The following is a 72,089-nucleotide window of genomic DNA, read 5'->3' on the forward strand; positions in this document are numbered from 1 at the left end:
CACTCTAGACATTCGCAGCGCGTAAGTATTGAGCCTATATGAGTTCATACGAGGCACATCTCTGACAGATATGAACTCGTATGAAACATGTGTTCATACGAGGAACGTTTCTCGACATATATACCTTATATGAGTTCATACGGGACACATTTCTGACACATAGGACCTCGTATGAGCCATATATGTGTTCATATGAGGCACATATATTGACACGTATAACTCATATGCTGCCCAAGGAGTTCATACGATACCCTACTGAATCACCTATGATCTCGTATGAATCCTAAAAGCGTTCATACGATGCACATATCTTGATACATAACTCTATGCTGCTCATATAAGGTCATACAAGACACATTTGGGACAGGTATAGCTCGTATGTAACAGATATGAATTCATACTGCACGGCAGCACTACCAGGATGCGGAGCAATAACCCGTTCCTCTATATTGTGCAGATCGTCTTCGGTGCACTGCTTCCAGTCAGCACCCCCAGCCACAAAGGACCCGTCAAGATTATAGCACAGTCAGCCGGAACCACCAGCTTCCACGTGCGCAATCTGCCATCGCTGACAGCACAAGATTACCCGTTCCAGTGGCCAACAGCTACAAGTGTGTTCATCGGAGCACATGACCTGCTGCAAGCGCCACCATACTGGCATATATATACGCGCTACGAAGAATCTGCTAGTATTGGGCACGGCAGCACTACCAGGATGCGGAGCAATAACCCGTTCCTCTATTTTGTGCAGGTGAGAAAACTATTTGGTAAATGTTTCCGCTCAAGTGACCCCTTTTTGTTCATGCTGCCGTGCCCGCAGCAATTGTCTTGTATCGCTGTGGTATTGCGCAAGTTGTTGCTCCTAGGTGGAGATATTGAAACTAATCCAGGCCCGGATCTAACCCAAATTGCCAAACAACTCAGAGATATCGCTAGCGACATAAAAGACATAAAGGAAGTACGCCTCGTTGATATAGACAAGAAGCTTGATGCCCTATCACAGCTTGAAAAGAAACTGGCCACCTGCCAAAACGAAATTTCACGCATGGATCGCGTAATTGAAACAATGGAAAAGAAAATCGATGAGCTTGAAAATCGAGGCAGACGGCCCAACTTAATTATATACGGACTGCCGGAGGAGGAAGAAGAAACTAATAAAAGTCTTGACCAAAGAGTGAACAAAATTATAGTACAAGATACCCTCGAACTAGAAGCTGTCGCCATTGAGCGAATTCACAGGCTAGGTAGGCAGGAAAAAAACAAGACTAGGCCAGTAATTATGAAGTTGCTAGATTCGAGACAAAAAAGGCTAATACTGAAAAACGGATTCAAACTAAAAGGCACAAACTACGCTATCGGTGAACATTTTCTGCCAGAGTTCGAGATGTTAGAAAGAAACTGTGGGCGAGCGCCAAACAAGAACGAGAAAGTAAGGAAAATGTTGCGCTGTCCTTTGACAAACTGATCATAAATAAGCGCGTTTATTTTTTGGGACGAAGAAACTAATAGCAGAGTTCCTATGCAAAAAAAGGACACAGAATTCAGCCCTCGAGTGACTCGTCAGAAAACTCAGTTAAAGAACTGTACATCATAAATATAAATGCAAGAAGCATAGTGAACAAAACGCAGTCACTTGAAAGTCTCTTACTTTGTCATGAACCAGACGTAATTGGAATCACCGAAACATGGCTTTCACCTGAAATTTCAAGTCACGAAATCGCTCCATCAAACTACTCCGTCATCAGAAAAGACCGTGGTTCACGAGGAGGGGGCGTGGCAATACTGATTAGAAGGCAGCTACCTTTTGTTATTCTCCCTGAAGTTCCCTGTGCAGAAGCTGTTTTCTGCAAGATTATTTGTAAAGGTACAGACATAATTACCAGCTGCATTTATAGAAGTCCTTCTACCGGACATGAACCCATAACTGCAATTCAGGAATTCCTTCAGTACCATTCCCGAAATTCAAGAATTATTATCATGGGTGATCTCAACCTCCCCGACATAAATTGGACAACAATGCGATATACACCAACAGCTTCAGAGGCCCTCATCGATTTAATGTTCAATTTTAATCTTCATCAATTTGTTTCAACATCCACACGTACACAAGGAACAACTGGTAATATCCTAGATTTGATACTAATCAGTGATCACTTTCCTGAAACCCGTGCTCAGGTTGACGTCATAGAAGGCATCTCGGACCACAGTATACCTACCTGCCGATTACCATTACAGAGCATTATAATATATCAGAAAAGCATGCAGATCGTAACTAATTTTGCTAAAGCAGACGACACTAGTATTGTAACACACCTAGCGCACGAATTCCAATCATTTTTCGACACTGCTTCGCGTGAGACCACTGAAGTGAACACCTTGTGGGAGCAGTTTAGAAATACGGTAACCTACTGTGTAGGTGCATTCGTTCCGCGAAAAATAAAACGGCCTAAGAAAAACAACCCGTGGATTACAAGGGACGTCATTGATGCTCAACGGCAAGTCAAGCGGCTCCGTAGATCAATTAAAGAAAAGGGGCAAAATGCTACCAAATCATTAAACTAACCAGTGCAGTCGCAAGGCTAAATGAAGTATCAAAGCATGCAAAGGAACAGTACTTTAACGTGACTTCCCTACACTTCTTAAGAATAATCCTCATAGATTCTGGAAATATTTTCGCAAAGATAAAACAGCCACATCCAACCTGTCCATGGAGGAAAAACAGACGAAAGCTAACATGCGCAACGATTTCTTTAAATCTGTTTTTACAAAAGATGACGGCATTCTCCCTAACAGTTCCTGCACATCTACGCCAGGTATTGGTCCTGTCCACATATCAGATGAAGGTGTTCTTAACTTGCTGCTAAACCTAGACATAAAGAAAGCAAGTGGTCCAGACGACATTCCAAATCAGTTCCTTAAACGATATGCAGAATGGTGCAGTAAATATCTCGGTATCATTTTTCGCAAGTCTTTCTCAACTTCGAAGCTACCCGACGATTGGAAAAAAGCAAAGGTTCTACCCATTCATAAATCCGGAGATACAAAATCACCCTCTAACTATCGACCCATTTCCCTCACCAGTACGTCGTGCAAAATCATGGAGCACATTATAGCAAAACACTTAAAGCACTTTCTGGAGACGGAAAACCTATTATCACCCCATCAACATGGCTTTCGTCGTGGCTTATCAACTGTCACCCAACTAACAGAGGTTGTGCATGACCTAGCCCTTAGTATTGACGACTGCAGTCAAACAGATATAATACTACTAGACTTCTCTAAAGCATTTGACAGTGTAAGCCACAACAAACTAATAACAAAACTACGCATCATAATTGGAGATGGCCAAGTGTTACACTGGATCACAGATTTTTTGACGAACCGCTCACAATTTGTAACTTTCGAACAAGTTCAATCAAGACCAGTTCCCGTTACATCAGGAGTCCCGCAGGGATCTGTCCTAGGACCAGTGTTGTTCTTAGTTTTCATCAACGATATTGCCAACAATATTGAGTGTAACATAAAACATTTCGCCGATGATTGCATTCTGTACAAAACGATAAAAAATCCTGAAGACCACTTTATGCTAAGCAGCTCTCTTAACATAATTGTTGAATGGTGTAAAACTTGGCAGATGACATTAAACAATAAAAAATCCGTTTGCATGACAGTCACCAGGAAAAAACAGCCATATAACTATGCCTACATTATCAAGGAATCAACACTTTCAATGGTTTCTGAACATAAATACCTAGGGTTAACTTTAACTTCTGACCTATGATGGGACGCACATATAGCCAATATTACCTCTGCTGCCTTGCGAAAGCTGTTCTTTCTTAGAAGATGCCTACGTCTGGCCTCTCAAAACACCAAACTGTTTGCCTACACTACCCTCGTAAGGCCAATTTTAGAATACGCAAGCACAGTTTGGTTACCACTATTAATCACTAACATCTCTCGGCTTGACAAGGTGCAACGAAAAGTTGTAAGGTTGATTCATAACAAATACAAACCCTCTGACTCACCTACCGATCTTGCCGCTTCATCTGGCCTTCCATCACTATCATCTAGGGCAAAAGAATCCAGCCTGAAGTTTTTATATCAATTACTACACAACAATTACAGTATAGATGTGTTTAAATACGTATGCTTCTCACAGTCACGACAATCCCGGCACAAACATGCGCACACGCTAACTGAATACTCATGTCGAACGAACACTCTCAAGCAATATTTCTTTTTCTTTTAGCCATCAGCGAATGGAATCGACTCGATCCATCGATTACCATGTCGGACTCACTATCTTCTTTCACTTCAAGATTAGTAGAATGTAACAAGAATCAGTAATGTGCCAATAGTCCTACATCTTACCAGATGACTGCCCAACAATTACATCTCTTGATACTATGTTACTTTTAAGGATGATTGCATTGTCTATTGCCACCGTTACCTTTTTTTCGCTTTCTTAAAGTTCCTATTGTTAAATATTTCGAATACTAGCATGCTTGCTGGCATGAATGACTGCTGCTGTACTTGTTTTCTTTTTTGTTACAGTTCTGATTAGGTAGTCTTTAGTAACCTGCCTACTAGTAGTTATGTAACACGTATTGTAAGAGTTCTTTTGTTGATATGCTTGTAATTTCTCTTTTGTGTTTTGACCATTATATTGTACTGGCTGCCCACCTGCTACGGTCTCTTACTGAGACTGGCAGTATTGTATATAAGTAAATAAATAAATAAATAAATAAATAAATAAATAAATAAATAAATAAATAAATACGAGACACATATGAAATCAAACGACATTTTTCGATAGTGTGGTGAACAGATGGGAGTGAGAGTGGAATTTAGTGGCGAGTGAGTGGAAGTTGTATTGAGCGGATAAGGGTGAGATTGCTCGTGAGTAAGTGGACGTGAGTGTGGGTGTAGCGAGCACCTCTCTGTGTGACGACGTATGGTTTTTATGGTTCATGGGGTTTAACCTTCTAAAGCGACTCAGGCTATGAGGAACGCCGTAGTGGAGGAATCCGGACAATTGCGGCCACCTGGGGTTCCTTAACGTACACTGACATCGCACAGTACGCGGGCCTCAATCATTCCGCCTCCATTGAAATACGACCGCCGCGGCCGGGATCGAACTCGCGTCTTTGGTGTCAGCAGCAGAGAGTTCCATAGTGACTCAGCCACCGCGGCGGCAGGACATTAGATTTATTCGCATAATTAGGCAATGTTGCTGGCCTAGTAGGACATGCAGGTGGAGAAAGAAATAGAATAACACAAATATATCTGAGTAACTCGAAGAATTAAATTGATGTCGGCATACGGACACGAAAACGCGAAGCGTGAGAAATTCAAGTATTTTCAAAAAAACAGCCTTTTACTATATGTGCCCATTAGTTACTCTGGTGATTTTTGATCATGTTTTGTTAACTATCGCGGAATAGAGATTAGCATATGAAAATAAAAGTTCCGGCGCCTTAAAGTTATGATGTATGTTCGTGGGAGTGCCTTGTTAGCTGCGTTTCTGGAGATTTTTTTTTGTCACAATTCTTCAGCAAATTTTTCTTACAAAACAACTGCAAGAAAAACAACAGAAAAGTGAACTCGAAGTCCTGAACTGTGCTCTTCGGAGGGCCAGCGGCCCAGCACTTTGACGATATAGACACTTGGGCCATGAATAATTTATTTTGTGGTAAAATTACACAGTTCATTTGAAATTTTATTTATTTACGCCCAGGGATTAGTACAAATAGATAGGCCTTCTCAATTTGCAGGCAGTGTAGCTGCTGGTAGCAGAGTGAAGCGCGCAGTCACTCCTTTATTTCCTTTTTTTTTCGTACTGTAGATTCTTTACGGACTGCCTAACGATGTGCGCATCCTAAATACTTTCGTTTTCACTAATTACAGACAAAATTACCCATTTTACCGCGGAGTACACTTCGTAAATCATGAAAGAAGCCGTAACTTAGGATGTTAAAAGATTTTGAGGGGCCTCAAATAGATGCTTCCCGTCGGCTGGCGAAAGCACGAGGTGACCGCTGAACTGATACGTGGCGTGCATGGACCATTCTGCACACTATCCACATGTGCAGACACGAGGTCGCGCCGTTGGATTTGCACGTGGTGCTCTGGAATAAATACTCCCTTCGTGCTCAGACACTGTTCACACTAGCCTGCGTTCATATGTAAGAGTTCAGTCATAGTGGAAAAGAATAGTAATAGTATTATCGCTATCAATGGCTGCAATCGAGATCTGTTGAAAGTATCAAATGCTTGCTTAAATGATTGATTTCAGAGGTGTGTTGCAGAGGGTGAATACAGTTTATTGAAAACGTAATGAGCAGAATATAGAGTGTGTTTCTTGAGCCCATGCTAAAAATAGATCCTAAAAACGCTTATAAGGAGTTCCGTTAGTACGCAAGGGAAAGTCCACTCTTAAAGTTTTCATGTTAGTACCATTTTCCTATTGCGAGGCGCCCATGGTAGTTAAATTGGAAGTACTCTGTTTTTGCGAACTGGCCTTTTCGGACATTTTTACTGTTATAGCCGTATGGCCAAACACTGCTCGGCACGCGCGTCGGCTGTCTGAACACGAACCACCACGACAGCGCGATGTTTCTATGGGCCACACCAGCCTACAGTGGCGCCGCGTGGTAGCGAAAAACAAGAAATGGCGGCAAGAAGAAGAGCTCATTGTGGGCAGTAGTGGTTCCGAATCTCAAATGGTATAGACACCGGCTATTCTGCCACGATCATGCCAGGTAAAATACAAACCCATCGCAAGGGCACGCATTTGATGAATAGGAGAAGAAATACGGCGTGGGAAAAACCTCAGCGGTTCAGAGTTACGCGCTAATGACAACGCAGCCGGATGAAATTGTTCCGCAGATCCTGCACATGCTACGAGTTTGAGCCATCATCTCCGTGATCAGGAATACCTGCATGGTTTGCTAAAGATGGCGGAACCGTTCCGTGTCACCTAATATTGGAGGCCACGTTGATGCTGATGATGATGGTGGTACGGCCATCCCCTTTATAGCCGGAGATCAGAGAGTTCTCAATCAGGCCAAGAAAACATATGTAAATAAAAAAGTAGGAAGTAGGAAAAACTCTAAACCACATGCTGTGGATAAAATAGTCCAGAAATAATGAGGATTGGGGGGGGGGGGGGGGGAGCTTCTGAACAGGCTTCTCGATTACGCCACTCCTCAATGTGGCGCTTTGTCGCCTCCCCTTCTATGGAGCCTACATGTGCACCTTTGTAGTGCTGTCAAAAGAGACTCCAGCCGCAGTTTTGGGCACTCGATTCCAACGCGCTGGATGATTTCATCGGCCGCGCCGCACCTGGACACCGGGAATTCACGCTGTGGGTGTATTTGGTCTGGGTTGTCTTTGTGCGTAGAGCACCTCACCGTGCCTCGCAGAGCAGGCCGCTCCCTCGTGTGTAGTCAGAGATGGTCTCTTTGGCTGTTTCATAGTATGCACTGGGGTACACAGCCAGGAATGGTTTCGACCGTGCTTCGCTGTGCCTTTTATTTGTTTCCGCTTCCGCGCCTGGTCGCGGACCTTCTCGACACGGGCTGGAGTGCCTCTGACAGGTCGGCTGGTTGAATTGCTTACTTCTCTGCCAGCCTCCGCGTTCGAAGCACCCATCTAGCGTTGGTGCACATCCGTACGATGCAATTGTACACCTCTCTGGACCATCTATACCGTCAGGGAAACCGCTCAGCCGAAGCTGAAAGGCAAGCTTGGCGATGGTCTCAAGTGCATGAGCTTTCTGAACTCCGCCACATGAATGGGCCGAATGGTGGCCTAGAAACCTCCTTGCTCTGCGGCGTCGGAGCGGTCCCTGGTTTACTAATAACCGTCGTTTTCTGTGCCAATTAATTAAAAGGCATTCGAAAAGTTCTGAAAAAATTTTCACGTGCACTCTGCAATTACTTCAGCGAATCGAATAGGATGATATTCGATTCGCTATCCGTAAATTTCGAATATTAATACGCGTCTAGTTTTTTTTTTGTTGTTGTTACTGCTGTTCTTTTTCTCCTCACTATCACTTCGGTTTGTAATGGCAGCAAATATCTTTCGCTATTCTTGCTTAATGTTTAAAAATAATACCATAAATGCGCAGTTTAAAGTCGAAAATACCTTCTGTCCCGTGAAGCGCTTCTTTTCAAGCGTCACGTCAAAGCTCAATTTTTGGTGTGTACATTTCGACTTATCAGGCTGATAAGTATATGGGCCGCTTGGTATCGGTGGCTATAACATTTTAAACTGAGGACTGTAGTGTTTTGATGCAAACTACAATGGAGAGACCTGCCAGAGCAATATGCCATGTAAAAATTATACCAGGGGCGTGATTACGGATCGCTCTCAAAAACTGTCTCAATTTTGAGATCGTGACGTCAAAATGACGACACCGAGTGATGCCGACGCCGAATCGGCCAATGCGGAGCAAGGTTGCGGTGGCTAGTAGCATGGCTCCGCCCCGAAACCGCTATTCGCACGACAAGGGACCGTAGACTAATGTTTTGCTGTAAAGACGCAGTGAATAAAAACGAGTAATGTTTTATTTTGCTAAGAAACTGTATTTCAAACCCAACAGCACCAAGCAAAAGAAGCAGTGTTTTCATTTTTGCAATTAAGTTTGCTGTTCAGTGACTTTTTTGCCGCGAAGGTGTGCTGTCAGCGGTAAAGCGTGAACTTGTTAGTCTGAAAATGAACAAAAACGCAATGAATAAAACAAGTAATGTTTTATTTTGGTAGTAAAGTGTGCTGTAAAGTGAATAACAGGAAGGAAAATTAGAAGCGTTCTCATTTTTTCAAATAATTTTGCTGTAGGTAAACTTCTTCCGCCATGAGGGCGCGCTGGCAGTGGTATCGCGTGAACATGGCGGCCTGCAAGAAAACAGCTGATTCCATGGCTAGTTCCTGCTCTTTCGCGTGTCGTCTAAAATCAAGGTACTTTGCGGATATCTTAAGTGCGCAGAAAAATCTGATTGAAGGCAGTGAATGCTACGGGCCTGTCGAGATCAACTTACAAGCAGCGCTCGGCTCGAAAATCGACGAAGACAACTTTAGTCTGTGTTCTCGGTCGGCGCCTATCGATCACCGAGTGACGTGTGGTTGTTTATTTTCTTTAGAAAGTACCAGAAAACCATGAATCATCCCATAGAAGCAACTGCCGACAGACGGGAGCAGACAGGTGCAGCTGCTGATAGCTTGCAATCTCGGTGCGGGAAATGAGAGCCGACACGGCCTGCCTCTGTGGCAGCAATCACTCTTCTGCCTCGTAACCAAGTGTTGCCGCCCACATCGGGCTAAGCACTTGGTGTTCCGTTTGTATTTTTGTAGCTCCGTTCGGTTTATGTTCAGTTGTTGCCGTAGTTTTTTTTTTCCTGTGCAAGATGCAGAAATTGTGATGTTCATGCTCCACTTTGTTTAGAGAGAAAGGAAGCACTTGATAACTTTGCTAATGTCACCAAGGAGAGAACGAGCTTGTTCCATTAACGTTATTTGCTGATCATGTAGTAGATCCAGGGTCAACCAGGAAAGAAGTAGTTTGCTTGTATAGAGGCTAACTGCAACTGGGCAGAAAGTTGAGCAAGTTTGTTCACGTTTGCTGGTACACAGCGCTTGAATTTGCATATGATCCAGGGCAGTGAGGTAGGTAGGACAGGGCAGTGATGTGTAATATGTTATTGTTTTTTGCTCAGCAGGCGGAGTGATGTTGGTATAACTGGGTTTGGTGAGGGCAGTGTTTGAAGGGCTTTAAATACTTTGCGTAGCTTCTAACATGCACTTCCTTTCAGGTCGGAAGACCACTTGGTTTTTTTTAAAATTATGGTCCATCATATCTGAGGCACCCTGTATACAGGCAACTCCAGTTTAAAAGGGAACAGCCAGTTGAAAATGACTAGGATATTAAATACCTAGGCGAAAGGTAGCTTGAAAGCAGTTGCACTTATCATACATATGTGATAGCATAAGGAGCTTGTCCGGCCATTCGGCATTGTCACCGTCTCGTGTCATCATGGACAAGACTTCATAGCCCTGTGTTATGCAAGTCAAGCTAGGTGTCAGTTATGGGGCAATAACCGAGTGCTCAAAATTTCCCATAATGGAGCTGCCTGTATATTCTTAGAGCTGTAGAGCATTTCCAGTAAAGGTGTTGCATGATTTGTGATTGTAAACTAACCTCTACTCACACACCATCTCCTTGATGATGTGTCTGTGATGTTTACACATCTTTGTCTATCAGTGAAGATGTTCTAGTAATTCAGCAGTCATTGTAGCCACCGCACCTTACAATATTTATTATGCATTGTTGTACAGCGGTTTCCTTGCAGTAGGTACAGCTTTTAGCACAGAGTGAAACCCCTAGCCACACACCATTAAGCTAAAAGCTTAGCTTTGGTATTTACAATACTTATATGTGCCAAAATGTTTTGTAGTCCGGAAAATGCATTATGTACACTGTACTATGCCATATTTATTGTACAGGTAGCCTCTGTATGAAAGCAAACATGCACTTTGAACTCAATTTTTCAAAAAGTTTTTTCTTAACTGCACTTGGAAATGCCATCTGGCAAATGTAAATCAAGGTAATGTATGCTTGTGTGTACACTGCCTTTTCTGCAATAGAAACACTCGTGTCAAATGCTGTGCCTAAAAAAAAATAAATTCACTTACTGAATGTATTATGCAATAAAAAAAGCTTTTTTTAATTCCAACAAGCATCACAAATATTTCGTGCCTTACTCAGCACTACACTTTTGGGTTATGCATGTTCATCACACGGGTAATGACCACAGGCACTTCACCAAGCTGGAGTGATAGCACAGAAGGGGCAGGTGGGCTGACAAGCATTGGCAAGAGAGAGTGCACAATGATGCTTTTCACATAATGGGCGAGCTGTTTCAACACTTTTTGCGCCTTCAGAAAGAGACTGTGCAACACGCTTCTGAGTGACTGGGAGGTATACTGGCAAACACAATGTCACTGAAGTGGCAGCCGATGGGGGCACTTGTCACTGCAGGCTTCTGGCTGCACACAGGTTGGCCAAGGGCACAACCACATCACACAGTTGCTCACACGCTTGCAGATGTGTGTTGTGCATTGACATGAGGCAATGACAGTGGCAACAGGAACAGTGGCTGATATGATTCTCCACACCAGCATGGTGAGCCGTTGCTAGACGCTAGAGTTTCCACCGCAACTGTCGCTGCACCACCCCTAGGTACGCCTGCCTCTGGAGACGGATCGTCCCACAGAGGCCGAAAGTACAGTAGCGCATTGCTCTTCCCTGGAGGTAGGTCAGGAGTGGTCCTGTCTCTACGACGTAGCCACCATTTAGAGGTGGCCCATTGTTATCTGGGTCAGTGGCAGTGTCGCCTGCACCTTCTGCTGTCATGGGCACATCCAAACAAAGGCTGTGAAGTGCAGCACAGGCAGTGATGATGCATACTGTCCACTCCCACTGGTAGTGGTGCATCCGGTGCCTTTGAAAGCACCGGAAGCAGCTCTTCAGCGCACGGATGCAGCACTCAGCCACAAATTGTGCGAAAACATGTGGCGTGTTGTACAGGCCTTCTGCTGAGTCTGGTCTGTGATGCCACGCAACTGGTGCAAGCAGCCACGGCTCCAGTGGGTACACAGTCTCCTGCATAACAAAAAATGACGCAGCTAAGCATGTCCTTTCTCAGTGATCTCAACAGCCTTACAGGACGATCTGCTGTACAATAGAAGACTCGTGCCAAGTAGCCCACATCCAGGCTTTGCTGAATATGACATTCAAGAGCACACAGACATGCAGGATTAAGATGAATAAGTGAGCACTGCTGTAAGGTCAGTCTTTTACTGCCATATTGATATAAATGATGCGCTATGATTGCCTACAAAACACAAGCACTGTCAGGTGCATTTTGCTTTGGTTTCTTCAACAGGAAAGGCTATGCATTTCAACAATGTAATATGCGTCCTGTGTTTCTGCTGCAATTATAAATAACAAAAGGGTGGCAATGCACTGTATCATACTGTAACGTTTCTGCATTGGTGTAACTAGCCAGACTCATTCCTGTAGCTTTAGCAGATCCGGGCAAATGCATAGCGCTGCAGCTCAATATATCTGACTGAGGTCGCCCGACGGTTGACACTGCTCTTTTACTGCTTACCCAGAAAAAAAACACCGTCGACCAGCAGGGCCGTCCTCCGCCTTGGAGTACCGCCAGATGAACGCGTCGTGGAAGGATCCGGGTCATCGCGTGCCCACGGCCAGATCGCGCATGTTCGCGCCACAGATCTGAGAAAAAACACGCACAGCACGAATTTACTCTAGCTGCTGAGGCCCGCACTCGTAGTTGAACTCATGCGGTCAAGAACTGTGGTCTTGGTATACTCACTATCACGTTCGCAGCGTAGAACCGCTTGCGGATCGCTCGCAGCACTGCCCCCAGAATCCTTGATAGTGATGAGTGCCCAATCGACACACCCGACGACGCCGGAGATGCTGCCGCGGCGAAAGTTAGGCAAAGGAAGCCCTCCTTCGCCGCCGCCTTCTCCTCGGGTCGCCTCGGAAAGCGAACACACCTCTTCTGTGACCCAACGTTGACATTGGTCTCCGCTACCCGCCGCAAAGACTTGTTCACAGTCGGTTGGGCTGCGCCGACGTTTTCTTCATATCCAAGGGCGCCTTGAATCCCACCGGAGGCGAAGAAGCGCAGCGCGCACAGCACCTGCCGCTCCACTGACAGCGCACTCACCTGCGCACCTCCCAGTTCAACGGCGAGTTCGTGGCACAGCCACTGCGCAGTCTCCTTCTCAAGTCGAAGCGTCGAAATAACTCGTCCCGCGCGTCAAAGTTGTCTTCATGCAGCCTCCGACACCGTTGCTCGCGCGGTCACCCGCGTATACGACGATGTAAACAGCCGCCATTTTCTGTCTCAAACGCGTTGAGACTACATTTCCCAGTCTCAAAAAATCGTCTTAATCTGCCCGCATAATTTGGTGGCCAACGTCAACACTTCTGGGCGATCTACGACGTCAGTCAGTGACGCAAAAAATCAAAATGGCCGCCGCCCACAGCCGACCAATAGGAGAGGGGCAAATGAGACACTTTTTGAGACAGTTTCGATTGAGAGCGATCCGTAATCGCGCCCCAGGTGTGTGTTTCAGGGAAGCCCTCCACTAATTTATAAAAATTTCCTTTATAAGATAAAATACGGTTTCTGTTTTAGAGTCATACAAGTGTTACTGGACGTCAGAAAAGCGTTGAATCATGCTAATAGTCAGATCGTTAAAAAAGTTCGAATAGTACACCTTTTAACTGTGATACACAGAAGCCTGGTAGCAAATAGATTTGTAGGTGGCCATTAGAAAAAGTCGTAGCAGTTTTCAGAACATTCAAACGCGATTATCCTAGGCGCTGTGGCTCAATATATTTTTGGCAATTTCACTCGCGATTCAAAGTCGCAAACCGGCGATGAACGCCCAGTGTCCCCCACCTGTTACGTCACTCCGTGGCGCTCATGAGACGTGACCTTCTCTCCCTCCTCGGCTGGAGCAGCGGCGGGCAGCACAGCGCGGGAAGAGGTGGTCACGTGGCAAGTGCGCCACGGAGTGACGTAACAGGTGGGGGAGACTGGGCGTTCATTTCCGGTTTGCGACTTTGAATCGCGCGTGAAATTGCCAAAAATGCTTTGAGCCACAGCGCCTGGGATAATCGCGATTGAAAGTTCTGAAAATGGATACGCCAGTTTCTAATGGCCAGCTACAAACCACTAATTGTAACCAGGCGCCTATCTATAGCAGTTAAAAAACCTACTATTCCAACTTTGTTCACAATGCCGCTTAGTAGTTAGCATGATTCATCTCTCTTCGGACGTCCGCCAGCACTGGCATTACTATATCGCTGAAGCCGTCTTGTTCACTCAAAAAGCCTAGTTTTAAGAATTAGTGGCCGGCTAGCCTGAAGCACCTGGTTGAAAAGATTCCGTATAAGATTTGAACACGTACTACTAAAGATGTGATGTGGAAGTAGCCAGAAGAAAGTGGGCTGAAATATAGTGAAGAATCCACGTTTTTGTCATGCGCCTGTTTCTACAACATTAACTCGTGCCGTTTCGCAAGGAAATGTATGATATAGCGGAAATTATTCTGTTTTACTCTTTAAAATAAAACTGCTGCGACTAGTTATAGTAGAATAGCATAATCTACTGAATGTATCTTAAGAGCAACAGGAGTCATATTGGAGGGGTACAGACAGAAAGTTTTGGGGTGTCCGTTTCTTTTTTTTTTTTGCCCTGAAAGAGGCTTTCGCCTCCAGTAATCATCAAAATGTGCTCAAAACACGTGTCCGCAGCATCTCATAATAAACCATTTTGTACAGGCAGTTTTAGTGTCGGTTTGTGCCAGCGCTGAAGTTTGCCATGCTTGACGTAATGGTCGACCGGTTACAGGACTAACACGATCCTGATGACGTCCCCGGCAACACTGGTTTTTCACAGCGCATTAATTGAGGCAAGTGCACTTGGACGTCACTGGCTGCGGATGGAAATGCCGTGCGGCTCCTCCGACAGCATTCTGAATCATTTTAAATTATGTCCCACTCAATGCCCGCGACTGAAACTTGTTGCAAGGAATCTTTTGCGCCCATGACCGCAGCACGCGCTCAGAGTTTTATATGGACTGATACATTTAGACCAGATGCTTTAGGGAAGCCCTCCAGTAATTTTTGAAAACAGGCTTTTTGAGCAGACAAGATGGCTTCTGCGATACAGTAATACCAGTGTTGACGGACGTCAGAAGAGAGGTGAATCATGTTAACGCCCGCGACTGAAACGCGAACGCGTCTCCTTACGCTCATGAAACAAATTATATCGTTTATTTGCGCTTGAAAATTTGTGTCCGTAGCCCTTTAAGTGTGTAGGGAGGCCCAGTCGACAGATTAGTTGCGGAAACGCAGTATGTTGTTCAGACGCTCTTCGACTGGCCGCCCCTACTTCATCCGTTTGTTTGGCGGAAGTTTGCTTACCGAGCGCGGGATGCAGTGTATGCGACACTGAGAACGAGGTCAGTTGAGAAAACAATCCATTGTATAGCAGCTTGGTACAATCGGGCCTGAAATAGCTTGCCGAACATGCTAAGCTGAGAGTCATAGGAACGCCCCTCACCGCATTATCTGGCAACGCTGATCTCCAACCGCGTGATATACCGGGTGTTTCAGAGAAGACTAAGTCGTTTTGAAAAATAGTATCTTTGAAGTAAATATATGACTTTTGCAGCACGGTATTGCCAGTATTGGCGGCTACCAGAAAACCGGTGACTCATCTTAACTGGAAAGCTGGTTGTCTAATTTCCAATGATTAAAATTTTAAATATTAGAGTTAGGCGCCTGGTTGCAATGTGAGATTTCTAGAATCAGTTTTAATATCAGTTTTTAGAATTTCGAAAACGCGATTACATTCGGCGCTGTGGGCCTACAAATTTTGGCTACATCGTGCGAAAATAAATGCGCATTCGAAGAGTATGCACGCAAAGCAACCCCTTCATTGCACGTAACTAATCGAAATTGAGAAATTTTGTAGAGCCACATCGCCGAGAGTAATCGCGTTTTCGAAATTCTAAAAACTGATATGGCGGTTACTAACGACAGGCTACAAATCTATAATTGCAACCAGGCGCCTAAGTAATACTCGAAAAGTTAAATATTGGTATTTACTTAACCAAAGCTGGCAATACCATGCTGCAAAAGGCATATATTTACCTCTAAAATCCTGGTTTTGAAGATTACTTAAAGTCTTCTCTGAAACACCCGGTATTGCTGCGCTGTTGCATTGCTAAATAGTTTCCCCAGTATCACCTGGTTGCCGTCGTCCGTCCATATGCCCATTGCAAAGCAAAAAGGTAGCCAGGAATACGCGCACGTACAAAGATGCCATACCCTTGACTCGACCCTACTATGAGTACCGGCTTGGGCAATCGAATTCCAACCAAGGACACTCACCCAAAACGAGATGCAGAGCACACTTCTCCTCGGTCACCAGTCAGTAAAATCATTCATATACAACTGCGCTCACATGCATTTGCTCATTGACGGCTCAGTGGCAGTGGCAAGCGAGTTCAGCACCAATGGCAGTCACGCGTTCCATCATCCGTGGCGCCGCGGGCTTGCGCCGAAAATCGTCGTACCCTGAGGGTGATCGGATGTAATTTTTTCGACGAAGTGCCTGTGCTTCCAAGGAACGTCATAAAGCGACTGATGTAAAGCTGTGTTTTAGATTGGCATCACTTCAAAGATGATGACAAACTTGATGCCAGCTTTGATGGGACTGAGACTTAGGGTCTCTCTGCCTCTGTCTCATCCCTGCGGCACCAGGATGCCTTTGTTTTTGTAGGGGGAAACAGCGCCCAAAGCTTTAGATTTGTCAAATATTCTGCCTCAGGCAACTTGACTTTTATACTGCTGAGACGCATTTTAATAGTGGGTAATATCTGATTGGCAAAAGCACAAAACGTATGACAGTTGAAACGCGACGATTAGTACACGGGAGAAAACTTGGGCACACACAACACCGGCTATCAACAATGAGCTACAGACGAAAAAAAAAGACAGGAGCGAGTCCAGTACACACAAGTAAAAAATGATAAGGGACGAAAATTAGAGAAGAGTTTGATTTCCACAGGAAAATCGATACGAGAAGGGAGGAGGCCCATCAGGCGAGCTCCAGGCTTTTGCCTTCAAGGTGCTTCTCCAAGTCAGAGATAAGATCTCTGTAATGAACGGGGTCCAGGTTCTTGACAAGAAGATCTAGTAAAAACCACTCGCCTACGTTGCAACGATCAAGTACCCGCTCCAGGTGAGTGACGTTAACAAGACGTGCCTTCGATCTGAGAACGTAGAACCTGGCTGGGGGCCAAATGAACAGCACAGCACGGTAAACCAGCACAAATCCAGACACTACGGCCAACATGACGAACCAGAACCACAGGAACACGTAAATCTTCTCGTTGATGATGTTGATGGGGAGAACACACATTGCATCGTGCTTTTGCACGTCTCCGGAAGAGCCGTATATGTGGAAGGTGCATTTGGTAAGCCTCGGAAAAACCTTGACCATTGGGTCAAAGCGAACGGACCAATCCCACTCTGTGAACTCGAGTACCTTGGTACCGTACGTGGAGAATTCGCCTCCAAGGAACTCATCCATGAGGTATATCTGGCCGATGACGTTGACGAAGTTGAGGATCTCACAGAGGAAGTAGTAACACGAGTACATTTTGTGCTGGCCCAGGTTGTTCATAAAGTAGTCGACGAGGAGTTTTCGGTTGCATTTTCGCTTGTCGTCGTTCAGGATTGGCGAATCGAGGTCGAGCACAATGGTCCTGATTTTGTTGCCCTCGCACGCGGTCCAGAGATAGCGGGGCACGTAGAAGAGCACAGCTTGCAGGAAGAGCACGAAGCACACCCACTGGTAGTAGGCATGGTACACTCGCTGCTCACCCGGAGTGTACTTGTCTACTCCGGGGTAGGGCACCTGCACGCCGACCTTCTTGTCCCAGGCGTCCTTGACGCTGAACGTGGAGTGGATCCAACAGAAGGTGTCCAGCACCCGCGTCGGCACGCTATCTTTTGTGATGCAGTCGATGGGGTCGCCGATGTACTGCCGGCTGGTGACCAAAATGCTGAAGGCGATCAGCAGCGCGCAGGTCACCTTGTAGTGCAGCCGGAAAACATGGTTGTCTGTGACGATGGCATCGATCTTGACAAGGCTCTTGAGTCCTCCAAATATCTTATCCATAGTGAGGGCAACCTGTTTCACTCGTTGTAAGTGAGCGTTGGACGAAGCGGCGCGCGGGCGCACAATCCACGCTAGCCGCCGGCTTCTAGAAGCACTGGCGGGAGAAGCTCAGATCCTTCGCCGCAGGCGCTGCTTTCAAAAGAGCGCCGCCGACGGTGTTGATGCGTCAGGGCGTGACCATGAGGAGCCAACCGGAACGGCTGTAACCGGACCACGTGAAAGCTATTGGCTAGTAGAGGCGCGATGCGCGCTTTTAACTTCTGTTGCCCCGAGGAACCTGTTGCCTCCTCACCAGCTGCGAGAGAGGAGGCGAGCGGTGGAACGCACTGCACCCGGCGCTGTTGTCAGCGGGATTCCCCGACCCTGTAGGGGGCAACTGGCCGGTCCTAGGAAGACAATTCAGCGCCTTTTCCAAGAAAAGGCATTGACTGCGCGGAGGGGTCGTCTCCGAACTAACGAGCAGTTTTCGCGGGGAGCCTGGCGACGGCTAACTGCAACATCCACGCCAAAAAGCAGGTGATTCGTCTTCTTAGAGTGGGGCTGGAGAACACTGCCGCAGGGCCGTTGCGCAGGAACAAGGTCGACTCTGAACACAGCACTCCGATGCTCGCGGAGCACGCACCTCGGTCGCGAGGACAACGAGGAGGGGGGGGGGGGGGGGTTGCGTTGCTGTCATTTTCGTTGGTTTTGAGAAGACAGATGGCGAGCACAGTAGCAAGTGCGTCTGGCATGACGTATACGTTGCAAATATGTTTTCGGATCTAGATGAATCATTTCTTTTATTCAAAAGAAATTAGAAATAGCAGCGTGATCCTGAGGGGACCATCGTGAACAGACGAGTATAATGCGTTTACTCTGAGTAAAATAAGAGTCGAGCAGCGGAACTGGCAAGTAATAATGTCTACAAGAGGCCACAACACAGATAATCTGACAAGCATCCGGATCAGACACAGGCATCAACAAAAAAATCTAAACAAACTCTAAACAAACTCTAAACAAATCTAAACAAACAATCTAAACAAACCGGCGACATTGCAATGCCCATCTCAACTGTTCTGCTGTTAATGCAGGTTGGTTTTCATCATCGTTCTCTTACCCGCCAAGCTTTTTTGCTGCCTGTTCCACCCCACACGTTGTTTTTGATTGTGTCATCACAGCGAAATTATGTGCGGTCGCGGAATGTTCATGTTAGACGGCAACTATCTCTGTTTCGTAATCCTGCATTTTATTTTTTCCTATTGCTGGTGTGTTGCGGAGATGTTGAGTTGAACCCAGGTCCCTCTGAACAGCTGACTCAATTACTCGAAGGCCAAAAAAATATGATGTCGAAATTAACATCAATAGAAGCAAAACAAAACCAGATTACAACGGAAATGAATGATTTGAAAGAGCGTCTATGCTCTCTTGAAAAGCAGCTTACAAAAATGGATGACATGAGCAAAGCAATAGATTCTATTTCAGTAGAACAGCGCCAGGACCATGAAGCGCTGAAGTTTCTCAATGCCAAAATTGAAGATTTAGAAAACAGAGGAAGGCGGAATAACCTGATCATTTTTGGTTTCGAGGACTCTGAGAACGAAACCGCTGCCAAGTCAGAAGAACTTGTTCTTAGTCTATGCGCCTCCGAACTTTCGCTTCCCTCATTGGCAATTGAACGCGCTCACAGGCTAGGTAAATTCGAAGCTGGCAAAGATCGGCCTGTCATTGTAAAATTTGCCTCTTTCAAAGTACGGCAGTCGGTGCTCTCAAGTGCGCATAAGCTGAAGGACACTTCTTACAGCATATCTGAAGATTTTTCACGTGGTGTGCGCGAAAAAAGAAAGATTTTGTGGGACTACGCAAAAAGAAACAAACAGGATGGAAAGAAACCAGTGCTAAAGTTCGATACGCTGCACTTAAACGGAAAACGTTATCAGTATGATAGCGATTCAGGGGGTGTGGTCGAGCTGTGACCACTGGGCTCGTCCCTGAAAACAAGGCCGCTGAGTTCGCTGCTCATAAACTGCCAGAGCATTAAAAATAAAATTGATGAATTCTGTCTTCTCGTTCAATCTACAAATCCATCAATTGTTCTTGGTACTGAGTCATGGCTCGATTCGTCTGTCTTGAATTCTGAGGTTTTCCCTTCCGGATATCAGTGTTTTGGTCGCGACCGTTGCACAAGAGGCGGGGGTGTGTTCATTCTCGTTGCTTCGGGAATACCATGTGTAATGTTAGACTCTTCTACTGTTACGGAGTCTGTGTTTTGTAAATTAAGATTATCGAATGGAAAAAGCCTGAAAATTGGGGTATTCTACCGCCCACCTGGTTCATCGCGAGCAGAATTTGAGCACCTATCAAGTATTCTCGACACTGTTGACGGTGATCCTATCTTGTTGGGCGGGGACTTCAACCTCCCTGGCATAGATTGGTCAGCCAGTTCCCCGAGAGACAGTGCTCAAGGTTCCTTGTACTCGACATTTTTCGATTTAATTGATTCATTCAGGTTCCATCAGTACATTCATGATGCGTCTCGCAATGATGGCTCTGGGAATATTCTTGATCTATTGCTGTGCAATACCCCGAACGTTATAACAGATGTTAGAGTACTGCCGGGAATAAGTGATCACAATATAGTGATAGCCGACATTTCAATTGGAAATGTGTCAGTCGCAAAGAAACTCGCGCGAAAGGTCTATGTATTTAGTAAGGGAAATTATGAGAGCATTAACATAGAGTTAGAATCATATTTTTTGGTTTTCGATACTTTGGCTGATGAACTTAGTACTGAGCAGTTATGAACAATTCTAAAAGAAAAACTCTTACAGCTACAAGACATGTTCATCCCCACGCAAACTATATCTCCTAGAAGAGCTAAAAACAAACCACGGTTCAACAGTCAGTTACGAGCTCTCACGAAAAGAATAAAGCGAGTTTATCTGAAACTTAGAAAAAGGCGTTGCCCTGGGAATCTAGCTGAACTAAAAAGGTTGAAATTTGAGTTTAAATCGCTAGCAGGAATAGCGAAACTTTCTTACTTTTCTTCACTTGGAGACAGGCTGGCACAGGATTCGAAGCAATTCTGGAAACATGTTCGCAGTCGCGGCAAAGATGACTGCTCGGTACCAGCGATAAAAAGTGGTGATACGCTCATTGAAGACGACGCATGTAAGGCTGACACCTTTACTAAATATTTCTTGTCGGTATTTACTTCATCCCACTCGCGAGCTTTACAGATTCCAGCAAGTGCTGATCTGATGCCAGAAGTTATCTTTAGTACAGCAGGAATTCGCAAGTTATTGCGCAATGTGAACCCGTCGGTTGCAAGCGGCCCAGATGATTTACCAGCAGCAGTTATCAAAAACTGCGCTGATACATTGTCATTGTATTTTACACGATTATTTGAAAAGAGTTTGCAAGAAGGCACTCTGCCGAACGACTGGAAATTGGCTCGCGTTGTGCCTATCCATAAAAGTGGGCCGAGAAATTTGGTAGAAAACTATAGGCCAGTGTCTCTAACAAGTATAGCTTGCAAGACAATGGAGCATGTAATTTACAGTTCTATCATGTCGCACCTCGTTAAACACAATTTGCTTAACCCTGCTCAGCACGGATTTCGCCAAGGTTTGTCTTGCTCTACACAGTTGGTTGAGTTTACTTATGATATCGCAGTTGCTATTGATAAGCAGAAAGTTATTGATTGCATTTTTTTGGGACTTCCAGAAGGCATTTGATATTGTTGCGCATGATCTCCTTGTTTCTAAATTACGCAGCTACAATTTGAATGAAAGAGTCATTGTATGGATCTCTGAATACCTATCCCTACGGCAGCAGTGTGTAGTTGTTGGTGGTCGCTCCTCGAACTATGGTTCTGTCACTTCAGGCGTCCCCCAGGGCTCTGTTCTGGGGCCACTTCTTTTTTTTGTTGTATATAAATGATATTAATGCTGATGTTACTTCTTCGTTCAGAATGTTCGCAGACGACTGCGTGATTTATAGAATTATAGACAGTTCACTTGATGTGCAAAGCCTGCAAAACGACTTAGATAAGATAGCCATGTGGTGTAATGATTGGGACATGACTTTGAATACTAAAAAGTGTGTACACGTCACCTTTTCGAGGAAGCGTTCCTACCCTGCTTATATGTACACTATAAACCATGCGGCCTTGAAAAAAGAACAGAATTTTAAATACTTAGGCATTTATCTTACTGCTGACCTGAGGTGGTCAAAGCATGTTAATTACGTCGTAAAGAAAGCTGCTGGTATATTAGGTTTGTTAAGAAGAAATTTCAGCCACCTTCCACAGCATCTCAAAGAACAGCTATATTTTACTCGCGTCCGCACAGTACTCGAATATGCATCAGTGTGCTGGGACCCGCACACACAAGAACTTATTGACAAATTGGAAAAAATTCAAAATAGGGCAGTCCGCTTTGTACTTGGAAACTATTCCAGGACACTCAGTGTCTCGGAAAGCAAAAGGAATCTTCAGTGGCCAGAACTTAAAACTCGAAGAAGAAACCTGAGATTAAAATTTTTGCATAACATTTTGTATTCCAAGACTGGCATAGACGGATCAAAATATTTGAAGCCGCCTTTCTATGTCTCGAAGCGAAGGGACCACAATTTAAAGCTTCATGAATTTCCTTTTAAAGGTGACGTACTCCGTTATTCGTTTTTTCTGCGAACAGTTCGCGAATGGAATGCTTTGCCGCCACATATTGTTAATGTTCTACCTAATGATGCCTTTTTTCACGAGTTAAGTGCATGACTTTTTGTTTTTTGAATGTGAAAGTGCCCCCCTGCTGTAATGCTGAAAGGCGATGCAGGTACCAAATAAATAAATAAATAAATAATAAATAATGTGGCATGCCCATGAAAGGACGCTTTTCTACCATGCATCGACGCTGTCCTTTACAAAAACGGATGTTTAGCCTATACCTCGATCGATGGCACAGTGCAGTTCCATTCAGGATTCATTTAGCATGCACTTCTTTGCATCCTGAGTGAGCATGCTTCCAATATAGTCTGCATATCTCAGCTTTTTGCTCCCAAAAAGATGAAAATATAAGAAAATCTACTATATTATCGCGTTTAGAGTAAAGTACAATGACACAATAAAATAACGGGCATTTTATACGTAGAAAGATCACATCTAACATACTTCTATAGGCCAGTCTGTCAAATCTACCATTATCCAAAACAGAGCTATAGACAGTGATTAGAATGGCAAGAACGGTAAGCCGGGCGAGGTATGTCCTAACATGCTTTGCATACAGCGCCACAAACGAGGATAAAAAAGAGGACTAAACGCCGTACATAAAAAGCTTTGTTGCAAAACTTAATTGCTCAACTCTCATCCAAATTATTGTCACTTGTCATTGCAGGAAACTCTTTCCTCTCAAACGCAAAAAGTTAAGCGCATGACAGAAAAAAATAAGAAACAATGGGGTATTGCATCTTATGACTATCTTTCAGCACCGTTTTTATGGAGACAAAACCATTCCGAAAGATTATGTGTGTGCGCATATTGTTTAATTTCATGAAGTAAAATCAAAACTAAAACAGCACTTTTTTCCACAACTCTGCGGCATCACTGTGCACAAGACACATGATATACATTACAGGGGACTTTGATATCTGACATTTGTCGGCAGCGCTCGCTAGGAAACATTTTTACACTACCAGACTTTCAGTCATATAGTCATCGTATTATCTCTGAAACTATCAAGCAAGCACATAATTTTGTTTCTGTAAAACACAGTCGTGTATGACGTTAATTGAGAAAATATGTTGGTATATTGTCTTCGGTTAAACGTAAACCTTGTTTGGAAACACCACATCCATGTGCTGTGCGCCCTTTTATTGTCTATTGTATATGTTTTTCCGCAACTTTCGTGATTGCTTTGTTTTTTGTGCTGTTACTCTGTGTCGCATTAGAACAGCGCGGAGCGGGGGCGCACTGTGTGGCAACGTATTTGCCCGGAGAAAGCCAGGCGCGTTCAGAGCTGTTAGCTGGCTAGGAGATACTTTGGTGTTCGCGCCTTTGCAGTGAAAGGCGGGTCACTCAACGAATAGGGAGCAATGCACCTCACATTCCGATGGAAGATCACTGCTTTGGCGTGCGTTTGAGAGAACTAATCGGGCCTGCACAGTGTTACCACTGGAAATAACCTTTCCACTGACGCACAATCCTTTGTTGACAGCACGCCGCGACCGTTTCTGAGCTGTCAGTCTTCGCGGAGTCAACTGTCGGTGCGTGCTAGTGCATCTGCCTTGTTTCATTTCCCTTGTTTATCACAGGCAGGGCCTTTATCGGATCGCTGACCGAAGCTCTACTATGTCGTCAACACCCGACCTTGCGCGGGTAGGGATTTCGCGGGATGCTGTGTCAAAGGGACAGTGACCAAGAATGTTAGTTAAAGGGACTATGCAACGAATAAAAAGTCACTTGTAAATGTTTTCAATGCTTAGAAATGATGCTAAGAAGCATTCACACAAAGTATGAGTCCTTGGAAATGAGCCGACAATTTATTATGAACTTTTAAAAACCGTGCTTTTCAAAATTCGCGGGCCGATTGGTGTACTCGTAGTGACCGATTTTTGAACTAAAATCGTGGAACAAAGACGTCACTGTACCATGACGTCGCCAGGCCACCACACGCTCTCATTCGCTGGAGCCACGGCAGCCACGACGTCACGGGCACACTTCCGGTAGCCGTGAAAATCGTCTGCTCGTGCCGCCGCGCGACCCTCTCGGGCAAGCGAGCCAGGGCATTGCCTTCGCGCTTATGGTTTCAATTTTCCTCTGCCGCCTCCTTCTGTCGGGAGTTCCGGAGCCACTCGCACAGCTCTTCGTGCGCACGCATAGGGCTCGATGCCCATCGCGGCCGTAAAAGCGAGCAGTCGCACCTCGAGGTCCTGGTTTATTACTGCTAATTACCACAGATGACAAGCAAAGAAACCCGACGCGCGCCGCAATCAAGGAAGGAGAAGAGACCGGAGAGATGCCGCCACGCCGCCGACGCTGCTGCTGGGGGGCTAGGAGCGACAACCGGAAGTTGCAAAGCGAACGTCATCTGATGACGCATTCAAATGCGGGGAGCAGTCCCAGACCTGTTTTCTTTATTTTTTTTGGTGGTCCTCGCGTACGAGTTGAGGGGGGAGAGGAGGAGCGTAATTTTTATTCGTCTATATCTTCGCTGTTATTTATGCTAGCTCTAAAATTCTTGCACTGGGGTGACGAATGATCGAATGCCTATCTCTCGTGCGCTTTACGTAATCTCAATTAATTTATTGCATAGTCCTTTTAAGAGAGGGACAGAATAATTGAAAGCAGGGAGATTTACTAGGGCAGACACACGGAAGTGAGGAGAGTGGGCAGGGTAGAGCTTGGCGCTGGAATTGGTTTGGTTTATGGGGTTTAACGTCCTAAGGCGACTCAAGCTATGAGGGACGCCGGAGTGGAGGGATGCGGATAATTTCGACCACCTGAAATTATTTAACGTGCCCTGACATCACACAGTACACGAGCCTGTAGCATTTCACATCCATCGAAATGCGACCGCCACGGCCGGGATCGAACCCGCGTATTTCGGGTCAGCAGCCGAGCACCATAACCACTCAGCCACCGCGGCGGCTGCACTGGGATTGGTCCGAAGGAACAGTAATATCTAAGCTTATCGAGCTAGCTCGCTTAGGCTAGCTAGCTCGTCAGGTGGGGACTCTTTCACTTGCCCGTGGTGCCACGATCACTCTACCGTTTACCGCCTCATCTGAAAGTGCCCACAACAATCGTGTGGTGTTCCCATTTCATACCCTTTCCCTGGAGCAGTGGGAAGCTGCATGGCGCAGCTGAGACTCGGCCGACCAGCTTCGTCTGATCGACCAGGCGGCAGCAGTTGCTTCGCCGTAAGGCTTCCCGAATAGGGGGCCCTCCCCGGCACATTGTTTCGCGCTGACCTGCAAAATAAATATGTTTACTCTTTCTCTCTCTCTCTCTCACGTAACGCTCTTTATCGTTCTGAGCTATCGCGGCCACCCCGGCCAATTTGTAAATGCTTCGTAAACAAAGTGCTCTATAGTCGGAAACAACTGAAGAACACGCGACAAAAGCTTTCCAAAGGAGGGTCTCCAGCCAATGGTGTCCACCGACTGTAATGCCGTCGCTGTACATCCACGGTTAAGACCCATGGAGCTGCCAGCCCCTGCGATGTCACGCTACCAGGTGCAAGGGGGTTAACCATTAAGACATGAGAAGTGGTCCATGTCAATGGGTGGAGGTCGTCCCAAGGAGAATTTGCCGCTTACTTCTTGAGTTGTAACCAACCACAATGTGGCAAGAATCATCCGTTCCCTTCTGCAGCGTGTCGCGGCTAAGAACACTGAACCACGTCTGCACCGAGGATTGAACAGAGGAATATTTCCAGAACTGAACTCGCTGTATGCTACACGGAGTCGCGCATCGAGCTCTAAAACTAGAGAGTAGTTCTATATGTCGAAAAAATGGAGCACCTCTTTCGGCGCCCCGACCCTATTTTGAGAGACGGCTCTTCGAAGCGAGCCGTCGAGGAACCGCTTTTTTTTTTAGGCCTGACACAGAATCCACCCAAGACTGTCACCCAATTTACCACAGATGCCTTCACAGTCGAGATGACCTTATAGAGTCCATTCTACCATCGACCTGCCCTTTATAGATTATGGCTCGAGCTCAGACTTATTTTTATTTCATTACTACAGTCACAGCATAGCATTTATAGAAATGACCATTCAAAGCGATCTCGGCCAGTCACCTGAGCGGCAGAATAGCACATAGTGATCACCTGCAAGATGTAATCTGTCAGATAGACCGTGAAAAACTGCGTCTATTGCCATCCATTCTGCAGCCACAGCTAGAAACACTTACGACATCATGCTCGGAGTTGAACATTCATCGGGCACTCTTTAGGAGACGACTTCGGCAGAAGAACCTCAGGCCTTGACCTACGACACAGCAGTTCGGAATCTATTATGTATATAATTGACTGTCGCTACCCCCAGTCGTAACTCGGTATCGAAGGCAGGGGACCGCATGAAAGTTAACCGGGAAAAGGTAAATGTAGAAGTATACTTAAATCCATTCAAATTTATTCCAAGCGAAAGATTCGGAACAAAACCTCGGGCGGGGTTAAAAGCCAATCATGACATTTTCACGTCTTTTTCCTCCAATCGTCAAGGTTCATGCTTGGACTCCGCTACCTGGTCCTCTCCTTGGGGCGCGGAGCACATTGTCCACCTCACTACGTTCAGTAACCGCGCGGCAGAACAGCGGGCTCCCATTTGGCCACCTCCAAAGAAGCAGCTGTGACATCAGAGCTCGATTCGGGCGAGAACGTGACATAGCAGCATTGGTTTGACCTTTCCACTCGTCGAGAAACTCCCTTGCCGCTTCATGGATTATACATTTTTGTCTATGCGTCAGACGCTAAAAGCTCCCGGATGACTGCGAGCGTTACGTGTTTCTCCGTTCCCGGGTAATGTTCCGGCGGCAGACAACACTTGTGCCGACAGGGAGACAATGGATGCCAACGCATCACATTTATTCCAAAAAGATCAGCTGGGTACATCTCGTGAGCCGGCACTGAGGACACTATGGCGGGCGGTAGGATGCCGATGCCTGGCGCGAGCCACACATCCAGGGGACCACTGGATACCGCGCACCTCTTCTCTATTCGCGGTGCGGCCCTCACTCGCGACGACGGAACAAAGGAAATGGACATAACATCGCAGTGCAAAAAATCCCACGTATGTATATTTTGTAAGGCAATGCTTTCTTATCTTCTGGCCGCCGCGGTGGCTGAGCGGTTATGGCGCTCGGCTCCTGGCCCGAAAGACTCGGGTTCTCATCCCGGCCGCGGCGGTCGAATTTCGATGGAGGCTAAATTCTAGAGGCTCGTGTACTGTGCGATGTCAGTGCATGTTAAAGATCCCTTGGTGATGGAAATTTCCGGAGCCCTTCACTACGGCGTCTCTCATAGCCTGTGTCGCTTTGGGGCGTTAAATCCCCATAGACAAAACTAAACCAAACCTTCCTTATCTTCTATACAACCATATTAGGCACTGTAAAAACATCAGCAAAATATCGTTCTTGCCCTAGTGCCGTGCAGAAAGCTCCATAACGGAGGGAGGGGTTTGAGTGTTCTCGAAACGACGGGCGCAACAACACCGCGCCCTACTGGGTCCTTCTCAACGACACCCTGTCCGCGAGAAAGAAGCGGGAATGGGAAAGACAGTGAACAGTCCCACGTCTTTTTAAGGGAGAGGGAGTCAGTCTGTTTCACCCCAGCTATGCGTGCGGTCGTTTTCCGGAAGCCTCCTGTTCATGCTTCCGCGGCAGGCTGGTGACCACACCAGTTTGGCGATCCCTTCCAAAGCTCGGTGATAATTCTTTACCAAAATATTTGCCAACTACGATGAATGATGCGGCGGCGCCTTTGGAGTTTACTCAAGGTCAGCTGGGGGAGGTGAGGACAACTTCGGGTAAGTAAGGCCGGGCTCCTCTCCCCCTTGCCTACTTGTCTGCGTACAGGCGAAGGGGAATATCCGGTGCTCGACGACGACGAGATATCGAGGACTACCTGCACCGAGGCATGTGCGTGCCGCCAGTTTCGTTCAGCACAGTCGCCATACCCATCCACACCTTGCTTCACATCGCCAGGGCACCCGAAGTGTCTCCAGCCCCGCACGGGAAACTAAAGGTGCTCTCATTAGTGATGCGGTTTCGTCTAGGCGAAACAACGTTGACGCCGCACACTACGACGCAGGCAACGACAGTCCAACCCGGCATAATCGCAACTATACGTAGCTCAGTACTTACAGCACCAACCTCACTATTCACGATACGAATAAATGAATCAATGGTGACTCGACAAAGAAACTGACGTGCAGCGCAAGACAAGAACAGACTTGGAAGTCGCCACCGGCTGCCACAATGTTACTGCGCTGATCCACGTGGGAGCCGATGATTGTCTCACAGGGGATCTTTCACCATTTAATTCAACAATGTGACGACCACATCGAAACCAAAACCTAAAATTGCTTACTTACCACGTTGTCAAAATTGCAAACCGTGGGAATGTAGAAAAATCACCTTCGACACCTTGTCAGGTCTACAATGTAACTTTTCGGCAGATAGCCAATATCTCAGCCTACACCATTATACATATCGAGCATTTACACAGACCAGTTTGCACTGCGCACAACACCAATACAAAAGTCGTAATTTCCAGCCTTCTGAGCCGCTAATAAACGAGCATAGCCACCTAATTTTAGTGGCATGTTCTCTTCTCTACAATGATGCAGAAGACACTACTATGCCTGAATCATCACTTGGTTTTCGCCTATGCTACCGCTAAACAATTTTTAATCATATTTTTCTGTCATGCTGTTTCGGATCCCGTTTCGAGAGCCGAATGGTGGCTGACGTCAACGGATGCTTATAGATCATGCTTGGTATGAGAAACTGCAATATAATCCGTGCTTCGTCGTTTTAATTGCTTACAATGATAAAGCCAGCCCGTCTCAAGAGCCGGAATGACAACGAGTGTAGAAGCAGCGATTATATTTCAGTGGTTTCATGCAAACCTTGATGTCACAGTCATCGTTCGGCTGTTGAAAGCTAAATCCAAACAGCACGAGAAAGAAATTCGATTATAAATTATTTAGCAGTCGCGGAAGAATAACACGTGGTAATCCATTTATAATAATGCCTTACGCATCATTGCTAAGAAGAAAACACGCATCTAACAGTTAGGTGTCTACATTTTTAAGAGCAATAGGGTAATGTGCAAATTCTGCTTCGCTGCTTAGTTTTGTACCAATGTCAAGGTTGTTCTTAACCGCTGTTCTAAGGTACAGATTCCAAGGGTAGTTTTAAAGCAACTTTCAGGGAATTAAAGAAAAATGTGCTCGATTGATAGCAAATGGGAGGAGGCTGCTTCTGTGTGGGCCACTTCGTGGCCCAGGTCCCCTTTTCCTTAAGGCTGTTTCTCGAGTTCATGCTGGTTTTTACAAATGCAAATAATTTATAAGTTTATTTGCTGCAAAAAACGTGAAAAAAATATTACAACTCCCCCTGCGACAGCTTCCTTCTTCGATGACAGAAACTACGGAATGCGGGAATGAAGAATATGATCTTCACAGCTGTTTTACAATGCATACTCCGCCGCAGTAACGTTGCCGCGGTATTGTCAGTGTGTATTACAAAGAATCGTGTTCTGAATATTAGTGTGAAAACATACGTAGTGCGGTCACCGTGCAGAAAAGGAGAGCCAATGCATGCATGCCTGTCACCTTGCTCACCATCGAATACATTGGTGCGATAATTCGAATAATCGGCGCTGGTAGAATAGCTGCTCATATGCACAGGATAGTGGCAAAGTTTTTGAAGGTAGATGTTTGTATATTTCAGCTCATTGCAGCTGACAATACAGCTGCAGCACTCGGACTCCGGTGCAGTTACCAGTTTCACTTTCGTCCGCGCATGAGTACTGCTGATAGCTTGAATCGGCCTTTAAGGAACATGTACGTTGGAACTTTAGCGGGAGATAAAATAATGGGCAATAAGCAAACCTTCACATCCACGTCCACGCTTAGCAAAAAAATGCAATGCGGTGGACATTTTCTTAACAGTGTACGACATCCCTCATTAAGGTAAATAAACCGAGCCATGGAAAGCCAGCTGTTAGACAATACTGCGTCTTTAAAAGAAGCAGTTTTTCAACAAAATACGCAGTTGACGAAGAACGTTATTTGCGGAATTGTGGTCAAAAATAAAAGCTCGTAGCAGCTTGACGAGTTTTACGACACATCTGGGGCGGTGCCGGCAGTATACGGAGGAGGCGACTAAATAAACTGAATGAATTAAACAATTTGCAGCACAGGCACATACCTTGCGCATTCACACGACCTTTTGTGAGGTCCACCAGCTCGTTACTCACAGCGAGAAAGCGCCTTGCAACAGGGCGGTCGCGGGCCGGCATCCGTGGAAAGTAGAAGGCCCAAAGGGAGGTGATGGCGAGTGGTGATGTGACGAAGTATGGTGACACCCATGCTGTCGAAATTTGAAGCGTTTGTACATCAATAAGATATTCCGGAGTGCATCATGCTAGCAAATATATAGAGGCAGAACGTATACGCTGCCAAAACTCTTTCATTTTATCTGCATATGACATGGTTTATGGGGTTTAACGTCCCAAAGCGACTCAGGCTATGAGGGACGCCGTAGTGGAGTTCTCCGGATAATTTCGACCACCTGGGATTTTTTAACCTTCAGTTACTTCACACAGTACACGAGCCTCTAGAATTCCGCCTACATCGAATTTAGATCCGCCACGGCCGGGATCGAACTCCCGTCTTTTGGGGCAGTAGCCGAGCGCCTTAACCACTGAGCCACCGCAATGGCAGCAGCCGCGTATAGAGAAGCCAGAGTTTGTTATAGGACAACTTAGGGAGATCAAAGTAGTATGAATTATACTAGATTAAGAGTCACTGTACTATGTATTGTGGGCGCTGTTTCGTATAATTTGATCACGGCGTCGGTAGCTGCTAGTAATCGATATGTCTCACAAGCAGAAAAAAGCTGCGCAAACGCTTCCAGTTTGCACGGCGGCCACAGCGTGCTGTATGGTTCTGGACGTCGAAAAAAAAAACGCAGATGTTTTGAATCTTTTGAACACCCCATTTGATTTCATGTAGCTGTCAGAATGAGTAATGTGCTAGCGCAGGAACATTTTCTATATCAGACCCCGCAGCTCACAGGCAGCTTAGGCTATCACTATCAACACTAGCAGCATCTCATCGCGCTCTTAAGTTACAAATCTTGGGTCTCCATTCAGTTAAGTGGAGGTCGCTTTTGCGGCCGGCAGATGGCACCAGTTGGTGATGTCAAGGAAAGGTTGGATAACCTATTACTTCAGTTATTGGGCCTATTTTTCTCAGAACGTATTTGACGCGATTATCTAAAGGCAGACAAGCGGAAACGATCGCGCCGAGATATTTGAAAATTCTCGACTATTTCAATGCTTCGTGAGTTTATTACAATATCTTTATAAGGAGGTTCAGGCGTGTTTTTTCTTCTTTTTGGGCTGAATATAAGGGCTTTATAAAGCTTATAGCCCCATATCCACACCGCCTGAGGTTATCTCATTAAATCGACAGGATGGTGCACTGCAACAGGGACAATAATTGGTCACACGTACTCCCCTGAGAAGTATCCAAGTACTTCAACAGCGATTGCGGGACGTGATTTTCGCCATAGATTTTCTCACTGGTAGTCCTGAGCAGCCATAGACTCACGATCGATGTCATAGACCTATGATCGAAGTCGATCGGGTTTTCTCGCCATGCCGCCTTTCAACTTGAAACGAATATCGAATATCTTGCTACCCTCTGCGCAGTCAAGAGACAGTTGTGAATCCCCTCTCCTGTCAAGTATCATGTAGTCTGCGTAGGCGTCCTGACTTTCGAAACAAGCGAAGGCATCGTCGAAGGGAACACGCAGTTATAATTCGACCGAGGATCTCCGATCTGGATGGGGACTTTTCATTTCCGGAATGGGAAACCAAAGTGCTGGTGACCACAAATGGGCAACATGTTAGGCTTTGGCCCTCACGGTCATTCGCAGTCATTTTCGGTAGTCGGATGTCTTGGTAAATGATTGAATGCAGAGCCACACAACTGGCGTAGCACGGAAGCTTAAAAAACAAAGCGCGTAATATTTAGGGAGGTATCCATGTTGTCTAGACTTATGAAAGTTCGCGTTCGTGTTTAAAGGGCAGCTGAAGAGGTTTTAGAATTAGATGAGTTTAAAGGGGCGCGTGCGTGAAACTTGCAGGTAAAGCATGCGAAATCTTTTATGAAATAGCATTTTAAAAGGTTACGGAATCGCCGACTAAAGCGGAATTGGCGTTAAGGCTTCTTTGCAGTGCGCGCAGCGATAGACAGAGGCCGCAATTATGGCGTTAGGTACGGCGGCGATAAGTTTCCAGCGAAGAAGTGGTTGTTTCTACATAGAAAAACAAATGCCGTCGAAGGTGTATATAGCTCTCGAAGCATTGTTTTGCGGCAGAATGTAGACAAAGGCAGCATGTAGAAGAAGGCAGAGGACATCTGAAACTTGGGCAACAGTGACGTCACCGCAAATTTCTCTGCACTCGTCCAGCGCATTGAGGAGAAGCCTGTACATAGTCGCGGATTCAATCGATTATTATGTCACTATTTTAAATGAAAGCGGTAAACTACTTTGCATCCTTTACCTAGAAGCTTCATAGATTCGAATACTTGAATTACCTCGAATTCTCAAAAAACCATTGCACCTCCACTTTAAGTTCAGAGCCAGAAGCAATGTAGCAAAAAAAATTGCAGCTTGCTAGAATTTTTTTTTTTGGAATCTCGACCTAAGCCTCCACAAGGTGACGTTCGTCGAGGACCACGTCGAGGAAGCATGCAGGGCATAAGAACGGGAAAATAAAGAACTTTAAACGCATGCAGGCCGAAAAGGCACAAGGTGACAAGCGGATCTATTCGACAGAAAACAAGGAGAATCTAGACCTGTATTGAAGGAGGAAAAGGAAAATCAGGAATGAAACTTCCTGTGATGATTCAAGCGGCATGGCTCCGCTATTCTAATCGAGATTTGCATTCAAAATAAGGTGCGGCTTCAAAAGGAAATATGTCCAGGACGATGACTCTTGTGCAGTGTCAGCTGATGAAACGTTTAAGCATATTTTGCTGGAATGTGAGAGTACTTATCCAGATGTCGGGGAAGGCATAATCAATATTCCCGAAGCCCTACGGTTTCGGGATCACGAAGACAAGACAAATGCATGTGCTAGAGAAAGGGTTGAAGATTAGGCCAGGGATTTAACGGTGGAAGTTAATGATGCAAAGTTCGAACAGCGTGAAAGAAACGAGTATGTACTCGAAAAGGGTGAATCTTTACTAAGAAGTTTTTATACTTGAAGGATGGGTTAAACACGAAACGAGAAAAGAAATAGTGTAATGGAACCCGCCACCACCCCATTTCAAAGGAACGCTAATCACGTCCGGCCGTCCGTTTATTCGATGGGAGTGTGGGGCTCGAGGGCGGTACTCGTGGTGCACCCTGCTTCATCGAGAACGCCATCAGCTTCGAAGCAGGTTGATGACAGCGCAGTGTTGAATCACACCTAACATCACTTCCGAGCAACGTTCTTCCGGCTGTATTGAGCTTGCAGGGGAAATATGGCCGCCAGCCTTTACACGGCTATGCAACATCCTGACGGCGTGAAAAAGTGCGCACCGGTAGTACGAAGTGGCGGGTAATCTCAGATACTTGTGACATTATTGAAATGCCAGACGCAGGATCCCGTGGTCTAGTCTCATGACAACCTTGTCAACAGCCTTGCTGCCGGTGGTACCGACTTCCAGATGAGCGGCTTTTGTTCTCGCATTGGTATTTGGCCTTCAATTTAGAGCACGACTTCGTCGCATTCCAAGTCGTCGTTGAGGCTCGTTGTCGTGGCGTTACTCGGCGGCGTCGTCGTTCCTTTGCTGGGAGGTGTAGCCTTCGCGAAGTTGTGCAGCATAGCCATTCTGTTCGTCGTCACAGCTGCGTTCTTCTTTATGGCAAAACTTCGGATCATCTGTGCGCATCAGTTGACGTCCCATATGCTGTCGATAGTGAATGTTTCTTGGACGCGGGAACAATTTATGGAGGCTCAGAGCATGTTTTTCGAGTGCTGTACTTTCTTGGCAGCCGTCACGAGAATATTCTCTCTTGAAAGTCGCCTTGCTAGAGAGGACATTACAGTCGCCGAAGCAGCCAATGTGAACCCGCGGCAATTTTTACTGTAACGAGCGGCGGCAGTGAAAGGTGCGCTTACACAGAGAGCTAGTGTTTGAAATCACACAGAGAATGATGGAAATCAAAAATGTTCTGTTTGAATTAAAGTTCTCTGAACAGAACTTCACAACAGCTGTTTTCCCCATAGAATACGGCATGGATATAGAACTGTGCGCATCCCAAGGCATCCCGTTCTCGCCGCTGGCGCAGCAGACGAGCCGGCCAGACCCGCGTAATTGCTGCCTCCGAGAAGAGGGCTGAGGGCGCGGCCATGCCAGACAGCGGGGCGAGAGGGCGCTCGAGCAAAACCGGCCCTTCCCTCTAATTGCGTGCCAAGAAGAGCGCTGCGGGTGCAACGCATCTCTCCTGCCGGTGCTCTTTCCCACTTGCTGCGCCCGCCTGATCTCCTTCAATGATAAGGCGAGCTGCGCTTATAGTGGCTATTCGATTAGGCTGTCGGGTTTAACGTCCAGAAACTCGACGTGGCCTGCGAGGGTCGGCGTAATGGAAGGCACCGAATTAATTTCGACTGCCCGAGGTTCCTTCGCATGCGCAAATACTGCGCAGCACACGGACGAGTTTGGACTTTGTTTCTATCGAAATTCCGCCACAGCGGCCTGGACTTGAACCCGTGGCCTTAGACTCGGCGTTCCGGACGTCATGGCTACTCAGCCACCGCGATGAGTGCAGCTACGTGCAACCTGCGTGAAAGAAGCTTATGATCAGAACAAAGTTAGCGCACTGCTTGCGTGCACTTCATTGCGCTCAGGCCCTTCCCATACATGAGACACTTTTTCTCATTTTGTCCGAGCGAAATCGTTTAATATAATTGTTTATTGTTGGGAGCACTGGATGGTCGACAGGGCTATAAGTTGCAAATAGCTACTTGACTCGACAAGGAAACAGTTATACAAGAACCAACTTACGCTGGTGCCAAACGTAGGTGCCTAAAAACTACGGCAACACGACGGAATAGCAATGATAAAAAAATTGCTAATGTTGCAGGGTTTACCAGAAAAGTTAACAATCCAAACCAGCGTACAGATCAGAGAATTGGGTTGGTAGCGATTTTGACAGAATATCTATGTGCTAATGTTATGTTTATTCATTACTGGCAAATTTTTTTAGTTATAGCTGTAACCAATTGACTGCAATAACAAGAAGCCCCCTTTTCAGTTCAATTTCTGTAATAATGTGCAGAACAACTAAATGTGAATTTGAACTAAATGAATATAGACACCAAACTTTTTTTGTGTTTTTTTTTTGTCAAACAGTGCGTTAGATATTAGATTATATGGATCACGGCGCGGTAATCGCCTACGACCGCTAAATGATTTATAACTTTATTTCTTCTTGATGCTGTCTCGGTTTCATTAACCTAACGATGGCCGTACGTGAAGGAGTGTTGAAGCCACGTGCAACATGAAAAGCTATGCAATTTAACCGCTGATACGTCGGTTGTTGTGATTTCAGCTATTGTAGGAAGCTGACTGAAGTGAAGTAAATTCAAACTAGGTATCTGCGATAATATTGCTATTTTTATTATTCATCACGTAAACTAAATTGGATTGGATTGGAGCAAACTTTATTTGGGCCTGAAGTTGGGCGCTCGAGCGCCCCGACGAGGGCCTACGTCGTCTACGAGGTCGCCGTTACTCGGCGCGGTTCTCCGCTCGCCGTTGCCGGCTCGCTGGGTCCCTGCCTTTCGAGCGCCCCGAGGAGCTGCTGGACAGCCCATAGCTGTTGGTCTTGGTCGTTGCTCTTCGCGGCTGCCTCAAGCCGCGGCGGGATTGTTCTTGATCTTGCTTCCTTTGGATTTTTGATGCAGTCCCACAAGATGTGCGTGTGATCTGCCGTCTCCCTCCGGCAGACTCTACACGTATCGGTCGGGTAGGTCTCGGGGTACATGCGATGCATCAGTCCCGGGCTCGGTAGCGATCCAGTCTGGAGCTGTCTCAGTAGTACCGCCTCCGCTCGACTCAGCCTCGGGCGCGGGGGTTGGAGAGTCCTGCGAGCCAGGCGGTAGGCCTTCGTGATTTCGCTGTAGTCCGTCATGCGCTCCTTGGCTCCGAACCACGTCGGACGGTGTGTTGCAGGGGCGCGGTTGGTTAGCGCTCGCGCCGCTGCGTGTGCCGTCTCATTGTGGTTCTCACTGCGTTCCGACGCGCCGCCCGCGTGCGCCGGAAACCACTTGATTCTTACTCTTCTGTCTTGCAGTTTGGTCGCTCGTAGTACGCGCTCGGCCTTCCTACAGACTTGGCGTTTGGCGAAGTTTCGCACCGCCTCTCTCGAGTCACTCAGCACTGTGTAGCAGTCTGCGTCGGCTATTGCCAGGGCGATGGCCACCTCCTCCGCTTGTTCCGCTCCGGCGCTTCTCACGCTCGCTGCCGTCCTCGTGGCGCCGGTCGACGCCTCTATGACGACCGCTGCTAAGGCGTTCCGTTGGTATTCGGCCACGTCCACGTACCGCGCGTGCTCGTCATTGGCGTGCAGGTCGATGAGAGCCTTGGCCCTCGCCGCTCTTCTTCCCTTGTTAAACTCGGGGTTCATGTTCTTAGGTATGGGGTCGATTCTGGTCTGGCGTCGGACCTCTTCGGTGACGGGGAGCTTCATCTCCGCCTCGTTCGAGTGTCCTATTCTCAGGTCGTCCAGTATCTTCCTCCCAGCTTTGGTCGTGGACAGCCGCTCCAGTTGAGAGGTCCGTTGCGCTTCGGCTATTTCTTCGAGCGTGTTTTGCATCCCGAGTTGTAAGAGGCGGGTCGTGATCGTGGACTCGAACAGGCCCAGCGCCGTCTTTTACGCTCTTTTGATGATTATATTGATTTTGTTGCGTTTGTGTTGCAGCCATCTGTGGTAGGCTGCAATGTACGCGACGCGGCTGATGATGAAGGATTGGACGAGCCTGATTAGGCTCTCCTCTCTCATGCCAGCCTTCCGGGAAGCGACTCTTTTGAGGAGTCGCATAGCGTTGGCCGCTTTTGCCGCGAGACGGGCGATGGTTTCGCCGTTTCTTCCATGCTTTTCGATAACCATGCCTAGGATCCTGATTTTGCTGACCTCGGGGATCACGTTGCCGGATTTGGTTACTGTTCTGATTTTTTCGCATTCGCGTTGTCTGGTCTTGCCTCTGAGCTCCGATTTGCTCGGCGAACATCTCAGTCTGGTGCCTTCCAGCTGCTCTTCTATCGCGTCGACGGCGGCTTGCAGCGCGCCCTCGATGTGGGCATCGCTGCCGCCGGTCACCCACAGTGAGATATCGTCCGCGTAGATGGTGTGCCTGACGTCTTCGATGTCCGCGAGCTTCTCAGCCACTCCGCTCATTACCAGGTAGAACAGCATCGGCGAAATGACCGATCCCTGCGGTGTGCCGGTGCTCCCGAGCTACTTCTCTTTCGTTTGTAGGTCGCCTGCTCGTAGCTCGGCGGTCCTGTCCATGAGGAAGTCCTTGATGTAGTTGTAGCATCTTTCGCCCATGTTGAGCTTAGAGACTTGGGACAGAATCGCCGAGTGTTTCACATTATCGAAGGGGCTCTTTAGGTCGAGCCCCAGGATTGCCTTGCTGTCGCGGGCGCTGCCGCCATCGTCTATGATTTGGTATTTTAGCTGCAGTATCGCGTCCTGCGTTCTTAGGTGCAGTCTGAAGCCGATCACCGTGGCCGGGTACAGCCCTTCTCGTTCCAGGTAGTCTTGCCACCTGCTGAGCAGGACGTGCCACCGTGGCCGGGTACAGCCCTTCTCGTTCCAGGTAGTCTTGCCACCTGTTGAGCAGGACGTGCTCCTTCACCTTGCCCACGCAGGACGTGAGCGAGATGGGCCGGAGGTTGTCCGTGTCCGGTGGCTTCCCCAGCTTGGGTATCAGGATAGTCTTGGCTGTCTTCCACTGCTTTGGTAGCGCGGCCGCTCTCCAGCACTTGTTGAAGTATTTTGCGAAGTTCTCAATCGAGCCGTCGTCGAGGTTTTTGAGCGCCTTGTTCGTGACGAGGTCTGCATCAGCTGCCGATAGGCTGTTGAGGTCGTGCAGGGCCGCGCGGACCTCCTCGACGTCGATGTCACGATCGAGCTTCGCGTTTGGTAGGCCGCCGTACGGCGCGTGTTGTTCGGTGGGTGTAGTGGGCAGGTATTTCTCATTGATGCGCCTGGTGACTTCGTCGGCGCCGTGTACCGAAACCGCCCGATGTATGAGCTTGGCGAGTCTGTCCCTTTGGTGCGACTTCGTCTTGGTTTCGTCGAGCAAGTGCCGCAGCAGGTTCCACGTCTTCCCGCTATGCATCTGCCCGTCTGCCGCGTTGCAGATCTCGATCCACTGTTGCGTGCATAGCGCGCGGCAGTGCTCCTCGATCGCTCGGTTGACCTCCGCCACCTTCTTTCTGAGTCTGCGGGTGAGCCGTTGTTTCTTCCAGCGACTGAGTATCGACTGCTTGGCTTCGATGAGATGCGCTAGCCGGCTGTCTACTTTATCAATCGCCGCGTCCGTTTCAATTTCTTTGGTCGCGTCGCGTACACTCTTGGTGATTTCGTCTGTCCACGACTCTATGTCTTCGGTCTCGTCGCCAGCGTCTGTCTTCTGGCTTCTGGCGTCTGGAAAGGCTTCCCAGTCTATCCATCTGTGTGTTTTGATTCTGGTGTCGTTGTGTTCCGGTATGCTGATTTCCACGATGGTGTGGTCGCTGCCGAGGTCGGTTCCCGTGTTTCTCGAGGTCGGTTCCCGCGCACCGGACGTCATTCTTGACGAACGTGAGGTCCAGAGTGGTGTCCCGGGACACAGAGTTACCGATTCTCGTCGGATGCGTCGGGTCCGTGATGAGGGTGAAGTCGAGTTCCATGGCGTCTTGGTACAGGTCGCGGCCCTTTGCTGTGTACTTGTAGCCCCAGGCTGGGTTCATCGCGTTGAAGTCGCCGCAGACCATCAGCGTGTTGCGGCCTGCTGCGGTGCTGGCTCTGTGCAGTATTGTTTTGATTCTCTGTTTTCTCTGCGATGGGTTGCTGTAGATGCTGAGCAGAAATATGCTTCCTTTTCTCTTCTTGCCCGGGATGATTTCGGTGAGTATGTGCTCGATCTTGATATTGCTTTGCAGCTCGTGCTCAACGAACGTGAGTCCCTTCCTGACCAGGGTGCACAGGCCTCTCCTGTCGGGCTGGCCCTTGTGCACTCGGTAGCCTGGGAGGGACGGTGCGTCGGTAAGTGTTTCTTGTAAAAGGATCACGTTCGGCTTGCGCGTGGCATGTGCGATGTGCTGTTGGATGCCTGCCTTCTTCCTACCGTGGCCGCGACAGTTCCACTGCCACGCTGTTAAGCCTGCTGCTGTTGTTGCGTTGGCGGCCATGATTGTGTTGGTGTGTACGTGGTTCCCTGGTTGGGTGGATGTTGCGCGAAGAGGGGCGCATACGTCGGGCGGCTCACTATCGGCTGTAGGGTCCTTTCGATGTAGGCGAATCTGTTCGTGTTCTCGGCTTGGTAGGTATTCATTGTTTGTTTCATTGCTGTCACTGCTGCGATGTTCGCCGTGATTTATTGTTCGAGTTTGGTGAATCTCGCTTCGAATTTGGCCCCGGGGTTGTCGATTCGTTCGTTTTCTGTTTGCATGCGCGTGGCCTCGACGGCTCGCTTCTTCGGTGCCGGTTCCTCTACGGCTGTCTCCTGGGTGTTCATGGTTGTTTCGTCGGGCTTGCTTGTGCTTGGCGTGGGTCTCTGTAGAGGCTCGTTGTTGCATAGCAGCAACTTTTTACACGTCACAGCCATCGTCCGGTTGGAGAAACAAACTGCTTGCGAGAAGAAATTCGGTGATAACTTATTTAGCAATTGTTCGCGCATACCACGTGGTGATTCCTGTATTCTAATGCCTTATGCATCAGTATAGAAAAGAAAACATGCATCTCAATTTAGGTGTCTATATTCACAATAATTATGGCAATAATTGTGGTGCAAGTAAAACCTAAGTAACTACGGTATTCTTAGCAGTACTCAAACCGAATGTAGCATGTATATTTACCTTCTATACTTCGATTTGTGTACTGAATACTTGCGTTGTATAGCAGCTATTGATTGTAGATATGCGAGACATCTTTTAAGAGGTGCAGTAGCTTAAAACAAAAGGAACTGGTGTTGGGCTATAAATTACTGGTGAGTAAAACCTTTATGTCTACGACTGTTTGGCATTCACTCAATAAATTCCGTTAATGACCCATCGACAAAGAGTGCGTAAGCAGGTGGCAAGAAAAACATACTCCTCCTTTAAGGTCACAAAAGAAGCAGCTTTTGCTCTCACAGAGCCGTGACAGCCGCGAGCCAGGGGCAGAAGGATTGCCAGGATCGCGTAGTGCATGACCATCACAACTACAACAAGCGCTTAGAAGGCAAAAGGTCGAGCGATATCTGCGATTACAACGTCTGCAGCGACAAGTCTCGACGGAGTGCTTTTCTCATGCGTGTCACAAACAACTATCCATGGTTCAGTGAGGGTATCTATTCTTTTAAATTTGAAATACTCAACGCGTCGGTAAAGATAGCACGAATAACGATGCCGCGGACAGAAGCGGCACACTCTGCAGTTGTAATTGTAGTGTAGACGTGAATGAAAAAATAATCGCCCTCTTGAAGAGGAAACTTGTCTAGTTAAAAAAATACTGGCCACAACGGACGAAATCCCATATTATATTTTTGCAAAATCAGTTGATGTGTTTGTGAGGCCTCCATTATATTAAATCCTTCGTAATTCTGAACCTGCTGCATCTCCTTGTAAAGTAATGAATTCGAAGGTCGCTGTTCTCCAACCTGCATTTCCACTAATCTGTGCAGCCTATGTGAGGGGTAACATTTTTGAGAACGCAGCAGCTAGAACTCAACCACCATCTGGCAAGCTTCTGTCATGCCCAACGCAAGTAGCTCTGGTTGTCGAGAAAAGTGAAACGGCTGGCGAGCAGAAAACTGCCAGGCGTCTCGCCTTGCGACAGCTTCGGTGGCGGTGGGTGGTTGTTGCTATGAGGGGGGGATACTGGTCCCGATGTATTGCGGCGCTCACGGGCGGCGAACTGCTTTCCCTCTCTCAGAACCGGTCGCGAGTGTTGACCGCCCCGGGACTCCTCCAGACAAGCGAAATTGTTCAAAGCCGAGTCACGGACCGCAGCTAAATACCGAGCCACAGCGCGGTGTGAGCCGCAAGGGGGAGTGCTCACAGCGCATGCTAAGAGCACGCTCATCGCATTATAATTTGCACCATTGTTTTGTTAGGGCAAGTCAAATTCGAAACATTTAAAGGCGCCCGTGTCACTTATCCAACAGTTTACGGCCAGTAACGGAGGAAAATATGGCATGCATAAGCAGCATCGACTGAAATGGCTCAGTGGAGGTCATGCGCTCCAGTTCCCTAAAATAAAGCACGCACGCACTTCCGGACAGCGCAAGTGATTTCTCGCTCTCTCTCGCATGGTTGAGAATTTTCTGTAGCCGCATCGCGTTTTCCATGAACATCCCGCTGACAGCCGAAGTAAATAAAAGCCGACCAATTATTGATAATTTAATCAGACGCTTCGGCTCCGCTGGGAGCCTTATTGTTTGCAATGGAGCATGAAAGTGAATCCGGATTAATGTGTTGTCGGTCAAACATGACAGTAATTAAACTACTGGGATTAAATAACAGTAACTTAATAACTTTACTGCTAATCTGGAGCAAAATGTATTGTTTCCTTGGTCCAGTAGTTTAGTAATACAATGAATTACCTTGAGTTAGTAATTTCGCGCCAAAAATAACTCCACTTTAAACCACTTTAAAATGCACAACAGCATTTCCTGTCGGCAGACCATTGGCTTCGCGTCCGCTCGGTACGGCGGCTCGAACACTGGCAATCCTGGGCCAGTGTAACGGATCTGCAAGTAGAGACTATTGATTAGAACAGTACATGCGTCCGAGAGTGCAGGCGTCCTGTGCTGTCGGGACGCTTCCTGTGGGTATTTGATGGATATGATAGAGTGCAACTGTCGAGAGCAGGTATCCTCTAAGTAGCAAGATGTAAGCCTGTATTTGGGGCGCCGAGGGTCAGATGGCGTACGTCGGAGATAAAAACTAGTTAGGAACACTCCCAAGATTACTTCGGTTGAGGGCACAGCGGTGCCTTGCTATGCCCGTCGCCACAGGGGGCGGGGGGAACAGGCGGACATGTCCATGGCGCGAACATTACTGAGCGCAGGCTTCTGAGGTCGATTCGTGGGGGCACCGATAAGGCTTGCAAATGAAAAAGAAAATGCGCCTTCGCCTGGAACGCTAACTTAATGCGTGCTGACTAATTGAAGACAGTATGATTTGATAGTTTTATCTGTGATACCATATTGCTACAATATATTTACTGTTATGGTGATAGGTCACCTTGCCCGAATCCCGCCGCCATGCTGGTCAGATAGTACGAGGCCGGGGCTGTAGAAAAGAGTGTATTTATGGGACCAGGAAGGTGTGGCTTTCGAGGACAGAGAAATGGTTCTCATAAAAAAAAATCTCAGCCCTGCTTACGCTCGCAAAATGACTCTCCATAAGCTTGGCGGGAGCGCTCCGTCTCAATGGCATGCGGTGTAACTGAGGGTTCGAGCCGTAAAAAAAAAAACTTAGAAACCTACTCCGATCTCAGTTTTCAAAATTTGGTTTTAACCGAAAAAGCTCAATATTGTCTATATACACGCCACACCTAGCTGGCTATTGATGGGAGTTACGCTCAGACAAAGGAGACAATTGACATGTTATGCCACGAACTTGTGCGTATTGAGGTATTGCTCCGCTCCGTTACACCAATCTGCAAACCGCGGGAGACTCCAGCAGTCGAGTTGGCGGGCCGTTGTTTAGAGGGTCATAAAAGAAAAGCCAACACCCCGACGCCGTTTGGTTTGGGTAGCGCTTTCCTTAGCTGTTTTGTTGGGGCTGGTCGTGCAGCTGTCTCCCCCCTTCCGACCCGCCGCCCGTTGAATGGGTTTGTTTGAAAACAAACACTGTAAACTGTTACACGGGTGTGAGCCTAGTGCGAAAAGTAAAGGCCTTGGATGGTCGCTTCGATACCTGAAGGCACAACCAAAACGCGGACTTATTTTGGAGGGGATGGTGAGGTGTGGCAGTTAAGCAGCAAAGCGCGGGACAAGGACCGCATGTTGCAGAGACGGGCAGCGAAGAAGCCAGGGTGGACAGAGCGGTGCGTGCAGTCCTGACTTCTGGGTTGGTTCCCGATCGGTTGCAGCTGTTCTTCTCAGTGTGTGGTTTGCGCTGTAACTGTGCGTAAATTTCCTGGAGCGTACGCGATTCTCGCGAGTATGCAGCCCCGTGGGCACCAGCGTGCTAACAGTAAGGTGGCTTTTCGGCGCCAAAAGGGGAGACTCATCTCTGCGCATGGTGCAGTGACAGAGACAGCGGACAGGGCCAAGCTTTGTGCTGGCGCCAGTTAGAAGAACGAGGAACCGCTACGCGCTACGCTGCGTGGTCGGTCAGGCTGGCAAGGTTTCGCGAGGAACGAGCTCTGCAATAACGTTCGTGATCGCTTTGTATGATAGCGATCGCCTTGGTCGGTTTGTAAGTAAGTTGTAAATAAACAATGCTGTACATTGTCTTTGTTAACTACCATAACCCACTTATCTCATTTGCAAAGTAGGCTCCTCCACCGTACGTAAGGACACTGATGTGAAGCTGTGAACCACGAAAATCCTCATGCTTTGGCTACCTCGAAGCTTAAGCGGCGGTTCCGTCGCCGTCATCAGCATGCATACCACGGCTGGCCCGACCTCTCGCACCACACAGTGCATAAAGGCAACATCAGCATGACAACCGAGCGTTTAGAATTGTAACCTCCAATTGTGTTTTTGTCTTACGGTTGCTTCCGTTCCTTGTTTAATGGCGATAGTATATTTTGCTATAAGCACAGCTTTAAGCACTACAGTTTTTGTGGTTATTGCTTTAAATAAAATAATCAGGCTAACAAAAAGGTCCAGAGAAACTGTAGAGGGCTTTTTACCGCGCAAGAGTATTACCTAAATAGCAGGAAAAACAGGCATTTCATCCGTAGAAAATAATATTCGCCTAAAAGAAACGAAACTTCGTTTTAGAGTAAACGCCGAAAAAAGCCAGCCGAATTTTCGAAAAATAATAACCGAAAATACCAATCCCTACGTATAATACGCACGCACTGCGAGCGCTCAGGCGAGTCCTTCTCTCTAGAGTCTCACCTGTTTCATTTGTACATATCGCCGCACTGCGATATCTCGACATGCATCTAACAAACGTGGTTTCGAGTTTTTGAGAAAACGAGCTTGTTTGGCCGGATTTCCAGCCCTATTTCCAACTCAAGAAGAAAATAGGCAACAATGTTTGCACTATTTAAAATCACGTCGACAGGCGTGGCTCCGAGACGAGCAGCTTCAGCAACAGTTGCGGAACGCGTTTGCAATCTGTTTGCTTGCATGAAAACATGTGCAGACATAATGGAATCTCTTTAATTCGAAACTCAAGCGCAACTGATGTTTCAGTTTTTCAAAATCGGGTGTATTTCAATAAGAGTAAGTGCCCATTAATCCGAACGCACGAGGATATGTTTTTATTTCTGTGTGATCTGTGTGAAGCGATAATATAAAGCATTCTCCGTGATCAGTTTGCTGTGATATTATTTGTGTTCTTTGCGAAGGGATAATATGCATTCATTTTACGTTGGTAAAATGCTTGTGTGAGTTCTACGCTCTCTTCCTTGATTTGTCAGTATTTACGTTACATTATCGTTGACTTCTGTTCATTGGTACGCTTAAGAGAGTTTTATTAGAGTAACTTTTGTATGTTTCCTGTAAAGTTCCGTACACTGACATCTCTAACTTTCAGAAATGCTTGCCTGCAATTAATGTACCTTTATCCTACCGATACGCCGTAATTGGTTCGGATGTTCTCTACTCACGTCTTTCCTCTCTTCCGTCAACACTTTTTGTCTATTCAGTGCTCGCCTTGCACCATCAGAGGCCCCTTTTGGGGCCCCTTGGCCACCACGGGCTAGCGCTGTTTGGCTAAGATGACGCGGCGCCTGCTAACTGCTACCGCGGTGTCTAACAGTTGTTTATGCAGGACCACTGAAACTTCGAGGCAGCTGTTTTTTCCCCCTTAGCTCACACAGCCTCTTTTCAGTGCGCTCAACGGCTCCTATAGATGCAATAACATAGTAGCCAGGTAGACTTTTTCTAAATGCTTTTTTTCGCCGCTTTTTCGGCCCAACTGGCTGCGGGCACGCGACCTGCCAACTATGCCCAAATTTTCAGCACAAACCAGATTATTAGTGCGAGAACACTAATCCGGAGGTTCAGAGCCTAGCAAATTCGTCTCTTTCCGAGGTACGTCCCCTCCGTCGCGCCACTGTCCTCTCATCGTCGTCTTCTATGTGGCACTAATCTGGTGGTTCTGACCCTGGCAAAATCATCTCTTGCGTGTCAGCAGTTGGCCTGTCGCGAGCGCTCCGTTCTTGTTGTTGTTGTTGTTGCCTCAAATACGATGGCACATACCCACGGTCGGGAATTGGCCAGGGTTTGGTTCAGATCCAAACAGGAGAAAATTCCTCCAGGTTTATCTTAAGCGGCTCATAAATATAGAAGAATCTGAGAGAAAACGAAATTAACGAATTTTGAGAGATCTTGAGGAAATTGGAACTAAAATCGAGGAAACAAAGCGGTGTCGGATGAATAACCAAATTTTAAAGAATTAATGAGAAAGAAAATAAATTCGAGAGGACAGAAATATCACCGAGAAGATAACACAAAAATCTGCTGGATTCATTAATATACTTGTGAAGAAGCTGACACACCTGGCTAATGGCATGCCGTTTGACGGTTTCACCGAAGGAGAGGAGGACGGGAAGAGTAAACGGCAGTCCTAATTGAGCGAGAAGATTTTGCGAAAACTGAACTCTCTGCCGTGCAAACCGCCGGCACTGGAGGATAAATTATCTATCGTTTCAACGTCCCCGCATGATGCACGTAGAGTCGACGGCGTTAACCCAGAACGGCATAAATATAGATTAAGTCGAGGAATCGTGCAGCGCAACAGCGTCATGGAAACCTCACATTGATGCGCTCCGCCCCGAGGCATTGCCAACTCATCGTCGTCTTCTACTTAACACAAATCCGTGCTTTCGCAGTGATTCGAATGTAATGAACAGTATCTGTCGTATATCGATACCAAGATCCACATGTAACAATAGAAACCTACAAAGCCAATCATAATGCTACTCAAAGACACTTCCACAAGAAACTGTCATCTGTGCGGCATAGTACGCAGCATCATCATATCTGAAGGCGTATCTGGGCTGACGATAACAATCCGAAGCAGTACGGTTTCCACCAAATTTATGTAAATGAGTTTGTGTCTATAGACGAAGTTAGAGCGTGCACACTCATAACTTGAGTGAGATGGTGGGAATTCTCAAAGGAACACACAGTCAACAAGCATGAACAGTTCATCTGAAAGCCGGCAAGTTTATTTTTCACTTGCGCCTATGCCATTGCGATGAGTCGCCTTTTTTTCCACCAATGTAGTTTGAGTTCGTTTCAGTTCCTTGGTAATCTGATCTCTGTATAGCAGAATGTCCTCAATGCAGTCAGTTTTCATCTTGGGTCTCATATCCCTTTGGAGAGCACCAGCCGTGGAGAACATTCTTTCCACATCTCCCGATGACGCTGCTATCGCAAGAAACTTTCTGGAGACTTGGCTGAGTGCCGGGAATCTGAAGGCATTTTTTTCCCAATATATCAGTGCGTCGCCATCACCATAGCTTTCATCACACAAATATGTTTCGAGCTCGCATGTATAATTTTTTTCCTGTTTGATGGTCTCCCACTTCCTGCAGAAGGCTGAAGATGCCTACAGCTGCCTTCTCACGTGGCTGATTCTCATCGGTCGGCGCCGTTTCGTCATCTACAAGCAAGAAAGTATATATTTTTACCAAGGCAGAATCAACGGACTTATAAAAGTACTCCCACATAACAGCTGAGTGCAGAAGTACAAATAAATAAAACAATATTATGGCCACGACCATTCAAACCCGTCCTGCATTATTTTCCCGCTGTCATTAACCAGTATATAGGTAGGTGTAAGCCATCGCCTGGAAATATTTTGGCTGCCATAGCGCCTCATATTTTCATAAAAAGCAAATAAAATAAAGTATTTGAGACTGTTAAAGCTCACCTGAAGAACCTTCATCACTTGTAACGGGCTGCCCAGTTTTGCGCACCTCCTCCTCGACAAGCCTTCGAGCCACCAGCTCAGAGCAGTTTCAGGCCCGCAGGACATATAGCCGGATTGTACAGCTTCAGTTTGATTTCAAGATGTAGAACCGAATCAATGATATAGGCAGGCTCTATGAAGGCAGATCCTAATCTGTCCATAATCTGTGACAGCAGGTGTTTCTTGAGGCTCATAAAAGTCCATTCCTCATTTGCCTGGTTGCTTTTATAGGCTGAATATATATATATGTATATATATATATATATATATATATATATATATATATATATATATATATATATATATAGGAAATGGGGGGCTCGTTTGACAAACATATTAAGTAAGCCAACAGTCACGGAAACTAAGGGGCATAGGAGAAAATGTTTTAATCTTTTTTATTTGTAGTGCCAATGAATCGGTTTAAAGAAAATTACTTATAAAGCAGCAGAAAAAACAACCATGCCGCCCGTGGGCTCTGAACCCACGACCTCCGAATATCGCGTCCGGTGCTCTTACCAACTGAGCTACGGCGACGGCTGTCCAATCCGCTGCTTTCGTGGGTATTTATGTTTACTGCGTGTAAGCGAACCTTGAGAGTGTTCGCCAGCGCCACCCTCGACCATAGCGGTGGACGTAGGACGTCCTGTTATACCGCGAGTGTGACGTAGAACGTCATCTAACGGCGAGGGCGGAAACTGTGCGAGAGGCCTCTTATGCTACCTATGGCAACAAGACTGCCAGAACCGAGACCCCCGTTGAGCTATTAGCAGACAAGGTAAAGGAAATGAGGGGCTCGTTTGACAAACATATTAAGGAAGCTAACAGTCACGGAAACCAAGGGGCATAGGGAAATGTTTTAATCTTTTTTTTATTTGTAGTGCCAATCAATCGGTTTAAAGAAAATTACTTATAAAGCAGCAGAAAACACAACCATGCCGCCGGTGGGATCCGAACCCACGACCTCCGAATATCGCGTCCGGTGCTCTTACCAACTGAGCTACGGCGACGGCTGTCCAATCTGCTGGAGTTTCCGCCCTCACCGTTAGATGACGTTCTACGACAGACTCGAGGTATAACAGGACGTGCTACGTCCACTGCTATGGTCGAGGGTGGCGCTGGCGAACACTCTCAAGGTACACCACGAAAGCAGCAGATTGGACAGCCGTCGCCGTAGCTCAGTTGGTAAGAGCACCGGAGGCGATATTCAGAGGTCGTGGGTTGGGATCCCACCGGCGGCATGGTTGTTTTTTCTGCTGCTTTATAAGTAATTTTCTTTAAACCGATTGATTGGCACTACAAATAAAAAAAAATTAAAACATTCCCCTATGCCCCTTGCTTTCCGTGACTGTTGGCTTCCCTAATATGTTTGTCAAACGAGCCCCTCATTTCCTTTACCTTGTCTGCTAATAGCTTAACGGGGGTCTCGGTTCTGGCAGTCTTGTTGCCATAGGTAGCAGAAGAAGGCTCTCGCACAGTTTCCGCCCTCGCCGTTAGATGACGTTCTACGTCATACTCGCGGTATAACAGGACGTGCTACGTCCACCGCTATGGTCGAGGGTGGCGCTGGCGAACACTCTCAAGGTTCGCTTACACGCAGTAAACATAAATACCCACGAAAGCAGCAGATTGGACAGCCGTCGCCGTAGCTCTGTTGGTAAGAGCACCGGACGCGATATTCTGAGGTCGGGGGTTCGGATCCCACCGGCGGCATGGTTGTTTTTTCTGCTGCTTTATAAGTAATTTTCTTTAAACCGATTGATTAGCACTACAAATAAAAAAAAGATTAAAACATTCCCCTATGCCCCTTGGTTTCCGTGACTGTTGGCTTCCTTAATACATATATATCGTAAGACATACTATTGGGGTTTGCTGCTCCAGCGGCCAGTGCCGCCGATGGCCGAAGCTAATCGCCCGAAAACAGCTTTCATCACGGCCGATGGGCTGTATGAATTTAATGTGATGCCCTTCGGTCTCTGCAACGCGCCTGCAACTTTCGAGCGCATGATAGACAACATCCTACGCTGGCTGAAATGGCAAACATGCCTCTGCTACATGGAGGATGTTGTCGTATTCTCCCCGAATTTTCCGTCTCATCTTCTTCGTCTTCAGAGTGTCCTTCAGTGTCTCAGTGACGCTGGCCTGCAGCTTAATGTGAAGAAGTGTCACTTTGGCGCCCGACAACTGACTATTTTAGGCCACGTCGTGCCCAAGGATGGTGTCCTCCCGGACCCCGCCAAGCTGCGAGCAGTTTTTCCCGAAGCCCACCTCCCTGACAGAACTGAGAAGCTTTATTGGACTTTGCTCGTACTTTCGTCAGTTCGTCAAGAATTTTGCGGCCATTATCGCCCCACTGACACAACGTCTCGCCGGCGGCCATGACTTACCGGCCTTGTCCACTGCATGCGACGAAGGTTTTGCCATGCTGCGCCATCTTCTCACCTCCCCTCCGATCTTTTGCCATTTCGACCCTTCCGCCCCTACAGAATTCTACACGGATGCCAGCGGCATCGGTCTGGGTGCCATTCTTGCTCAGCGGAAACCTGGCTTCAATGAGTACGTCGTTGCTTTTGCAAGCCGTGCACTCACAAAAGCGGAGACTAATTATTCCGTCATGGAAAAGAATGTTTGGTAATTATTTGGGCGATCACAAAATTTCGCCCTTACATATATGGGCGCCCGTTCGCTGTCATCACAGATCACCATGCCCTTTGCTGGCTGTCGTCACTCAAGGATCCTTCCGGCCGCCTCGCTCGTTGGGCTCTCCGATTACAAGACTACGACATTCAGGTCATTTACCGCTCCGTACGCAAACACTCCGATGCTGACGTCCTCTGACGCTCCCCTGTGTCCTCTGAGCTCGCCCAACCCTCTATTTCCAGCCTCATGCCTTCTTTCAATACCATTGATATGGCTCCTGAGCAGCGCAAGGATCCTTGGATAGCTTCTATTCTAGATATCTTAGCCAACCGCTCTGCCAGCCCCCCTTCTAGAGCACTCCGTCGTCAAGCCCGTCACTTTGTCGTGCGTGACCAGCTGCTGTACCGTCGGAACTACCTACCAGATGGTCGCAAATGGCTGCTCGTGATTTCCCGGCATCTCCGCTCCGCTACTTGTGCCAGTTATCATGACGACCCGCAATGCGCTCATGCCGGTCTGCTGAAAACTTTTACCCGCCTACGTCTTCGGTATTATTGGCGAGGCATGTACCGTTCTGTCCATCAGTACGTCCGCTTTTGCTTCGAATGTCAGCGGCACAAGGATCCACCACAGCACTCACCGCCTCCTCTGCAACCTTTACCTTGTCCGGCCCGCCCTTTCGACCGTGTTGGAATCGACCTTTATGGCCCTCTTACTAGCACTTCTGCTGGGCACCGTTGGATCATTGTCGCCATAGACCATCTCACGCGCTTTGCGGAAACTTCCCCGTTACCAGCTGCAACGGTCTCTGACGTCGCCGGTTTCATACTTCAAAACATCATTCTTCGCCACGGTGCGCCTCAGGAATTGCTCAGCGGCCGAGGTCGCGTCTTCTTGTCCGGCGTCCTGGAGGCCCTTCTTCGGGTGTGTCACATCGTCCACCGTACAACTTCATCTTACCATCCCCAGACGAACGGCATGACCGAGCGCTTTAACCGGACCCTCGGCGACATGATGGCCAAGTACATTTCATCCGATCACTCCAACTGGGACCGCATTCTACCATTCGTTACCTATGCTTACAATTCTGCAATGCAAGCAACTACTGGTTTTTCCCCGTATTTTCTTCTCTATGGCCGGGAGCCATCTTCAATTTTGGACACCATACTCCCTTACCGCCCTGATTCCTCAGTATTTACAACCGTCTCTCAAGCCGCTGCGCATGCCGAAGAATGCCGTCAACTCGCCCGTTCCTTTACTGCCCACGATCAGTACCGTCAGAAAAGTGCCCGCGCCACTTCTACCTGTCTGCCGCCGGCTTACCTTCCTGACTCCTTAGTTTGGCTTTTGGTGCCCTCCTACAGCCCGGGCCTGTCGACAAAACTGCTAAGCAAATACCACGGCCCCAATCGCGTAGTTCAGCAGACATCTCCAGTTAACTACCTCGTCAAGCCCCTCACGCCTACGCCTGATCATCGACGCCGCGGCCGCGAAATCGTCCACTTCGACCGCCTGAAACCCTACTACGACACCGCTATCATCTCGTGCCCTTAGGCCGCCAGGATGGCGCCTTTTCACCCCGGGGGTATTGTAAGACATACAAGTAGGGTTGGCTGCTCCAGCGGCCAGTGCCGCCGAAGGAGAGATAGCTGAAGAAGACGAAGCTTACACAGTTCAGTTTGCGAAGAAGACGAAGCTGACGCTCTCGAACTCTTGGCTTGGAGCTACTCTATGTCGACAAAGATTTTGCCTGTCCACATTTCTTGTGCGTCTGATTTGCGTCTTTACATTATAATATATATATATATATATATATATATATATATATATATATATATATATATATATATATATATATATATATATATATATATATATATATATTAGCAGACAAGTTAAAGGAAATGAGGGGCCCGTTTGACAAATTTATGAAGGGAGCCAACAGTCACCGAAACCAAGGTGCATAGGGGAACGTTAATTTTTTTTTTATTATTATTAATGTGTTATGCTTATCAGTGGGATAATAATACTTAGATTAATAAATCGCTTAAAGAAAATTACTTATAAAGCAGCAGAAAAAACAACCATGCCGCCGGTGGGATCCGAACCCACGACCTCCGAATATCGCGTCCGGTGCTCTTACCAACTGAGCTACGGCGACGGCTGTCCAATCTGCTGCTCTCATGGGTATTTATGTTTTACTGGGTGTAAGCGAGCCTTGAGAGTGTTCACCAGAGCCACCCTCGACCATAGCGGCGGACGTAGCACGTCCTGTAATACCGCGAGCGTGACGTAGAACGTCATATAACGGTGAGGGCGGAAACTGTGCGAGAGCCCTCTTATGCTACCTACGGCATCAAGACTGCCAGAACCGAGACCCTCGTTAAGCTATTAGCAGACAAGTTAAAGGAAATGAGGGGCCCGTTTGACAAATTTATGAAGGGAGCCAACAGTCACCGAAACCAAGGTGCATAGGGGAACGTTATTTTTTTTTTATTATTATTAATGTGTTATGCTTATCAGTGGGATAATAATAGTTAGATTAATAAATCGCTTAAAGAAAATTACTTATAAAGCAGCAGAAAAAACAACCATGCCGCCGGTGGGATCCGAACCCACGACCTCCGAATATCGCGTCCGGTGCTTTTACCAACTGAGCTACGGCGACGGCTGTCCAATCTGCTGCTCTCATGGGTATTTATGTTTTAGTGGGTGTAAGCGAGCCTTGAGAGTGTTCACCAGAGCCACCCTCGACCATAGCGGCGGACGTAGCACGTCCTGTAATACCGCGAGCGTGACGTAGAACGTCATATAACGGTGAGGGCGGAAACTGTGCGAGAGCCCTCTTATGCTACCTACGGCATCAAGACTGCCAGAACCGAGACCCTCGTTAAGCTATTAGCACTCTAAAGGCTCGCTTACACCCAGTAAAACATAAATACCCATGAGAGCAGCAGATTGGACAGCCGTCGCCGTAGCTCAGTTGGTAAGAGCACCGGACGCGATATTCGGAGGTCGTGGGTTCGGATCCCACCGGCGGCATGGTTGTTTTTTCTGCTGCTTTATAAGTAATTTTCTTTAAGCGATTTATTATTCTAAGTATTATTATCCAACTGATAAGCATAACACATTAATAATAATAAAAAAAAATTAACGTTCCCCTATGCACCTTGGTTTCGGTGACTGTTGGCTCCCTTCATAAATTTGTCAAACGGGCCCCTCATTTCCTTTAACTTGTCTGCTAATAGCTTAACGAGGGTCTCGGTTCTGGCAGTCTTGATGCCGTAGGTAGCATAAGAGGGCTCTCGCACAGTTTCCGCCCTCACCGTTATATGACGTTCTACGTCACGCTCGCGGTATTACAGGACGTGCTACGTCCGCCGCTATGGTCGAGGGTGGCTCTGGTGAACACTCTCAAGGCTCGCTTACACCCAGTAAAACATAAATACCCATGAGAGCAGCAGATTGGACAGCCGTCGCCGTAGCTCAGTTGGTAAGAGCACCGGACGCGATATTCGGAGGTCGTGGGTTCGGATCCCACCGGCGGCATGGTTGTTTTTTCTGCTGCTTTATAAGTAATTTTCTTTAAGCGATTTATTAATCTAAGTATTATTATCCCACTGATAAGCATAACACATTATTAATAATAAAAAAAAAAATTAACGTTCCCCTATGCACCTTGGTTTCGGTGACTGTTGGCTCCCTTCATAAATATATATATATATATATATATATATATATATATATATATATATATATATATATATATATATATATGAAGGGAGCCATTATTTTTTTATGTCTAGCGCTGATCAGTGGGATAATAATACTTAAATTATTCTATCGCTTAAAGAACATTACTTTAAAGCAGCAGAAAAAACAACCTTGCTGCCGGTGGGATCCGGACCCACGACCTCCGAATATCGCGTCCGGTGCTCTTACCAACTGAGCTACGGCGACGGCGGTCCAATCTGCTGCTCTCGTGGGTATTTATATTTATTTTGTGTAAACGAACCTTGAGAGTGTTCACCAGCGCCACCCTCGTCCATAGCTGCGGACGTAGCACGTCCTGTATTACCGCGAGTGTGACGTGGAACGTCATCTAATGGCGAGGGCGGAAACTGTGCGAGAGCCCTCTTATGCTACCTATGGCATCAAGAGTGCCAGAACCGAGGCCCTCGTTAAGCAATTTGCAGACAAGGTAAAGGAAATGAGGGACTCGTTTCTCACCGGCGGCAAGGTTGTTTTTTCTGCTGCTTTAAAGTATTCTTCTTTAAGCGATAGATTAATTTAAGTATTATTATCCCACTGATCAGCGCTAGACATAAAAAATAAAGAAAACATTCCCCTATGCACCTTGGTTTCGGCGACTGTTGGCTCCCTTGTTATGTTTGTCAAAAACGAGTCCTTAAATATATATATATATATATATATATATATATATATATATATATATATATATATATATATATATATATATATATATATATATTTCAGTATTGCAAAACAGCATTGTGCATGACACCTGGATCCATGTTACTCGATCAACGTCTTCGGAGACTAAAAGAGTCGGTCAAAGAACTGAAATGAAAAGTGTATGGCATTCACCCGTTACGATGGTCAGCAGGACAAGGGCTGATGTCACGCCGTTCCCTTGAAGAGTGGCAGTAGCTTCACCCACTGGCTTGAGGATGTTTACAAGACACTTTAGATTCCTTTAAGTAAGCGTAGGGCTCAGAAATAGGTTTTTGTTTGTCGCCTCATTTCTCTGCTGCAGAGTCTCTACAACTGCGCTGAAGACTCCAGGCTTGATCGAAAAAGAAATGTTGCAATTAATGAATAAGTGGGCACCCATGCCGCAATATTGTAATCACGGTCAGTCTGAATATACTTCCTGAACCTTACCTCTGGCAGGCGCTCAGCTGCGTGAAGGAACGTATTCCACCGTGTCACACACGGCATCACGAGGTCTTTTTTGCATTTTTTCTTAAGTTCGGCTGCCGAAAAGGCCGAACGTCTGAACACGCTGACTACAGTCGCGATTCCCTTCACGACCTGCAAAGCATCACTGTCAAATTGTAATGCGGTATTCACCGCTAACTGTAGTGTATGCGCACAACAGGACAGGCGCTCCCATTTCAAGCGGACGCAGAAGCCAACATCGAACTCCATTTTGCTTTCGTCGCTAAAATCCCCGCTATCTTCTCCTTGGTACGAAGCTCTGGATTTCTGCAAAACACCTCTCAGCTCCAGTGTTACGTCGTGCGGAATGGGCATCTTAAAGGCCTCATAAATATTAGTGGCGTTGACAGCCATAACATAGCCGACCTTTGCTTGGTATATTCCTTTAGTCTTCAATAACTCTTCAACTTTCTTCACTATTTCCTCTCCTGCATGCCAAAAATAAAGACAGACGTGAGTATCAGGATGATCTCACCAACTAATGCAATAAAATCAGTAATAAAGTGAGTAAATTGGGCATTCTTTTTTATTTTATGCTAATTAGGTTGGGCTGGTGCTGAGAACATACGCCATAAAATCAACAAATGATGAAGAAAGCAGCAGCCATGCTTGAATAGGTTTGGTTGTAAGCGAAAGATTGTCACCTCTATGGTTGTCTTCAAAAGCTGAAAAGGCTAAATCTTCAGACCGTAGATTCCATTCATCACAAATATAGTTCACTTTTAAGCCGACTACCGCTTCCCTTCCTTGAAGTGCTTGTCCAGATGTCAAGGGAGATGTGCAGTCCCCTTTTTTCAACATGCTGAAGACGCTGAATTAGGTCTCGTTTCAGATATCCAGCCTCAGTCTTCAACCTGTGATTGTTTAGCAAAAAGAGCACCAGCATATAAATGAGATAGTGCAAGTCAGACGCACACTTTTTAGCGATGTCGCCTCTCTTCGTCGAAAGTAATTCTGTTTTAACCCTTACAAAAATTCTAACCACACCTAACAGCTGCAATTCAAGGGCTGTATATGCAGGTATTTGAATTAGTTTAATCACATGACGGTCACAGCAAGTAATAGAGAACATTAGGAACCATCGGCTTCTCCTGTATGAAGGAAATGGTTCACTGAGGTGTAACGTCCCAAAGCGACTCGGGCGATGAGGGACACCGTAGTGAAGATCTCCGGAAATTTCGATCACCTGGGGTTCTTTTACGTGCACTGACATCGCACAGCACACGGACCTCTAGAATTTCGTATCTTTCGAAATTCGACCGCCGCGGGCGGGATCGAACCCGCGTCTTTCGGGTCAGCAGCCGAGCGCCATAACCACTGAGCCACCGGGGCGGTACACATGAAAGAATTGTTCTCTTACACTTCGGTGAGCTATTCAAATAAGAAACAAGCAGCAATCACAGGACGGTTAAAAAGCACTGACAGAAGGAAGACGAAGCTTTTGTGATTACGTTTTTAATTAGTGCATATTTCATCGTCATGACACTATAATCGTAGTTCTCCGCTGCACTTCTCTTCAGATCAGAAAAATCTGTTTACACAGGAGCGCGACATCAAAAACGTTGAGTGTCATGCCCGGAGATGGCTGCAGTGCTGAGCGAACCCTGCATGCCAAACATACGAGCACAGCGGAAGACAACTGGACGCGAAATCTAGAACGTGATGCTGAAAATATGTTGAACATTCTCCTAGTCATATGCATTCTGCATGGACTTCGTTTAGACTGCAGTAAACAGTATCTCTTATGAACCTATTAATAAACACAGCCCGACAATTGTTATTTTCTTAGAAGATCTCACAAAGAGCGCTTGAAAGGAATGCATGGGAATGTTTCAGAAACATAAAGCCTACAGGACACTTTTTTGTCTATTTTGCTGGCTCTTCTCCTATCGGTTTTTGGTTTGGTGAATTTCGCTCGCTCAGCGCTACAGCCTATACGGTCAACCATTCAGCGTTAGTGGTTAAAAAAATCTTACTCTTGTATAAAACTAAAAAGCCACTTCAAGATGACAAAAGCAGCTTTTAGGGGCCATTCATTCGTTATGGAAGATGGCTTACCTGCGTGACAGTGTTCGACGAGACACTACGTTGAGATGCGGCATGTGGGTTGTCAAAAGGTTCCTAAAACCAGCCTCTTCAATCATACTGAACGGCATGCCGTGGACACAAACCATGTCTACGAGGCATTTCTAAATTTCCTTCTGCCGAGGACTGTAAAACGATACCTTCAAGGAGTTGCTTTCCTTGGCCTTCTCGAACATGTCGACCATTAGAAGCTGCGTCGGTTTCGCTATTCCCACTTTTTCCGGGTGCGCTATCTGCAAAGATATGTTCCGATTATTTCTTAGCCAATCAAATGGCTAAACAATGTGGTTGCACCATAATGGAATTATCTCTCTTAGAAATCAAAAGAAGCCGACCATTTACGTTGGGACACCGGCAGCGATCCGGCTGGCGTAACTTAAATGGCGGCCAGAGTGCAGTACCAGTGTTGCCAGACTGCACGGCAGATTCAGAACAGCCCAGTTGACGGCCACAGTGTTGCTGTTAGCGGCGCTGCCACTTCTCTACCCGCCTCCTCATGCACGCCCCCTTTGAGATACCGCGTTTCACGCTACGTAATGCGCGCGCTATAGCGTGACACTACCGAAACTTTCGCTCTGCGCGGCCGCTATAGCCGGCATGCATACGAATCCGGCAGGCGTTGCATAAATCTAGCGTGCTTCCCACGGTCTCGGGAGCGCCCAATTTCAGCTGCACTGCTCTGACCCGACCGAAACATTCGCTCTCCGCGGCCGCTATAGCCGGCATGCATACGAATCCGGCAGGCGTTGCATAAATCTTGCGTGCTTCCTACGGTCTCGGGAGCGCCCAATTTCAGCTGCACTGCTCTGACACGACCGAAACTTTCGCTCTGCGCGGCCGTTATAGCCGGCATGCATACGAATCCGGCAGGCGTTGCATAAATCTTGCGTGCTTCCAACGGTCTCGGGAGCGCCCAATTTCAGCTGCACTGCTCTGACACGACCGAAACATTCGCTCTCCGCGGCCGCTATAGCCGGCATGCATACAAATCCGGCAGGCGTTGCATAAACCTAGCGTGCTTACTCAGGTCTCGGGAGCGCCCAATTTCAGCTGCACTGTTCTGACACGTCCGAAACTTTCACACTGCGCGGCCGCTATAGCCAGCATGCATAGGAATCCGGCTGGCGTTGCATAAATCTAGCATGCTTCCTCAGGTCTCGGGAGCGCCCAAATTCAGCTGCACTGTTCTGACACGACCGAAACTTTCGCTCTGCGCGGCCGCTATAGCCAGCATGCATAGGAATCCGGCAGGCGTTGCATAAATCTAGCATGTTTCCTCAGGTCTCGGGAGCGCCCAATTTCAGCTGCACTGATCTGACACGACCGAAACATTCGCTCTCCGCGGCCGCTATAGCCGGCATGCATACGAATCCGGCAGGCGTTGCATAAATCTTGCGTGCTTCCTACGGTCTCGGGAGCGCCCAATTTCAGCTGCACTGCTCTGACACGACCGAAACAATCGCTCTCCGCGGCCGCTATAGCCGGCATGCATACGAATCCGGCAGGCGTTGCATAAATCTAGCGTGCTTACTCAGGTCTCGGGAGCGCCCAATTTTAGCTGCACTGTTCTGACACGACCGAAACTTTCGCTCTGCGCGGCCGCTATAGCCAGCATGCAAAGAAATCCGGCTGGCGTTGCATAAATCTAGCATGCTTCCTCAGGTCTCGGGAGCGCCCAATTTCAGCTGCACTGCTCTGACACGACCGAAACATTCGCTCTCCGCGGCCGCTATAGCCGGCATGCATACGAATCCGGCAGGCGTTGCATAAATCTTGCGTGCTTCCTACGGTCTCGGGAGCGCCCAATTTCAGCTGCACTGCTCTGACACGACCGAAACAATCGCTCTCCGCGGCCGCTATAGCCGGCATGCATACGAATCCGGCAGGCGTTGCATAAATCTTGCGTGCTTCCTACGGTCTCGGGAGCGCCCAATTTCAGCTGCACTGCTCTGACACGACCGAAACAATCGCTCTCCGCGGCCGCTATAGCTGGCATGCATACGAATCCGGCAGGCGTTGCATAAATCTAGCGTGCTTACTCAGGTCTCGGGAGCGCCCAATTTCAGCTGCACTGATCTGACACGACCGAAACATTCGCTCTCCGCGGCCGCTATAGCCGGCATGCATACGAATCCGGCAGGCGTTGCATAAACCTTGCGTGCTTCCTACGGTCTCGGGAGCGCCCAATTTCAGCTGCACTGCTCTGACACGACCGAAACAATCGCTCTCCGCGGCCGCTATAGCCGGCATGCATACGAATCCGGCAGGCGTTGCATAAATCTAGCGTGCTTACTCAGGTCTCGGGAGCGCCCAATTTTAGCTGCACTGTTCTGACACGACCGAAACTTTCGCTCTGCGCGGCCGCTATAGCCAGCATGCAAAGAAATCCTGCTGGCGTTGCATAAATCTAGCATGCTTCCTCAGGTCTCGGGAGCGCCCAATTTCAGCTGCACTGCTCTGACACGACCGAAACATTCGCTCTCCGCGGCCGCTATAGCCGGCATGCATACGAATCCGGCAGGCGTTGCATAAATCTTGCGTGCTTCCTACGGTCTCGGGAGCGCCCAATTTCAGCTGCACTGCTCTGACACGACCGAAACAATCGCTCTCCGCGGCCGCTATAGCCGGCATGCATACGAATCCGGCAGGCGTTGCATAAATCTTGCGTGCTTCCTACGGTCTCGGGAGCGCCCAATTTCAGCTGCACTGCTCTGACACGACCGAAACAATCGCTCTCCGCGGCCGCTATAGCTGGCATGCATACGAATCCGGCAGGCGTTGCATAAATCTAGCGTGCTTACTCAGGTCTCGGGAGCGCCCAATTTCAGCTGCACTGTTCTGACACGACCGAAACGCTCGCTCTGCGCGGCCGCTATAGCCAGCATGCATAGGAATCCGGCTGGCGTTGCATAAGTCTAGCATGCTTCCTCAGGTCTCGGGAGCGCCCAATTTCAGCTGCACTGTTCTGACACGACCGAAACTTTCGCACTGCGCGGCCGCTATAGCCAGCATGCATAGGAATCCGGCAGGCGTTGCATAAATATAGCGTGCTTACTCAGGTCTAGGGAGCGCCCAATTTCAGCTGCACTGTTCCGACACGACCGAAACTTTCGCTCTGCGCGGCCGCTATAGCCAGCATGCATAGGAATCCGGCTGGAGATGCATAAATCTAGCATGCTTCCTCAGGTCTCGGGAGCGCCCAATTTCAGCTGCACTGTTCTGACACGACCGAAACTTTCGCTCTGCGCGGCCGCTATAGCCAGCATGCATAGGAATCCGGCAGGCGTTGCATAAATCTAGCGTGCTTACTCAAGTCTCGGGAGCGCCCAATTTCAGCTGCACTGTTCTGACACGACCGAAACTTTAGTTCCGCGCGGCCGCTATAGCCAGCATGCATAGGAATCCGGTAGGCGTTGCATAAATCTAGCGTGCTTACTCAAGTCTCGGGAGCGCCCAATTTCAGCTGCACTGTTCTGACACGACCGAAACTTTCGCTCTGCGCGGCCGCTATAGCCAGCATGCATAGGAATCCGGCAGGCGTTGCATAAATCTAGCGTGCTTACTCAGGTCTCGGGAGCGCCCAATTTCAGCTGCACTGTTCTGACACGACCGAAACTTTCGCTACGCGCTGCCGCTATAGCCAGCATGCATAGGAATCCGGCAGGCGTTGCATAAATCTAGCGTGCTTACTCAGGTCTCGGGAGCGCCCAATTTCAGCTGCACTGTTCTGACACGACCGAAACTTTCGCTCTGCGCGGCCGCTATAGCCAGCATGCATAGGAATCCGGCAGGCGTTGCATAAATCTAGCGTGCTTACTCTAGTCTCGGGAGCGCCCAATTTCAGCTGCACTGTTCTGACACGACCGAAACTTTCGCTCTGCGCGGCCGCTATAGCCAGCATGCATAGGAATCCGGCTGGCGTTGCATAAATCTAGCGTGCTTACTCAGGTCTCGGGAGCGCTAAATTTCAGCTGCACTGTTCTGACACGACCGAAACCTTCGCTCTGCGCGGCCGCTATAGCCAGCATGCATAGGAATCCGGCAGGCGTTGCATAAATCTAGCGTGCTTACTCAGGTCTCGGGAGCGCCCAATTTCAGCGGCACTGTTCTGACACGACCGAAACTTTCGCTCTGCGCGGCCGCTATAGCCAGCATGCATAGGAATCCGGCTGGCGTTGCATAAATCTAGCGTGCTTACTCAGGTCTCGGGAGCGCCCAATTTCAGCTGCACTGTTCTGACACGACCGAAACTTTCGCTCTGCGCGGCCGCTATAGCCAGCATGCATAGGAATCCGGCTGGCGTTGCATAAATCTTGCGTGCTTACTCAGGTCTCGGGAGCGCCCAATTTCAGCTGCACTGTTCAGACACGACCGAAACTTTCGCTCTGCGCGGCCGCTATAGCCAGCATGCATAGGAATCCGGCAGGCGTTGCATAAATCTAGCGTGCTTACTCAGGTCTCGGGAGCGCCCAATTTCAGCTGCACTGTTCTGACACGATCGAAACTTTCGCTCTGCGCGGCCGCTATAGCCAGCATGCATAGGAATCCGGCAGGCGTTGCATAAATCTAGCGTGCTTACTCAGGTCTCGGGAGCGCCCAATTTTAGCTGCACTGTTCTGACACGACCGAAACATTCGCTCTCCGCGGCCGCTATAGCCGGCATGCATACGAATCCGGCAGGCGTTGCATAAATCTTGCGTGCTTCCTACGGTCTCGGGAGCGCCCAATTTCAGCTGCACTGCTCTGACACGACCGAAACAATCGCTCTCCGCGGCCGCTATAGCCAGCATGCATAGGAATCCGGCTGGCGTTGCATAAATCTAGCGTGCTTACTCAGGTCTCGGGAGCGCTAAATTTCAGCTGCACTGTTCTGACACGACCGAAACCTTCGCTCTGCGCGGCCGCTATAGCCAGCATGCATAGGAATCCGGCAGGCGTTGCATAAATCTAGCGTGCTTACTCAGGTCTCGGGAGCGCCCAATTTCAGCGGCACTGTTCTGACACGACCGAAACTTTCGCTCTGCGCGGCCGCTATAGCCAGCATGCATAGGAATCCGGCTGGCGTTGCATAAATCTAGCGTGCTTACTCAGGTCTCGGGAGCGCCCAATTTCAGCTGCACTGTTCTGACACGACCGAAACTTTCGCTCTGCGCGGCCGCTATAGCCAGCATGCATAGGAATCCGGCTGGCGTTGCATAAATCTTGCGTGCTTACTCAGGTCTCGGGAGCGCCCAATTTCAGCTGCACTGTTCAGACACGACCGAAACTTTCGCTCTGCGCGGCCGCTATAGCCAGCATGCATAGGAATCCGGCAGGCGTTGCATAAATCTAGCGTGCTTACTCAGGTCTCGGGAGCGCCCAATTTCAGCTGCACTGTTCTGACACGATCGAAACTTTCGCTCTGCGCGGCCGCTATAGCCAGCATGCATAGGAATCCGGCAGGCGTTGCATAAATCTAGCGTGCTTACTCAGGTCTCGGGAGCGCCCAATTTTAGCTGCACTGTTCTGACACGACCGAAACATTCGCTCTCCGCGGCCGCTATAGCCGGCATGCATACGAATCCGGCAGGCGTTGCATAAATCTTGCGTGCTTCCTACGGTCTCGGGAGCGCCCAATTTCAGCTGCACTGCTCTGACACGACCGAAACAATCGCTCTCCGCGGCCGCTATAGCCGGCATGCATACGAATCCGGCAGGCGTTGCATAAATCTTGCGTGCTTCCTACGGTCTCGGGAGCGCCCAATTTCAGCTGCACTGCTCTGACACGACCGAAACAATCGCTCTCCGCGGCCGCTATAGCTGGCATGCATACGAATCCGGCAGGCGTTGCATAAATCTAGCGTGCTTACTCAGGTCTCGGGAGCGCCCAATTTCAGCTGCACTGATCTGACACGACCGAAACATTCGCTCTCCGCGGCCGCTATAGCCGGCATGCATACGAATCCGGCAGGCGTTGCATAAATCTTGCGTGCTTCCTACGGTCTCGGGAGCGCCCAATTTCAGCTGCACTGCTCTGACACGACCGAAACAATCGCTCTCCGCGGCCGCTATAGCCGGCATGCATACGAATCCGGCAGGCGTTGCATAAATCTAGCGTGCTTACTCAGGTCTCGGGAGCGCCCAATTTTAGCTGCACTGTTCTGACACGACCGAAACTTTCGCTCTGCGCGGCCGCTATAGCCAGCATGCAAAGAAATCCGGCTGGCGTTGCATAAATCTAGCATGCTTCCTCAGGTCTCGGGAGCGCCCAATTTCAGCTGCACTGCTCTGACACGACCGAAACATTCGCTCTCCGCGGCCGCTATAGCCGGCATGCATACGAATCCGGCAGGCGTTGCATAAATCTTGCGTGCTTCCTACGGTCTCGGGAGCGCCCAATTTCAGCTGCACTGCTCTGACACGACCGAAACAATCGCTCTCCGCGGCCGCTATAGCCGGCATGCATACGAATCCGGCAGGCGTTGCATAAATCTTGCGTGCTTCCTACGTTCTCGGGAGCGCCCAATTTCAGCTGCACTGCTCTGACACGACCGAAACAATCGCTCTCCGCGGCCGCTATAGCTGGCATGCATACGAATCCGGCAGGCGTTGCATAAATCTAGCGTGCTTACTCAGGTCTCGGGAGCGCCCAATTTCAGCTGCACTGTTCTGACACGACCGAAACGTTCGCTCTGCGCGGCCGCTATAGCCAGCATGCATAGGAATCCGGCTGGCGTTGCATAAGTCTAGCATGCTTCCTCAGGTCTCGGGAGCGCCCAATTTCAGCTGCACTGTTCTGACACGACCGAAACTTTCGCACTGCGCGGCCGCTATAGCCAGCATGCATAGGAATCCGGCAGGCGTTGCATAAATATAGCGTGCTTACTCAGGTCTCGGGAGCGCCCAATTTCAGCTGCACTGTTCCGACACGACCGAAACTTTCGCTCTGCGCGGCCGCTATAGCCAGCATGCATAGGAATCCGGCTGGAGATGCATAAATCTAGCATGCTTCCTCAGGTCTCGGGAGCGCCCAATTTCAGCTGCACTGTTCTGACACGACCGAAACTTTCGCTCTGCGCGGCCGCTATAGCCAGCATGCATAGGAATCCGGCAGGCGTTGCATAAATCTAGCGTGCTTACTCAAGTCTCGGGAGCGCCCAATTTCAGCTGCACTGTTCTGACACGACCGAAACTTTAGTTCCGCGCGGCCGCTATAGCCAGCATGCATAGGAATCCGGTAGGCGTTGCATAAATCTAGCGTGCTTACTCAAGTCTCGGGAGCGCCCAATTTCAGCTGCACTGTTCTGACACGACCGAAACTTTCGCTCTGCGCGGCCGCTATAGCCAGCATGCATAGGAATCCGGCAGGCGTTGCATAAATCTAGCGTGCTTACTCAGGTCTCGGGAGCGCCCAATTTCAGCTGCACTGTTCTGACAAGACCGAAACTTTCGCTACGCGCTGCCGCTATAGCCAGCATGCATAGGAATCCGGCAGGCGTTGCATAAATCTAGCGTGCTTACTCAGGTCTCGGGAGCGCCCAATTTCAGCTGCACTGTTCTGACACGACCGAAACTTTCGCTCTGCGCGGCCGCTATAGCCAGCATGCATAGGAATCCGGCAGGCGTTGCATAAATCTAGCGTGCTTACTCAAGTCTCGGGAGCGCCCAATTTCAGCTGCACTGTTCTGACACGACCGAAACTTTCGCTCTGCGCGGCCGCTATAGCCAGCATGCATAGGAATCCGGCTGGCGTTGCATAAATCTAGCGTGCTTACTCAGGTCTCGGGAGCGCTAAATTTCAGCTGCACTGTTCTGACACGACCGAAACCTTCGCTCTGCGCGGCCGCTATAGCCAGCATGCATAGGAATCCGGCAGGCGTTGCATAAATCTAGCGTGCTTACTCAGGTCTCGGGAGCGCCCAATTTCAGCGGCACTGTTCTGACACGACCGAAACTTTCGCTCTGCGCGGCCGCTATAGCCAGCATGCATAGGAATCCGGCTGGCGTTGCATAAATCTAGCGTGCTTACTCAGGTCTCGGGAGCGCCCAATTTCAGCTGCACTGTTCTGACACGACCGAAACTTTCGCTCTGCGCGGCCGCTATAGCCAGCATGCATAGGAATCCGGCTGGCGTTGCATAAATCTAGCGTGCTTACTCAGGTCTCGGGAGCGCCCAATTTCAGCTGCACTGTTCAGACACGACCGAAACTTTCGCTCTGCGCGGCCGCTATAGCCAGCATGCATAGGAATCCGGCAGGCGTTGCATAAATCTAGCGTGCTTACTCAGGTCTCGGGAGCGCCCAATTTCAGCTGCACTGTTCTGACACGATCGAAACTTTCGCTCTGCGCGGCCGCTATAGCCAGCATGCATAGGAATCCGGCAGGCGTTGCATAAATCTAGCGTGCTCACTCAGGTCTCGGGAGCGCCCAATTTCAGCTGCACTGTTCTGACACGACCGAAACTTTCGCTCTGCGCGGCCGCTATAGCCAGCATGCATAGGAATCCGGCAGGCGTTGCATAAATCTAGCGTGCTTACTCAGGTCTCGGGAGCGCCCAATTTCAGCTGCACTGTTCTGACACGACCGAAACTTTCGCTCTGCGCGGCCGCTATAGCCAGCATGCATAGGAATCCGGCAGGCGTTGCATAAATCTAGCGTGCTTACTCAGGTCTCGGGAGCGCCCAATTTCAGCTGCACTGTTCTGACACGACCGAAATTTTCGCTCTGCGCGGCCACTATAGCCAGCATGCATAGGAATCCGGCTGGCGTTGCATAAATCTAGCGTGCTTACTCAGGTCTCAGGAGCGCCCAATTTCAGCTGCACTGTTCTGACACGACCGAAACTTTCGCTCTGCGCGGCCGCTATAGCCAGCATGCTTAGGAATCCGGCTGGCGTTGCATAAATCTAGCGTGCTTACTCTGGTCTCGGGAGCGCCCAATTTCAGCTGCACTGTTCTGACACGACCGAAACTTTCGCTCTGCGCGGCCGCTATAGCCAGCATGCATAGGAATCCGGCAGGCGTTGCATAAATCTAGCGTGCTTACTCAGGTCTCGGGAGCGCCCAATTTCAGCTCCACTGTTCTGACACGACCGAAACTTTCGCTCTGCGCGGCCACTATAGCCAGCATGCATAGGAATCCGGCTGGCGTTGCATAAATCTAGCGTGCTTCCTCAGGTCTCGGGAGCGCCCAATTTCAGCTGCACTGTTCTGACACGACCGAAACTTTCGCTCTGCGCGGCCACTATAGCCAGCATGCATAGGAATCCGGCTGGCGTTGCATAAATCTAGCGTGCTTCCTCAGGTCTCGGGAGCGCCCAATTTCAGCTCCACTGTTCTGACACGACCGAAACTTTCGCTCTGCGCGGTCACTATAGCCAGCATGCATAGGAATCCGGCTGGCGTTGCATAAATCTAGCGTGCTTCCTCAGGTCTCGGGAGCGCCCAATTTCAGCTCCACTGTTCTGACACGACCGAAACTTTCGCTCTGCGCGGTCACTATAGCCAGCATGCATAGGAATCCGGCTGGCGTTGCATAAATCTAGCGTGCTTACTCAGGTCTCGGGAGCGCCCAATTTCAGCTGCACTGTTCTGACACGACCGAAACTTTCGCTCTGCGCGGCCACTATAGCCAGCATGCATAGGAATCCGGCTGGCGTTGCATAAATCTAGCGTGCTTCCTCAGGTCTCGGGAGCGCCCAATTTCAGCTCCACTGTTCTGACACGACCGAAACTTTCGCTCTGCGCGGTCACTATAGCCAGCATGCATAGGAATCCGGCTGGCGTTGCATAAATCTAGCGTGCTTCCTCAGGTCTCGGGAGCGCCCAATTTCAGCTGCACTGTTCTGACACGACCGAAACTTTCGCTCTGCGCGGCCGCTATAGCCAGCATGCATAGGAATCCGGCTGGCGTTGCATAAATCTAGCATGCTTCCTCAGGTCTCGGGAGCGCCCAATTTCAGCTGCATTGTTCTGACACGACCGAAACTTTCGCTCTGCGCGGCCGCTATAGCCAGCATGCATAGAAATCCGGCTGGCGTTGCATAAATCTAGCATGCTTCCTCAGGTCTCGGGAGCGCCCAATTTCAGCTGCATTGTTCTGACACGACCGAAACTTTCGCTCTGCGCGGCCGCTATAGCCACCATGCATAGGAATCCGGCAGGCGTTGCATAAATCTAGCGTGCTTACTCAGGTCTCGGGAGCGCCCAATTTCAGCTGCACTGTTCTGACACGACCGAAACTTTCGCTCTGCGCGGCCACTATAGCCAGCATGCATAGGAATCCGGCAGGCGTTGCTTAAATCTAGCGTGCTTAATCAGGTCTCGGGAGCGCCCAATTTCAGCTGCACTGTTCTGACACGACCGAAACTTTCGCTCTGCGCGGCCGCTATAGCCAGCATGCATAGGAATCCGGCTGGCGTTGCATAAATCTAGCATGCTTCCTCAGGTCTCGGGAGCGCCCAATTTCAGCTGCATTGTTCTGACACGACCGAAACTTTCGCTCTGCGCGGCCGCTATAGCCAGCATGCATAGGAATCCGGCTGGCGTTGCATAAATCTAGCATCCTTCCTCAGGTCTCGGGAGCGCCCAATTTCAGCTGCATTGTTCTGACACGACCGAAACTTTCGCTCTGCGCGGCCGCTATAGCCACCATGCATAGGAATCCGGCAGGCGTTGCATAAATCTAGCGTGCTTACTCAGGTCTCGGGAGCGCCCAATTTCAGCTGCACTGTTCTGACACGACCGAAACTTTCGCTCTGCGCGGCCACTATAGCCAGCATGCATAGGAATCCGGCAGGCGTTGCTTAAATCTAGCGTGCTTAATCAGGTCTCGGGAGCGCCCAATTTCAGCTGCACTGTTCTGACACGACCGAAACTTTCGCTCTGCGCGGCCGCTATAGCCAGCATGCATAGGAATCCGGCTGGCGTTGCATAAATCTAGCGTGCTTACTCAGGTCTCGGGAGCGCCCAATTTCAGCTGCACTGTTCTGACACGACCGAAACTTTCGCTCTGCGCGGCCGCTATAGCCAGCATGCATAGGAATCCGGCAGGCGTTGCATAAATCTAGCGTGCTCCCTCAGGTCTCGGGAGCGCCCAATTTCAGCTGCACTGTTCTGACACGACCGAAACTTTCGCTCTGCGCGGCCGCTATAGCCAGCATGCATAGGAATCCGGCTGGCGTTGCATAAATCTAGCGTGCTTACTCAGGTCTCGGGAGCGCCCAATTTCAGCTGCACTGTTCTGACACGACCGAAACTTTCGCTCTGCGCGGCCGTTATAGCCGGCATGCATACGAATCCGGCAGGCGTTGCATAAATCTTGCGTGCTTCCAACGGTCTCGGGAGCGCCCAATTTCAGCTGCACTGCTCTGACACGACCGAAACATTCGCTCTCCGCGGCCGCTATAGCCGGCATGCATACGAATCCGGCAGGCGTTGCATAAACCTAGCGTGCTTACTCAGGTCTCGGGAGCGCCCAATTTCAGCTGCACTGTTCTGACACGACCGAAACTTTCGCACTGCGCGGCCGCTATAGCCAGCATGCATAGGAATCCGGCTGGCGTTGCATAAATCTAGCATGCTTCCTCAGGTCTCGGGAGCGCCCAATTTCAGCTGCACTGTTCTGACACGACCGAAACTTTCGCTCTGCGCGGCCGCTATAGCCAGCATGCATAGGAATCCGGCAGGCGTTGCATAAATCTAGCATGTTTCCTCAGGTCTCGGGAGCGCCCAATTTCAGCTGCACTGATCTGACACGACCGAAACATTCGCTCTCCGCGGCCGCTATAGCCGGCATGCATACGAATCCGGCAGGCGTTGCATAAATCTTGCGTGCTTCCTACGGTCTCGGGAGCGCCCAATTTCAGCTGCACTGCTCTGACACGACCGAAACAATCGCTCTCCGCGGCCGCTATAGCCGGCATGCATACGAATCCGGCAGGCGTTGCATAAATCTAGCGTGCTTACTCAGGTCTCGGGAGCGCCCAATTTTAGCTGCACTGTTCTGACACGACCGAAACTTTCGCTCTGCGCGGCCGCTATAGCCAGCATGCAAAGAAATCCGGCTGGCGTTGCATAAATCTAGCATGCTTCCTCAGGTCTCGAAAGCGCCCAATTTCAGCTGCACTGCTCTGACACGACCGAAACATTCGCTCTCCGCGGCCGCTATAGCAGGCATGCATACGAATCCGGCAGGCGTTGCATAAATCTTGCGTGCTTCCTACGGTCTCGGGAGCGCCCAATTTCAGCTGCACTGCTCTGACACGACCGAAACTTTCGCACTGCGCGGCCGCTATAGCCAGCATGCATAGGAATCCGGCAGGCGTTGCATAAATATAGCGTGCTTACTCAGGTCTCGGGAGCGCCCAATTTCAGCTGCACTGTTCCGACACGACCGAAACTTTCGCTCTGCGCGGCCGCTATAGCCAGCATGCATAGGAATCCGGCTGGAGATGCATAAATCTAGCATGCTTCCTCAGGTCTCGGGAGCGCCCAATTTCAGCTGCACTGTTCTGACACGACCGAAACTTTCGCTCTGCGCGGCCGCTATAGCCAGCATGCATAGGAATCCGGCAGGCGTTGCATAAATCTAGCGTGCTTACTCAAGTCTCGGGAGCGCCCAATTTCAGCTGCACTGTTCTGACACGACCGAAACTTTAGTTCCGCGCGGCCGCTATAGCCAGCATGCATAGGAATCCGGCAGGCGTTGCATAAATCTAGCGTGCTTACTCAAGTCTCGGGAGCGGACAATTTCAGCTGCACTGTTCTGACACGACCGAAACTTTCGCTCTGCGCGGCCGCTATAGCCAGCATGCATAGGAATCCGGCAGGCGTTGCATAAATCTAGCGTGCTTACTCAGGTCTCGGGAGCGCCCAATTTCAGCTGCACTGTTCTGACACGACCGAAACTTTCGCTACGCGCTGCCGCTATAGCCAGCATGCATAGGAATCCGGCTGGCGTTGCATAAATCTAGCGTGCTTACTCAGGTCTCGGGAGCGCCCAATTTCAGCTGCACTGTTCTGACACGACCGAAACTTTCGCTCTGCGCGGCCGCTATAGCCAGCATGCATAGGAATCCGGCAGGCGTTGCATAAATCTAGCGTGCTTACTCAAGTCTCGGGAGCGCCCAATTTCAGCTGCACTGTTCTGACACGACCGAAACTTTCGCTCTGCGCGGCCGCTATAGCCAGCATGCATAGGAATCCGGCTGGCGTTGCATAAATCTAGCGTGCTTACTCAGGTCTCGGGAGCGCTAAATTTCAGCTGCACTGTTCTGACACGACCGAAACCTTCGCTCTGCGCGGCCGCTATAGCCAGCATGCATAGGAATCCGGCAGGCGTTGCATAAATCTAGCGTGCTTACTCAGGTCTCGGGAGCGCCCAATTTCAGCGGCACTGTTCTGACACGACCGAAACTTTCGCTCTGCGCGGCCGCTATAGCCAGCATGCATAGGAATCCGGCTGGCGTTGCATAAATCTAGCGTGCTTACTCAGGTCTCGGGAGCGCCCAATTTCAGCTGCACTGTTCTGACACGACCGAAACTTTCGCTCTGCGCGGCCGCCATAGCCAGCATGCATAGGAATCCGGCTGGCGTTGCATAAATCTAGCGTGCTTACTAAGGTCTCGGGAGCGCCCAATTTCAGCTGCACTGTTCAGACACGACCGAAACTTTCGCTCTGCGCGGCCGCTATAGCCAGCATGCATAGGAATCCTGCTGGCGTTGCATAAATCTAGCGTGCTTCCTCAGGTCTCGGGAGCGCCCAATTTCAGCTGCATTGTTCTGACACGACCGAAACTTTCGCTCTGCGCGGCCGCTATAGCCAGCATGCATAGGAATCCGGCTGGCGTTGCATAAATCTAGCATGCTTCCTCAGGTCTCGGGAGCGCCCAATTTCAGCTGCATTGTTCTGACACGACCGAAACTTTCGCTCTGCGCGGCCGCTATAGCCACCATGCATAGGAATCCGGCAGGCGTTGCATAAATCTAGCGTGCTTACTCAGGTCTCGGGAGCGCCCAATTTCAGCTGCACTGTTCTGACACGACCGAAACTTTCGCTCTGCGCGGCCATTATAGCCAGCATGCATAGGAATCCGGCAGGCGTTGCTTAAATCTAGCGTGCTTAATCAGGTCTCGGGAGCGCCCAATTTCAGCTGCACTGTTCTGACCCGACCGAAACTTTCGCTCTGCGCGGCCGCTATAGCCAGCATGCATAGGAATCCGGCTGGCGTTGCATAAATCTAGCATGCTTCCTCAGGTCTCGGGAGCGCCCAATTTCAGCTGCATTGTTCTGACACGACCGAAACTTTCGCTCTGCGCGGCCGCTATAGCCAGCATGCATAGGAATCCGGCTGGCGTTGCATAAATCTAGCATGCTTCCTCAGGTCTCGGGAGCGCCCAATTTCAGCTGCATTGTTCTGACACGACCGAAACTTTCGCTCTGCGCGGCCGCTATAGCCACCATGCATAGGAATCCGGCAGGCGTTGCATAAATCTAGCGTGCTTACTCAGGTCTCGGGAGCGCCCAATTTCAGCTGCACTGTTCTGACACGACCGAAACTTTCGC

At 48.6% G+C, this 72,089-nt stretch overlaps 1 protein-coding gene, 1 long non-coding RNA gene and 1 pseudogene across 2 annotated transcripts; all 3 read right to left on the minus strand.

The window, feature by feature from the left end:
* Positions 1 to 10,702: 10,702 nt before the first annotated feature.
* LOC144104016 (uncharacterized) lies at positions 10,703 to 13,580 on the minus strand. The gene is made up of 3 exons (XR_013308411.1): positions 12,402 to 13,580; positions 12,174 to 12,301; positions 10,703 to 11,662 (listed from the first exon to the last, which is right to left on the minus strand). It is a non-coding gene; the product is annotated as an uncharacterized LOC144104016 (long non-coding RNA).
* Positions 13,581 to 16,452: 2,872 nt separating this feature from the next.
* On the minus strand, positions 16,453 to 18,052 carry LOC144115911 (innexin inx2-like). Its single transcript, XM_077650543.1, has one exon. The coding sequence runs from the start codon at positions 17,796 to 17,798 to the stop codon at positions 16,713 to 16,715; it is 1,086 nt and encodes a 361-aa protein (XP_077506669.1). The 5' UTR covers positions 17,799 to 18,052; the 3' UTR covers positions 16,453 to 16,712.
* Positions 18,053 to 36,279: 18,227 nt separating this feature from the next.
* LOC144125344 (uncharacterized) lies at positions 36,280 to 39,965 on the minus strand (annotated as a pseudogene).
* Positions 39,966 to 72,089: the final 32,124 nt, after the last annotated feature.

This window comes from Amblyomma americanum, chromosome 1 (assembly GCF_052857255.1).
Source record: "Amblyomma americanum isolate KBUSLIRL-KWMA chromosome 1, ASM5285725v1, whole genome shotgun sequence".
Lineage (NCBI taxonomy): Eukaryota > Metazoa > Arthropoda > Arachnida > Ixodida > Ixodidae > Amblyomma > Amblyomma americanum.

Excerpts from the sequence above, each read along its gene's own strand:
- LOC144115911 (XM_077650543.1), bottom strand. The coding sequence starts at position 17,798 with ATGGATAAGATATTTGGAGGACTCAAGAGCCTTGTCAAGATCGATGCC.